Source organism: Delphinapterus leucas, chromosome 6 (genome assembly GCF_059928025.1).
Source record: "Delphinapterus leucas isolate spDelLeu-1000000601 "Yukka" chromosome 6, BTC_Dleu_Yukka2, whole genome shotgun sequence".
In the NCBI taxonomy this organism is placed as follows: Eukaryota; Metazoa; Chordata; class Mammalia; order Artiodactyla; family Monodontidae; genus Delphinapterus; species Delphinapterus leucas.
This window is the reverse complement of record NC_143134.1, coordinates 49,712,107-49,773,054: the sequence shown is the minus strand read 5'-3', so window position 1 is coordinate 49,773,054 and position 60,948 is coordinate 49,712,107. Positions and strand designations below refer to the sequence as shown.

Here is a 60,948-nt window from a genome sequence, read left to right as displayed (position 1 = left end):
TTGAGGTTTTCCCAGATATCTGTTATTGATTTCTAATTTATTTCCACTGTGGTCAAGAGAACATACTTTGCAAGACTTGAATCCTTTTATGTTATGGAGACTTGTTTCATGGCTCAGAATGTGGTCTATCTTGGTACACATTCCATGTGTTCTTGAAAAGAATGTGTAATCTACAGTTGTTGGGTATGGCTATGTTCTATAAATGTCATTTTCATCAAGTTGGTTGATAGTCTTGTTCAAGTCTTCTATATCCTTACTAAGATTTTTTTTTCCTGTTAAGTCTTTCATTAAAATCGAGCCTATGCATAATGTAGCTCTAAAATCTGTCTTCTTATTCTATCAAACATTGAAAGAGGTTTTCAAATCTCCAACTATAATTGTAGATTTGTCAATTTCTCCTTATAGTTTTATCAGTTTTTACTTCAAGTATTTTGAAGCTGTTATTAGGTGAACAAGCATTTAGGATTTTTGTGTCCTCGTGCTGAATTGACTCCTTTAGCATTATGAAATAATCTTTATCCCTGATAAAGGGATTGCTCTGAAATCTACTTTGCCTGATTTTCTTAATTTTTTTTTATTGGGGTATAGTTGTCTTACAATGTTGTTAGTTTCTACTGTACAGCGAAGTGGAGTTCCCTGTGCTATACAGCAGGTTCAGATTAGTTATCTATTTTATACATATTAGTGTATATATGTCAATCCCAATCTCCCAATTCATCTCCCCCCACCCCTGCTGCTTTGCCCACTTGGTGTCCATACATTTGCTCTCTACATCTGTGTCTCTATTTCTGCCCTGCAAACCGGTTCATATGTACCAGTTTGCCTGCTATTAATATAGCCACTCCTGCTTTCTTCTGATTGGTGTTAATATGGTATATCTTTCTCTACCCTTTTACTTTTAATCTGTCCTTTATTTTCAACATGTGGTTTTTGTTGGTAGCATATAGTTGGGACTTGTTTTTTTTATCCAATCTGACAAGTTCTGCCTTTTAGTTGAGGTATTTAGAATATTTATCTTTAAATCTCTTGAAAAGATAATTGGCTGTTTAAGCAAAAATAGTAAGTGTGAAGCTTATAGCATATGTAGATGTAGAATGTGAGGCCCCAACAGCACAAAGGCAAGAAGAGAGAAATAGAAGTTTTTCATTGTAAGGTTCTTAAACTGTACGTCATGTGGTATATCACTTGAATGTAGACGGGTATGTTAAAGATGTATATACTATAACCCTAAAGCAATCACTGAAATAAAAGAGTTACAACTAATAAGCCAACAAAAGCGATAAAAGGGAATCATGAAAAAAATACTCAATCTAAAAGAAAGTAGAAAAAGAGGAAAAAATAACAAAGAACAAATGGTACAAATAGAAAACAAATAGCAAGATGATAGATTGAATCTAACCATATCAATAATTACATTAAATGTAAATGTTCTAAACACCCTGATTAAATGGTAATGATTGTCAGATTAGGTAAAAGAGCATATGAAACACTCATCAGGTACTGAGCTAAGTACCTTACATAGTCTCATTAAGTCCTCTTTTTTTCTTTTAGTTTATTTAAATTTATTTTTGGCTGTGTTGGGTCTTTGTTGCTGCACATGGGCTTTCTCAAGTTGTGGCGAGTGGGGGCTACTCTTCGTTGCGGTGCGCAGGATTCTCATTGTGATGGCTTCTCTTGTTGCGGAGCATGGGCTCTAGGCACATGGGCTTCAGTAGTTGTGGCATAAGAGCTCAGTAGTTGTGGCTCACGGGCTCTAAAGCACAGGCTTGGTAGTTGTGGCGCACGGGCTTAGTTTCTCTGCGGCACGTGGGATCCTCCCAGACTAGGGCTCAAACATGTGTCCCCTGCATTGGCAGGTGGATTCCCAACCACTGCACCACCACGGAAGCCCTCATTTAGGTCCTCTTAACAATCATGAGGTTATCATCATGTCCTCATTTCAAATATTTAACAAATGAGCCTCAGAGAGGTTAAGTAACTTCTCCAAGTAGCAAAGCAGGGAATCACACTTGGGCACTGCAGAGTGCTAGTAACCCTGTATGTAATACTTGCTTCCTTCCCCTCCCTCCAATTCAACAGCATTGAGTACCTGCTACATGGAGGAACTGTCCCAGGAGCTGTGCCACAGGACAACTCTGATAACTGGGATGAAATCCAGCTTAACCAACTGAGTGACCACAGGCTGTGTAGTATACTTCTTTAAGCTCTAGTCTCCTCATTTGTAAAATGGAATTAAACATACCTGCCTCATAGTGTTGTTGCGATGATAGATTCAGAAAGTCCAGTTGATAGTGTGTGTCACGTGGGGGCGGTGAACTGCTTTTGGTACTTTAACCTGCACCCTGCAGATGACACAAGAAATATCAATTGGTACAATTCCATGTAAAAACCAAAATAGTATTAGAGAAGAGTGACATTCACTGTCTTCCTGTTTGACCTGCAGCACTACAGAAATAGACCATAGAGGTCTCATTTTTAACTTCCAGCATTATACGAAGTTTGGGTTTCTTCTTTGAGAATCTTAGCAATGCAATGAATCAGTCTTCTTCTAGAGAAACCTTTCAACTCAACTATCACATTTATGAATTAATTTTGTTTTCCTGGAGTAAAAGTGTCAATCTTATTTGTTTTTCAGATTAAGGGGTTTAGATTCCTTACACTTTCACTTTCATACTGGACACCTATACTGGGGACCTGGAAGGAATAACTTCAACTTAGGTTGTATTAATATTATTATAACAATAATTTTAAAAAAGAATTTACACAAGTATTATCTTATATTTGATATATTAATATAGAAATTAAAAAATCAAAATGCAGTCCTGGGAGTTAAGCAGACAAAAAAATAAAAAACAAAACAATCAAACCACATATAATTCCAGTATCACACAGAACCTTTAAATATATTTTCTTTCAAAAGAGAAAATCAATAAAAAAATTGTTTAGATACATGACTGTCAGCAGAGCAGGAAGCCAATCAGTCTTTCAATATCATAGCACTGCTTTTCCAAGTAAATAACTGAAAGACACAAAATTTCAAAGGTATTTTATTCAAAATTCTCCATCTAGGAGAAAAGATATATAACAATGTGCACACATGCTTTAATAACTTATTTCACTGTACAACTTGCATCCCATACAATGGTACAATAAATCAGCAAAAGAAAATAATTAGCACTTAAATAATCTATCATGTAAATAGCACTGAATACAGGGTTCAACAAGGTGGAATCTGTACATTTTTTCATGACTGAGCCAGAGCATCTGTCAATCTAGTTGAGTATGTGTCTAAAAATCGAGATGTCTACACCTTTATTAGTGATGTGAAAGGCTATTAGGACCTACGTTGGTTTTGGTTAAATTTGGTGGGCGAGGGCAGAGGGGCTCTATCACTTTTATCCCTTTCTTATAAATACTTTTTCCCTTTTATGTTACTTCCACAGTTTTAAATAAAAATATATTTTATGCTTGTGTATACTATTTTGTCAATACTGTTCTAGCACAGAATTATGTTAATTGGTTATTTTATAGCTAGCAAAATGGTCCAAGCACATTAAGGAAACAAAAGAAATTGACCACTTAGTTCTGCCAAAGTAGCACCTAGTAAAATAGCATGTCAGTAACGTTTCTCCTGCTAGTCCTCCTACGATGCAGGCAAAGAGACGTGGCAACAACTTCAAAAACATGGGCAGAAATTTAAGGAAGAAGATACTATTCTTGTTTCTGAAAAAAAATCTTCCTAGTTAGTATTTCTCTATTGCATTTAATAATCTCGGAGTTATAATGACTGCTAAATCAAAGGAAGACTATACAAGAGGAAAACAAGATAAAAATGAGAGACTAGTGAAATCTGAACTTCTTCCAAGAGATTATATTTTCCAAGAAAAACAAAAGGCACAGGAGGTATACATTTCAATTTGGCTCAAAAATAATGAAAATTAACTGAAAAACTTGGCAATAACTTCTGAAACATAAAATCCAATTCTCTACATTTTCTGTGACAGAGCTCAACAAACAGAAAAACACCCTGATTGTGGTTCACCATAATCGGGACTATACATACTGCCTGACGTTTCTACACAGACTGAATCCCAAGGACTAAGTCTGCAAAGTAGGATCGAACAATTGATTTCAATAAAACATCTGCCTGATCAATATTTTCTTTCTAAAACTTAACCTATGTTCAAGCTAACTTCCTTTTGTGGAACTGAAATGATTTGAACGCTCTAATTTTTAGCTGATTGTAGAAGTATTACAGTAATCCCCCATACCAAGGAACACCAAGAGATGGAAAGTCAACTAGTATTATATCTGTGAAAGCTAACTCAGATTTCACTTGGATACTTGTAAACCATGAATCATAAGTTTCAAAAAACAGTAGCTGTGGTCAAGTCTATATCCTATATCTTTAAAAGATAGCAATAATATTTATTATAATTGTAAACATACGTCTGTCTCCCAAGAGAGCACATCTAGGAAAAGGTGCATTTATTGTAACTGCACCTAACATCCCCTTACAGGCTTTCTGTGACAACTGCAGTGTAACTAACTACCATTGCTGAGTAGGACTCTAAGGCATAACCCGAGGGAATCATGTTTCCCAATACCACGGAGCTACTTTACCAGCAATTATGATCGGGACGCAATATTAACAAGTTACACATTTAAAAAGTCATTAGAACATCTCGTTCTTGGACACTAGTATAGAAAGGTCTTCCAAAGATAAAGGAATGGAGGCCTGGTTTAATTTTCTCAGCTAGAGCCATTATTATGTTAAGATCGCCCTCTGCTGTTAAATCAAGGTCTATCTTCAGGTTCCGAAGCGATTTAAAGGGCTTTTTCCCCTTCTGCCTACAAATAATAATAAAAAAGAAATTATAATACAGAAAATGTCCAAAGGGAACAAAACAAAAGCAACGTATGAAGGTTTTTCTTCCATTTAGGAGTCTGACTTACGTATCATCTTCTATATATTTTATTAGTGTCAAGGCTTTCCTGTGAAGGACGAGCAGAAACTGTGCAAGGAAAGTACTCCTGAGAGATAGACCGGGTTTCAAATGAAAGACCTGCAGGATAATGAAGCGTTTTTATAAATAATTTGCCCCGTTCTACTTATACACAGCATGTTTCTGTCTCAGCGCTGACAGTGCCTGGCAGATAACTCACGTTAGAGCAGCTAACCACTTCCACAGATGCGCCCTGACACACAGGAGGAGGTGGAGGTATGGGTCTAGGAGTGATCTAACAGTTCTGTTATCTTTAAGAATTGACTCAAATTTTTCCTTCTGCCTCAGACTATATCCGTGTTCATTTTATTTATTATTAAAAATCATGATATAAGTTACTTCTAGCTGTGTTATTTAAGTTTTCTCTGCCCACATCTTCAAATAAAATTGGAGCTACCAGAGGTGAGCCATGCTTAGACTATGGGGTTTTTTAAATTAATTAATTAATTTATTTATTTATTTATTTATTTTCGGCTGTGTTGGGTCTTCGTTGCTGTGCGCGGGCTTTCTCTAGTTGCGGTGAGCGGGGGCTACTCTTTGTTGCGGTGCTCGGGCTTCTCATCGTGGTGGTTTGTCTTTGTTGCGGAGCATGGGCTCTAGGCACGCGGGCTTCAGTAGTTGCGGCTCGCGGGCTCTAGAGCGCAGGCTCAGTAGTTGTGGCGCACAGGCTTAGTTGCTCCACGGCATGTGGGATCTTCCCGGACCAGGGCTCGAACCCATGTCCCCTGTGTTGGCAGGCGAATTCTTTACCACTGCGCCACCAGGGAAGTCCTAGACTATGGTTTTGAGATATTCATATTTTTCTATTCTGGGGGGGTGGGGCTACATGTGTAGTGGGAGAAGGATTTTATTTCTGCTTGGGAAGCATGGAATTACATGACTTGGAATTATCCTTGAACTTTGCAATATGTCACAGACCACAGACCTGGATCCAAAATTCCTAGTCAACCTAACGATTATGTTATTTCAAAGCTACATCTATGACACTATTTCTTGGCCTGATCCCCAGAAAGATAATTATGACAAATCTCTGTTACCTTAAGAAATAAGACCCATATAATCTAAAATTTTCTTCAAAATCTAGATTTTTTTCAAAGGAATGAGACAATAAAGATGCTATCATGTAAATAAGTTTTAAAGACATTTTTTGCTCAATTAAGGCAAATAAACATTTGTACAATATCCCCCTTACCAAAAGAAAGCACCCTTAGGTTATAAGTTAGTGCTTAGAATTAAAACATTTATGATTTGAACTGGGGGATGCTGCACCTTTCATTGTTAATATACAGGCTACTCCCCTCTAACAATTCAGAAGAAAAATAATTTTGACACTTTAGAAAGATCAGAGACTCTACAAAAGGACTTAATTCTAAATTATATTATAGGCAGTGTGGGATATATTGAGAAAGAAAACGTCATACCATTCACTCTGACAATCTCAGGTTTAACATTTACCTGATCCAGGAAGGCTTTTACTAGAGTGTCTCTGTGTAAGACATCTTGAAAAATATTCCTAGGAAGAAAACAGGACAAATGTTGAAATGATTTCCACAACCTCTCACACCAGCCAATAAATTAAATTCTTAGAAGTGGGATTATAAACATATTTATAAGAATTAGATATATATATTTGAAAATATAAAATACATACTCATTTTAACTCAAGGATACATTTGTCTATTACTGGAGTTTGTCAGGCCACAAAGTAATTATTTTCTCTTAAATAGTATAAGCAGTCCCAGGAAGGGTATGTATGTATCTATCATACACATTATAAAAAAATACCAATTGCCTTAGGCAATTAATAAATATAATTACCGATTCCTGCCATCTCAAAAATATAGAACAGCAACAAAAATAAACACATACCACGACCACCAAAAACCAAAACAAAATAAAAGGTTAACTTCACATACTAATAACTTCTAATAAGCAGTTTAGGAGAAAAAAAGGTAAGAGGACGAATGCTGGGAAACATTCAGGTGGGATTAAGGAACACACACAGATGGTTATCTGCAACGTCTTGATCACTGGGTTTGTATCCACAAGCCCATCATCTGGCAAGTAACATGAATCAGCTACCTAAGAAAATGTTAGCTACATTGGCAATGAGCACAGTAAGAAGTTAAGTTGTAATTCACACTGGAGATAATGTTTATCTACCACACAACCTAGGATATAGTAGGTTCTTAAAAAAGACTGTCCCTTTCCCAACCCCCTTTGATCTTTTCTCTTCTTCCTTCCCTTTCCTTGCCTTCTACTTCCCTAAGGAATTTACTGGGATGCTAGGTTATACTCAAGTCAGAGGGTAATATAACATTTACTAAGGTAAGCAATTTTTAACTGAAAAGAAAGACTGAAAATAGCAGGGATCATCATATAACTGACAGGAGTAGCAGGGAAGGAGGTGTGTGCACAGAGGTAATAGGAAAGTACCTAAAATTTCCTAGTTTTAGTAGATGGGTGTTCCCTACTACAGAAGAAGGAAACTCAGAAGGGGGAAAAAATCAGCATTTCACAATTACTGGCTGTCCAACTGCTGGCCAGTGTGGGCACTGACAACAACCTTTCTCTGGCTTTGGAGAGAGAATTCAGCTATTTAAGTCTAGTGTTCTGAATATATCTGTTTCATAAATTGCTTGTATTGGTCATATGTGAATTAGGTGAAGCAAAGTGTTAAAAAATTCCCCCAAAAGCGCTCTCCAGGAACCCACCAAAAAATAGAAAAAAAAAACCCAAACACTTTAGGAAAGAAGAAAATGCTTGAAGGATCAGATTAATTTTGAGAATTTTGACACGTGTGCCAAAATTACCTATATGTGAAAACTTCGGGACCTGAAATTCTTATTGTTTTGTTTTCTAAACCAATTCCCCTAAATCTTTCAAAGGACTCAATAAGAACACCAGAGAGCTGGGAAAAGCTGGGTCCTAATGAAGCCATCTTTCTGCACCTAGAGACACATGAGGCTGGGGATTCCTTGGACATGGTGTTTCCTTACTATGCTTTTGGGCAACACCTTCTGTCTGACTATCGGTGCTTCACATGTCTGTTGCCTCAGCTCAAAATTTTTCTTCAAGACACAGGACAGGGTTGCTTGCTCCAATTTTACTGCTGCCTTATACACTCAAACCTGGATTATACTAGTTAACATTTATTGAGCACATTCTATGTGCCAGGCATTTTAAACTGATTAAAGAGAAACATGATAGTATACTACAATTTCTTTTCCTGATTTCAGAACATCATTTAAGTGTTTTATAATTCAGATTTATCATCTTTTTTTTTTTCTAGTTGAGTCCACATTCAACATGTTATCATTATTTTTTTTCTTGTTAATTTACTGATCAGACTTTATGGTAAGAAATGAATAACACAATATAAAATGCAAAGTAAAAGAATGCTCTATTAATATATTTTGACAGTTTTGCCATATTTTATATTTATATATCAAGGAAAAACAGACTTAGAATACCTCTTTAGTTAATAAGGTTTAGTTAATCAGCCTTTTATGACTCTTACACACTAGTCTATAAGCAATGTAAGGAGCTGGGGCTGTCTGGCTGGCCACTATTAACCTTAGCACCAAGTACTGCGCCTAGGGGCTCAATATACATTTGTTAAATAAATACTTCAATACTTATTTTTAAGGACTAATCTAACCTATCTTATGGGAAACACAATTATATTAAGAAAAGCTGACATTTAAGAAAAAACGCTTGATTAACCAAATACTTCTTCTAGTATAATTCTCCTAGTAATGTTTCTTTCCTTTTAAACACCAAATTGTTTGTTTTCTTTCTACTCATAAAAGATACAGTTTCCTAATATTGCTTAATGACAATATCAGAAAGCAAGGCACGACATACAAATCAGGAGTGAAGCTTTCGTCCGTGTAGATGATGGTATCCTGAGCCATGTCTTCTTCTGAAGTGGCTCTCCAGAATGCTGCCAGCTCTGATCTCATGTATCTACGCTGATTATAAATATGTTCGTGACAGGGTGGCATCTGCTTGACGGTGTTGACGTCCACATCTATGTGTGTGGTGGGATAGGGCGCGTACATGACTTGCCGGAAGGGAAGCACAAAGCTTCCAGTTGAATCCTGTTATAAACGAAAAGAAAATTTACTGAGAGAGGAACCAAGGTGGTGGAGTAGAAGGACGTGCTCTCACTCTCTCTTGCGAGAACACCGGAATCACAACTAACTGCTGGACAATCATCGACAGGAAGACACTGGAGCTCATCAAAAAGGATACCCACATCCAAAGACAAAGGAGAAGCCACAATGTGACAGTAGGAGGGACGCAATCACAGTAAAATCAAATCCCGTAACTGCTGGGTGGGTGACTCACAGACCGGAGAACACTTAGACCACAGAAGTCCACCCACTGGAGTGAAGGTTCTGAGCCCCACGTCAGGCTTCCCAACCTGGGGGACCCCCCAACCTGGGGGTCAGGCTTCCCAACCTGGGGGTCCTAGAGAATCAGACTTCGAAGGCTACTGGGATTTGATTGCAGGACTTCGACAGGACTGGGGGAAACAGAGACTCCACTCTTGGAGGGCACACACAAAGTAGTGTGCACATCGGGACACAGGGGAAGGAGCAGTGACCCCAGGGGAGACTGAACCGGACCTACCTGTTAGTGTTGGAGGGTCTCCTACAGAGGTGGGGGGTGGCTGTGGCTCACCGTGGGGACAAGGACACTGGGAGCAGAAGTTCTGGGAAGTACTCCTTGGCGTGAGCCCTCCCAGAGTCTGCCATTAGCCCCACCAAAGAGCCCAGGTAGGCTCCAGTGTTGGGTTGCCTCAGGCCAAACAACCAACAGGGAGGGAACCCAGCCCCACCCATCAGCAGTCAGGTGGATTAAAGTTTTACTGAGTTCTGCCCACCAGAGCAACAGTCAGCTCTACCCACCACCAGTCCTTCCCATCAAGCCTCTTAGATAGCCTCATCCACCAGAGGGCACACAGCAGAAGCAAGAAGAACTACAATCCTGCAGCCTGTGGAACAAAAACCACATTCACAGAAAGACAGACAAGATGAAAAGGCAGAGGACTATGTACCAGATGAAGGAACAAGATAAAACCCCAGAAAAAGAAAATTTACTGTCTTTTACGCCAAAAGGTATGAAGAGCTATCTTTTAATTAAAAAAAAAAAACTGGCTTTAACTTAGCAAATACAGCTCTAGAGATTTATCCTGGACAATGAATCATGATTGTGTGCCAAATTCCAGTGATGTGTGTGTTACAGCACTGGGTTAGACAGTAAAACGCCAGAAACAACCTAAGTATCCAAAAAGAGAAGGGATTAAATAAATAAAAATGTTTTATTGTTTAGCTGCTAAAAATTAAGTTGCCAATGTTTATGTGTTCATATTGAAAGATGTTCACAATACAGTGTGAAAAAGGAAGTTAAAACATGCAGAGTATAATCTAATTTTTTGGGGGGGAGGGGAAGATATGAAAAAAACACTAACAGAAGAAAAAAAGACCAGAAAGATATATGCCAAATATTAACAGGGATTATTCATTGGATTATGAGATTACAAGTGACTTTTTACATTCTTCTTGATTATTCATATATTCTGTTAAGTCTCAATGAATACGTATTTTTACAGTAAGTAAAAAATGTACTTCTTTCCAGGTATAGTCACTTGGGTAGCCAGCTGCCATATAACAAGTACCTATTGTTATAATGTCAAAGTATTCTCTGGGAAGCTATACAATTTAAACTTGCGTGGAAAACTCTTAACAAATATTTTTTCATTAAATTATAGTTTCAAGTTTTCCACTATGCATTTGGTATAGGTCCCTTTTAGGGATAAAGTTATACAATAAATGAGATGATGCTGAGGAAATAAAAGTACTAAGTACCTTATTATACCTTTGATAGGAGAAGTTCTAATTTTCAGATTTGTACAATTCAAATCAAAAATGAGTTCCCTTTAAGTAGTTTCTGTATTTAAACAACACTATCATTCTTAGCTCAGAGCACGCACATTATTGAAAATGTAAAAGCTGAAAATAATTTTTATTTGCAACAATTTTTATTATTTTTTTCTTTCATTTTACTATGCCTATATCCTCAAGAAAGCATTCACTCTGAGAGACTCACATAGCCATTAGGAAATCTACTTCTTCACACCTTTGACTATAATTGAAACATCAATAACAGATTCAATAAAGTGAAGAACAATTCCCCATAATTATTGAAAATAATTGCTAATTTATATTTATCTGTTTTGCTCCTTGAAGAGCAAAGGAAAAATATAAAATAATTTTTTCTTTTGTATATATGTGTGTGTATACACACACACACATACATGCATCCAGGAATTGCTTGAGTCCTATACACTGTTTCAAGATAGGAAGCAGCTTAACATTTTTTTCAATAAATGAATATGGTACTTTAAACATAAAATGGTAACACAAAAATTCAAATCCGTTCAGTAAAAAAAGAAATGTTCCCATTTAGTTATGGAACCTGATTCAAGCACATATTAAAAAAAAAAAATCCTGAGGCCAGACAGGCAGCTACAGGAAACCAGAGAGAAACACAAAGAAAGCTATTCTGTGATGTTTCACAGATACTAACTATAAATTCATATGACATATACTCCATGTTCAGACCTGTGTAAAGGAAGTCAGCTCCTTGGCATATAAACATGAGACACGTTAAATGCTAATGTTCAAAATATATGTATAAAGATTCTCAAAAATGATTTTAAAAAATTGGGTTTGGGCTTCCCTGGTGGCGCAGTGGTTGAGAGTCTGCCTGCCGATGCAGGGGACACGGGTTCGCGCCCTGGTCCGGGAAGATCCCACATGCCGCGGAGCGGCTGGGCCCGTGAGCCATGGCCGCTGAGCCTGCGCTCCACAACAGGAGAGGCCACAGCAGTGAGAGGCCCGCATACCGCAAAAACAAAACAAAACAAAACAAAAAATTGGGTTCACCCATGATAAATGGAAACTATACCTTTAGTAGGCCTTGTACAAAGAGCCCTGACTCGTATTTAAATGATGATTCTCCTTCACATAATCTGGAGCATTTTCTCTCTGCTGGAGTCAGAAAAAGGCATAATGTTCTTACTATCTGTAAGTGAAAATATTTTAGCATTAAAATATGAAGTAAAAAGGTCACTGGTTTGCTTATGAAAGAGATCTGAAGAGAAATTTCAATTGTTATTGTCAATAAAATCTATTCTGAGAAATAAGTATTCCACAGTCACCTGGAATAGTCTATGGGATATCACACTTGTTACTTAAAATAGGTATTCTATGGTCAAGTAAGTTTGGGAAATGTTAGTAAATTTATTGTATGGTATCTCAAAACCTTTAACATTTGAATACATATTGTGACTCTCCAGGTGACTGAAACAATATGCAGACTTTCTCAAACTTACTTGACCATGGAACCCTTATTCCTAATCTTATATTAGGAAATAATGACCTAATATAATTATTGATTGTATCTCCACCCAGCAACAAGTGTATTTCAAACAAGTAAACCGTTTGGACGAGAAAACTAAATGCAGTTAAATCAAGCAGAATTATGGCTTCTGTTAATAGTTCTATATGTAAAATCCCATTACAATGAATATCTAAGTGTCTAACTCCTTCAACAGAATGAGAATTAATTCTTTCAAATTTAATTTAAAATAAGCAAGCCATTGGTTGCGGATTAGAAACCTATCATTCTAACAGGATTTGATCATAGTTCTATTAGGAAAAATAAAAAGCCATCTAACTACCTTGGAATTCAGACTATATTCAGAGTTTTTATATTAGAGCAGTGGTTTTCAAACTAGTGATGGCAACCTTTTCTTAAATTAAAAAGAGAAAAGATAAAAGAGAAGTTATTAAGCTAGAAGAGGATGTGGGATGAGAAAAATGTTTGCAAAACAGAGCCCCAACCATAGAGGCTTTCTCCCTCCGAGAAGCAACTGGGAAGGCCCTGTGGAACCTGAAGGCTTTGGAGGACACAAATTGAAAGCTACCTTCCTTGGGTAACAGAAATAATAATAAGTCACTAGATGCAATATAATAACAGAGGTAAGCTAACCTGTCATAAATGGTTGTACCAGAAATATAATTTTGGTAAATCAAGGGTCAAGTAATTATACAGGGTACCTTATTATATTACAGAAAAAAAATTATAAATATACTTGTCAAGCAAATAATCATTCCTAATATATTTCCTGTGTAAAACTTAGAAAAATTAGGTTTGCTTAAATTGATAGATATGTGCACTTTTCTCTAATTAATCATCAGTGAAGAAAAGTACAAAATTCCTTAGTTTATTACCTAATGCTTGGAAAGGTAACTGTTCATTAATTATTTATTAACTCATATAGCACTAAAACAAATGGTCACAAATGTTACTGAATAAGATATAACCTCCATCGATCACTTCATAGCAATAGGTCCCTAAAAGGAATAAATTTAGGGGGAAAAGCAAGATAGTGAAATCAAGATGAATGATCAGATACCATTTCTTTGTAATTAGTAGCAAAAGTACATGGCTATCTTCACATTTATTAAAGATAACATTAGGAAATAGAAGACAAATATTTTCAAAACATCTGACCTTAAAATATTCTCAAAACCACTTATACAGTACTGAGACAAGTATTTATGAATTATCACAATGAAACTGATAAATGACTTCCTATTCAAACAGTTTACTTTAAACTCATTTTTGCCACAGGGTGTCACAGTAATTTGGTCAGATTATATTGCCTACTTATACTATTAGATCATCTTGATGGCAACCTAACCTTTAAATTACAATCCATAATATGTTAGCAGTTTTAAAAAGTCAGATCGTTTGCTGGATTATAAAATAAATTACCTTATTTACTTTCTCCGCACTGCTACCTACTACAACAGAACAGCCACACGTCTGCAAGTGGGAGCTGATGGCACTATAAATTGGAAAAAAAAAAAAAAAAAGATTAAAAACACTGACTGTAAAACAATTTCACAAACTAAAAAAAATAATAATAAAGTGAACTTCAAATAACTCAGAATAGCTTTACATGATGAACACCAAAACTCTGATTATAATGTCATCTTCTATTTCTACAGTACTTTGCATTTTCCACCACATGCCTCTCACAGATTCTATTTGAACCTTAAAACAATGCAGTTAGTAAAATATTACCATTTTATCGTGGAAGAAACTGAGGTGTAGAGAGGTTAAGTGGTTAATTTAAAGTCAAATGGGATTAAAAATAACATGAATGGCTGACACTGATCAGAATCAGGACTAAAGAGCTCCTGATTCAAGCCATGTAAGGCCTGGAGATTAAACAAACTCACGCCTCTAAGACTCCATCATGAACCTAAAGGAGAAGGCTGTAGATATAAAAGCAAATGCTTTATCCTTTCACTCCTTATTTTTTAAAATAAAATTTTGTGATAATCTGTAATTGTAAAGAAACACTCAAGTAGGAGATGAGATTATACATGTAGATGCAGTACTCAGTTAAGGGACTTAGCACATAGGCACTCAATAAATACTGGCTATTATTATTGTTATTATCATTTTCTTAGAAGAAATATAAATAGGAAATGTAAGCTATTAGCTATTATTATGTGCTTATATGTGCCATGCACTGTTTTAAATGCTTAATATGATTTATCTCACTCAAGGCTTACAACAATCCTATGAAGTAGGTACTACTAATATTCCCATTTTATAAATGAGGTAATGGAGGAACAGAGAGCTCAGGTGGCTTGCCCAGGGTTACACAGCAGTAAGCCAGGAAGTCTGGTTTTAGAGCTCACACTTTTAAGCACTGAAATCTGTTGTAAAATGGAAAGGATCAGTACAAATATGAATAATTTTCTTTTCTAGGCCGAAATAAGTCTATCCACAATGCAACTTAATTTGAAAGGATTCTTAGTTTCAGCTTTAATGAGAAGAAAAACAAGAAACCGGAACCAAACAAGGGTCCAAGAATTCTTGCCTGAGTACTACGGAAATTCAGCTTCTTTAAATATTAAATAGAGTAACATCAAATACCTCATAGGCATGTGATAAGTAAAGAAGTAACACAAAACTAAGCAATAGTTCAAAGATGCAGTTTTGACCCTAGAATAATGAAGGTAGGCATTCTGTTATTATTTTCTTCCTTCCCAATCTTGTCACAGGTGAGCGTAAGATTTGCATCTGCTCCACCCAGTTTTTACAAAAAGAAACAAAATTCTTACTTGAGAAGAAAGCCTTCATGACAACTGTCACCAATATCATCATCATTGAGAACTGTATCAGCTATCTAAAATGAACCAAAAAAAAAAAAATTTATCTGGCTGTAACAAAACGCTGAAATAACACTTTTAATACACAAGTTTTCTGAAGTCTAGGCTCAATATAACACACTGCCCTCATTTCTGAGCATCACAAATCCCCATAAAACAATCTGTGTGCATCACTATAAACTTGCAGAACAAATGATGTGAAAGCTGGTCAGACAGCTTAAGCAACAATGTTTACAAGAACAGTTTCCTCTTCTGAGCTGTCACAATCAGGAGACACATCTTAATTACCAAGTCAGGGAGCAACAAAAATAGTTTCCTAAAGATTTCTCTATACATGCATAGTGTGTAATTCCTAATGTCCTCAACAAATGAATGATTAAGGAAATCAGATTAGTGAAGGTAAGTGAACTTCCATTAACTGCCAGTGATTTGTACACTGCTTTGTTACAAAAAGTACTGCATTAAATACTGACTGATTCTCTAAGGTCTGAAATTCTCCCGCTTAGGAAATGCAAAAGTGGAGAAATTAACTTAATGAATTTAATTTTATCATATTACCATTACTGACCAAAAAGCCTCTGGCCATAAAATTCAGGATTTTAAGTGTGTTTGTTAAAGTGGCTAATAATTCATATGAACAGTATATGTGACAAAAAAATGTATATTACTAAAATTAGAATATTACTAATATACATCATAGTAATATCCTATTTAACATTACAAGTGAGAACTTACATCTATTTCTTCAGGGACACTGTGGGATTTCATAGATGAAAGCAGTTCCATTACAGGAATTACTTCTCCAGTAAGCATTGGAATAATACTCTGACCCTGCATAAAAAAGTAAAATGAGGTGAAGAAAAATCACACAATATAGGATAAAGTGGGCAATAAAAAGTAAAAAACTGAAAGCAAAGAATAACACCCTTTGATAGAAATACTTGATAACTTGTTCAAACAGCCCCAAACAAGTCTACTACTCCAAAATATTTCTATTTCTAAAGGATTTACATGCTGTTTAAAACTCTTTTTCATTCTTCCAGGAATAATTTTCTTTTTTTCTCTTTTTTTTTGGCTGCACCATGCGACATGCGGGATCTTAGTTCCCCAACCAGGGATCGAACCCGTACCTCCTGCATTGGGAGCACGAAGACTTTGTTGTTGTTGTTAATTAAATATCTTTATTACGGGAAAGTTTCCCATATCCCATAGTATGCCTAGAATATGTTACTCATTAAAAGTATACAATTTTGTTTTCTTTTTTTATTGGGGCTACAGTTGTTTTGCAATGTTGTGGGAGCATGGTGTCTTAACCACTGAATCGCCAGGGAAATCCCAGGAATAATTTTCTTTAGTCAGAATGGAATCATTGGTTTATCATTTACACAAAATAATTAAATCACCACCCCAAATTTAGAAAGGTTCTCCTTTGAAATTTTATTTGAGATATAAGAACTTTTGTTAATCAAAGGTCACTGAGCATTTTATATTAAAAATGAGGAAAGCCAAGCATAAAAAGGCTTTGAAATCCTCAGCAGATAACTCAGTAGTAAAGTGTGAATCAATACTCAATCTCAGGACTTCCCTGGTCGTCCAGTGGTTGGGATTTCGCCTTCCAATGCAGGGGGTGCAGGTTCGATCCCTGGTCATGGAGCTAGGATCCCACATGTCTCGCGGCCAAAAAACCAAAACATAAAACAGAAGCAAGTGTTGTAACAAATTCAATAAAGACTTTAAAATTGGTCCACATCAAAAAAAAAAAAATCTAAAAAAAAAACCCCTCAATCTCTACATTCATAATAAGGTATAATCTACCCAAATGCAAATCAAAGTCATAACATATATTTTTAAGAATCAATAAAGCAGACAAATTTCCTTCAGTGTTCTTTCAAGGTAATGCTACTACTTATTACATCTCAAAGATGTAATTTTAAAATCTGCAGTTTCTAGAATGAAACTGAAAATTCAGTACAGAACACCACACACATAAAGAGTCTCAAATACAGGTGCTCCCTCATTTATTCACTGCCACCACCACTCCCCCAAAATGTTCTGCCCATCCTGAATACGTAAACTTTTAGAGGCAGATGAAATTTCATATGTCTATCAATTTTTAGCTACGCATGTTTTAAAATCACCTATTATTTAAGATCTAACAATAAAACTTTTCCTCTCATTCACGTTTTATGACATGATTATATTCAAACTCTTTACATGCATATTCAAATTAGAACCTCTGTCATCCTTGCAGCCAGTCCATTTTTTGAGTGACCAAACCTAGTTTTCAGAGCCCCTTATCATATAAGTTGCTTCAGAATTTAAATGTGATGCTGTCTCTGGAAATTTTATCCTAATAGGCCCCCTTGCATCACACAGGAGGTTTTATTATTTAAAAAAAAAAAAAATCCATCTTGTAGTAACTTACAAACATAAAACCACTCATTGTTTTTGCTTTTCAAAGTAATTTTTTTAATGTCTGCTTACAATTACAACAATCAACACATGCAATTCAAGAAGATTAATAACTGAAGCTGCGTTAAATTTGCTTCCTTGTAAAATGATTTTATCAGATGACAGCTATAAGCATCTAAAACTAGCACTGATTAAAGTTGTTTTAGACTATCATCCTCAAACAGTATTTATTGTTCAAAATAAAGTCACTGCAAGCACATGATATGAGATTTGCAAGAACTCGATTATCAGGTGACTCCTCCTGGATTTCAGAAAGGATAGTTATGGGAAAATACCTTCCCTTAGGTGTAGGCATATATAGTATGTCATACACGGCATCTCAGACATTTATCATCATAAGCAAATGGCTATGCTCATTGAAGCTTAACAACAATGACAAATCCTAGACGGCTGAACACAGAAGAGGCTCTAAAAGAAAATGCTTCCAGTTATTTCCTCCTTGGACTTCTCTAACTTGAACTTTTCAGCAGGTGAACGTTTCCCCTTTAAAAACCTCCAGTTTGTCCAAGTATACTTTCCTCCTGACATAGAAGGGATAGGATAACATTTTCAAGAAAAGCCCTTAAACGAGAAATAAACCTAAATGTTAATAGTGGTCAACTTTGCAAGTACAGGTTTCTGGTTTGAAAAAAAATCCCAGAAAAAGTAGAATTTTACTGGGTCTTAAATTTCGTTATTTTGAGATAACTCAACTAGTTACTCCGTAACTAACAGGTACATCTAGAAGTTGGTGAAATTCACCCCATTCCTTGGCACCCTGCTTACTGACCAGCAAGCAAAGGCTGGGCTTCTCTGAGTAAAGGGAAACATTTCCTTGTAAGTCTTAGAACTTGCCCCATAATTACCTCCTTCTGACTTTTGTAAAAGTTATTTACAAAAGTACAGACTTAACAATTTTGTAAAGAAGATCATTTTATAGGGTTTTGTATTTCCCTTGTTCATGTTCCTGTATTTTGACAAACTTTTAGAAAAAGTTATTGTTTGAAATATCATTTGTCTCAGGCAGACTAAAGAGAACCAGGGAGAAGGCTTGTTTAGACTGGAGTTTTAACAGAGGAGCAAGGAGGGTAGCCAGAAGCAATGAAAGTAAAAGCAAAGAACACTTTTTCCTTTGGGGATTCGCCTTCCAAACGCCTCTGCCCTAGGCTGAAATGTTCTGCAATTAATTTCCATAAGGGAAGCTATACCCTTGCAATCATGCTTCTCAAACCCTGATGCCTGCTCCCTAAGGATGTTCAAAACCACGGGATAAACACAGCATGTTTTCCTGGAGACTTGATACCACTGGAAGCCCAAGTGGTAAGAAGGTGAGGAATATCACCGGCAAACTGTAATATTAAAACAAAAAGATATATCACGGAATAAAATGTAAATTTCATGAGTTTTAAAGATACAACACGAGACTTCAAAGAAATATTATGCTTAGAGCTGTGTCTGTACCCCCAGATACTTTAGGGGCACTCACTCTCCTGTTACAACTACTTCTGTGGAAATGTTTGAGAAGCAATACCTTAAAAAAAAAATAAAACTCATACAGAATTTAAAATTTTTACTATGAACAAGTTATCCAAAACTTATCCCATGCAAACAGAAAAAAAGGGAAGCAAAATATTAATTTGTGGATGCAATTATTATTATCCTTTACTTATTTAACTCTTCAGGTCTAAGATATGGAAATTTTCATCCAGTTTATTCCATTTATCTCCATAAAGATTCTGTTCGTGCTCAGGCTCACTCTGTCAAACTAGTATGTCTTCAAGGCCTTAACAGAAGCAGCCCTTAGCTTTATACAGACATATGTAGTGGGTTTGGCAGTGTCTTGTAATATGCAATCTGCACCTTACCTGATCTTCCATTCGCTCTGTGCCTTCCAAGACGATCTTCTGGACATTTTCTTGCCTTTCCTGAGCGAGAGAAAATTCATTAAAATAAAAAAAACCACAACATTTTGATACTTGTTTATTTTTCACAATACAGTTAAATGGCAGACATCTTCTTGGGTAATTTAGTTCATGGGAACAACACGTTCCACTTTAGGGCAAAAAACAAGGGGGGGGATTAACCCAACAAATCCATGCTCTCACAGACAATATGAAATAAAATAAAAACACCCTTTTTGTCTGCAGTTAAAAACAGATAATGTGACAGAAAGAGTCAATGTAACATCTGTGTAGTTTCACAAAGGAAACTAATGATTTGTACTTTTCAAATTAGATAAGATCCAGACGAATCTAGTGACTATACAGCTTCCAGATTTTAAATGATTTTCATAAGCACGTGAGAAGAAAGGAGGCAAGCCTGCAAACACAGTAAAAGAACTCTTCTTTTAAAAGATACTATTTTTCCTTACTATTTGGTAAAAGCCTTATAAAATCAGTAAGGCTTTAGTGGACTTCCATGTTAGTATCAAACTGCAAAGCAGAAAGGAGAATTAAATTTGTTCTTCTCATCTGCCAAAATTACAGTATATGGAAATATAATTATCACTATATATTAAACTATAAGATTAGGGGACAACAATGATTTCCTCTACCTCAATCTACAAAATTAAAAGGAATATCTCCTGAAAACCATTTGGTCCAACTTCTTCATTTTACAAATTTGGGAACTTGGCAAAGAAATTAAAGGGACCAAAGGTTATTTGGGCAAAGGCTTACGAAACTATTGTTCTGAACTGCTTACGCCCACACAGTGGTAAGTGAAAGACAGGGTCATGCAATGCAGAAACAAAAAGCTTTTAGAGTCAAAGGCTCCCAAGACAAATCCAGACTCTAAAACTTATGTTTCCTTATTTCTCTAAGCTTTGGCTTTCTATTTACCATGTGAAGCTATCATCTCCTACTTTCCAGAGTTAGAAGACCACAGACATCAGCCTAAGATCTATCGATACCTAATAGGGTAGAAGCAAATAACAGCTCCTGTTTGAACTTAATTGCATATAATTTCTAAAAATTAGATAAAAATGTATCAGAAGGTAAACTTTCAGTAGCTAGGTTAGCATGCTTAATAAGCTTCCAAACCCACTCACCTTGTGCATCCATATCCTTCCCTTCCGGATAATGTGGGTTAATCTATCCACACACACTCTGTGAAGTGGGAGATAGAAACTCAGCTCCGTCTGGGGAAGTATAATTGATAGTCCATAGGTGCTCCTATCCCCATTCCAGTTTCCATCGAAGATTAATGACACAATAATTACTCCTTTTTCAGACAAGACAAAAAACTTTACGTCTATCGCCCCACTCTCTGCATTTCGAAGGATTTCTCCATTGAGGGTATGGTTGGCAAGAAAAGTTATTTCTCCATCGCTTAGAAGTAACTGTTCTGTCTTTGGAGCCCAAATGTGCCTTACTCTAGGACCAAGAATATTGTCCCAGTAAGCAAAGGTTGCTGCTAATAAAGGGGATTCACCACTTAAAGCAATCTCCGTCTTGGCAACAGCTGGAGAAGGTGGTGGACAGAGAGTCGACATACTGCATCCCAACTGTCACATTATCCAAAAGCTCCAAGGTTATCTAAACAATGACAAACAAAACGAGTGATTAGGTTCAGCGATTTTAAGCCATCCATCAAAAACGCATATTTTGGGACTGACATATATACACTACTATATATAGAATAGATAACTAATAAGAACCTACTGTATAGCACAGGGAACTCTACTCAATACTCTGTAATGACCTATATGGGAAAAAAATCTAAAAAAGAGTGGATATATGTATATGTATAACTGGTTCACTTTGCTGTACAGCAGAAACACAACACTGTAAATCAATTTTACAAAAGAAATAAAGGGCATTCTAAGGTCAAAAAAACCCCAAACCCTCAAATGATTTACGTGTATGTGGTTTTCTCCTCTTCAGTCAAAACGATTTGGAAGCATGTCTCCTACATGAAAGAGACATTAAACTAGCATGGCAGGTGCATATTAAGTGTTTGCGATATGATGATAATGTACTACCATACATAGTAACATGCCACTTATATTCAGGGCATACACTTAGAAATCCAAAATAATAATGGCCTTAAAAAAAGCCTCTGAACATTAATATAAAATATTATATACTAAAGCTCATAGAATAGATCCTCACTGTTTCTAAATATCCAGCCTATATGCAATTCTAATATGATTGGATATTTGGTTCCTAAACCATAGGAACTAAAGAGAAACAAATTGAGAAAGGGAGGGCTCAGCTAGAGACCACGACACTTCTTGTGGGCTGAACTATGTCCCCCCAAAATATATGTTCAAGTCCTAATAACCCCCTGTATCTGTGAATGTGACCTTACTTGGAAATAGGTGTAATCAAGTTAAGATGGGGTCCTAATCCAATGGCTGGTGTCATTACAAGGAGAAAGATTTGGAGACATACAGACAGGGAAAACAGGGCCATGCGAAAACGAAGGCAGAAACTGGAGTGATGCAGCAACAAGCCAAGTAATGTGAAGGATCGCTGGTAACTATCAGAAGCTGAGGCAAAGAACGATTCTTCCGTGGAAACTTTAGAGGCGCATGCCCCTGCCAACACCTTATTTCAGACTTCTAGCTTTCAGAACAGAGAGAGAATACATTTTCCTCATTTTTACATCACACAGTTTGTGGTACTTTACTACAGCAGTCCACACCTGACAGTAGAAAACCTTAAAAGCTGCTAAGAAAAGAAAAAAAGAAAAAAAAAAAGGCAAAAGCTTGCAAGAATACAACAATCTAGAACCATAAGAGAAAATAAGCAAAAAGTCCTCAATGCACTCAATGATGCTCTTTGGGTAACAGGATGCTAAAGCCCAATACTGGTGTTTAAAATGACAGATAAATACATTTAATATGCTATTCAAGAAAGCAGCGTAGCCTTTTATCATTGCAAAGAGAGTTATACGTATAACGGGTAAAAAAGCTTTAGTTATTTAAAACATGTAGAGAACTAAATGATTGGATGGGCCCGGTCAACCTTTCAATCTACTGAGAAAACAGAGAAGAGGAACTGCCCAAGGTCACCAAGCCAGGCTGGAATCCAGGTCTCTTGTATATCTTAACCCACCCCATTTTATCACTCTGAAAGTGTACATTCAATGTGATGTTAATGTAAAATGAATTATTCCTGCCTAGTGTTAAAATTGAATACCTATGCATATTCAATACCAATTTCATTTAAATAAGTCTAAAATTGTGGAATCTATTCGTCATATAATGGTAAAGGATAGTAGTTAATGATAGGTGAACTATGATATATCTATCTTTGCCTGTATGATTGCTTTGGGAATTAACATTTTATCTGTAACTAAATTCATGTCAAAGTAAACCATTTTACTTAAAATAAAGAATTTGATCTACATCTTGTCAGGAGAGTTCAGAGACTGATGAAAAGCAAAAAAAAAAAAAAAAACCCAACAAAAAACTACTCTAATTTTAGAGTACTGTATGAGCACTTTTATCATGATGTCAAGAATAGTTATACAGTGCTTGGCAAAACGCTTTTCAGTAGGTATGTGGATATGTGCAGAAATGGCTTAACACAAGAACAGCTCTTGTGTATTTTTTACTTTAGAAATTCATTTAGGAAATATTCACTTTTTTAATGTGTTATATCAATTTAATAGACTGAAGAGACTATACTGGGTATAAGTTGTATAGTTTGTTTAAAATATCCACTGTTATGGATACAATTTAAACAGTCAGTTTATAATGACAGAATCTAGGAATATAATCTGAATTGAAACTGTAATGATGTTATGATAATTAACAACAGCAAACTGGAGGCCAAGGAGACGAATTAAGTAAACACAGAGCTATACAATTATATGGTAACATTTTGTTCTTCCTTTTTGGATAAAAAAGGTGAATAATCATAAAGGCAATACTGCTACTCAAACATTTCATCATTATGTTGAAAATAAAAACACTTCCTTAAATGGAATTGAGCCCTGGAGCAAATATGGTTAGATTATGGGACAACTTTTTACCTGATTGTGAAAACTCAACTATTATAGACCACTAATTACATTCAGTCTCATTGCTAGTATCATTAGAAAGAGAATAAGGGACAAAGGCTATGTTGAATTGTTTAGCTTTAAATCCTGCCGAAAGTCACAGAGGAGTACACTTAGGAGAGTAGTAAAATGAGTCTACTAACACTTAAAGTCATCATCTTTGGTAAAGAAAATCCATACATACAGACATGGCTCAAAAAAATCAGTTCAAAACCAAGAGTCTTTTATCTATATATCTTATTTACATGCAGTGCTGGCTACACCAGACAGTTATCAAACAAAAGCCGTAAGAGTCTTTGAGGGAAGCCAGGATTCAAATTGGGTGACACAGTGGCTTGCCACACTCCTGTAAACAAAAAACAGGGTTCATGAGGAGGTACCCAATATACTTCCCGAAAATCATCCAACATATGCAGATGTAAAGATTATACTAATTATCATTTGTTAAAACTGTTAGCACAGGGGTAGTTTTGAAGTTTTGCTTTTTCTTAAACCTTTGCTAAAAATCAGCCATCTCTTCTCTGATTGATATTTAGAAAGTTGGTTGGTCCACTGCTGTTGCAAATCAGAATTCAACCATCATAAAGCCCACACTTCTTGTAACCATGTTTTCTGTTTATTTTCTCCCAGCTCTAAGAGAAGCAGGATCCTAAACCAGCCCACCTTCCAAAACAGGAGCTGCCCAGACCAACTATTGACAGTGATCTGCTTGTAACACCAGATAGTTCGCAACACTTCAAGACTCAGAGGTTAAGTTCATCATATCACTATCAGGCCATCTCTCACAGCTCCAGTTTCTCAAATAGGCAGGCTAACCTACTACTCCTTAGAATTACTTAATTAAAATAGAGCCCAAAGGCAGGCTTGAAAGATAGGAGTCTCCTCTGGTTTTCTCTCTCTCTGAAGGTAAATTCTGAACTGCTAACAGGGCCAAAGAAAGACACTATTTTATCAACTTTAAAAGGTGGGGAAAAAACACTTTAGCCCCCATGTAACTGTTTCCTTGGAGCAGGTTAGTCCTGGCATAGTGCACAATCTGCAATGTGGTCTATCACTTCTCTTGTTTTTGTTTCATATGTGTAAAGAGAACAGGCATCATGAGGTAGTTTCCAACTGACTCAGGGCTCTCCTAGACTGCCAAGGTGCTGGCAACAGTGTCTGTGTCACATAACACCATCATACTTCAAGTATTCTGACTCCATATTATTAATTTCCCATATATTGTATTCTTGCTTCTGTGATGTTCCCTTTATGTTAAAAGTTTTCCAATGTCTAAGATCGTATCTAACAGTATTTTCCAATCTCTTTGTACAAATTAAAGTGCTAGATGTATTGTGTCCCCTTGCTTTGCATCACAAGAGAGATGAGAACAGTTTGAATTGAAATTTATCCACTGGCCACAACCAGACTGTTTTAACGAGAGTCTAACAAACTTCATTGTTTCTGAAAGGGCCATGTCTCTCGGGCAAGTGCATGACCTCCCGGTCTCCTGAATACAGAAGCCTGGTGGAGTTCACCGGGGCCAGTCATACCCTGAGTGGTCACGGCAGACGCGTAATCAGTGCACTTCTTTTTGCAACCGATACCATCAGTCAAGTGATGCCCAAGTCATAATGGTCAATTCCTTTAAGTAACTCTGTGTATCCTCGGAGAAGTGAAGTAAGCAGGTCATGAACCACAGAACGGGAGCAAAAGACAGTCTAGAATTGCTGCCCAAATTTACAAGACATCAGCAATCCTTAGAAACTTCAACTTCTGTAGACTAGTAGTATTACCCCACGCCACGCCGCTTTATCCCCTCTCGGACCCCGACTTCGTACGGAGCAGCCGCGCGCCGCCCGCCCTCTGGTTTTCCCCGGGCCAGGCCTCTCGGTGCCCGAGGCTCCTTTCCCTTGAGCCCGCGGCACAGGGGGTCCGACGGGTCCCTCTGAGTGTCACGCCGGGACCCTGAGAAGGAGCCAGCTCGGGGACTGTGGGCGGAAAAACGGACCGACCCCTATCCTCCTGCCTCTGCGCCGCCACTGCCAGAAAGCCCGGATGAAGGCAACTCCACTGGTCGCCGGGCTGAAATTCCCGATGCCGGCTTTCGATCAGGGAAGAGAGCGGCAAAGAGAGGACCAGCCGAGCAGAGCCTTGGCGAGAGCCTCCGTCGCCGACCCCGCGCGGTCCAGGTTCCCGGAGCCCAAACAGCCACCTACACGCCGGTTTCTCACTCACCTACTCGCCACCGCCTGCGCCTCCGCCGCCTCCGCCGCCTCCGCCGCCGCCGGCGGCATAGAACAGCAACCGCAGTCCCGCCCCCGCGGCCCTGGCCCCGCCCCCGCGCGCGTTGCGTCCGCGAACCCGCTTCACGCCGTGGTCGTTTCCCGCCTTGTGCTCTTCTCCTGGTAAATTTTATCCGTTCTTTCCTCATTCACCCTTAGCGAATACTGTGAGAGCAAGGGGAGGAGAGAAAGGGCGGGAAAAACAAAGCCACACACCTCCTAAACACACCCCCTGCTCTCTCTAGGCCCCGCCCCCTTAAGGAAGAAACCGGGCAGCAGGGATGGCTGACGCGTGAAGCGCCATCTTTCACGCGGGCGGAACAAGTCGCTGTTGCTGCACTACCATTTCCTCGTGGGACACCGTAGGTACGCCTTGGTGTTTTCGAGATGCGATTATACGTAAACGCACGAGGTCTGCGCAAGGCGGGGTTCGGGACGTACTTGCTCTGTCCCTTTGCTCAATGGCGTGCTCGGTAAATTTAGCGTAAGCTGATAACCAAGATAGTTTCGTTCTTAACGGGGAGGACTCCTGGGCCCCAAGAAACCAAAGAAGAGTTGGTGGTTGTGAATGATTTTGTTTGTGCTTGGCAGGTAGCAGGCGCTCAACAAATATTTGATGAACGAATGGATTTGGTTTTTTTTAATGAGACAGTTCAGTACGCTGTAACTTCACCCCAAGCCTCGTTAGGTAATTTTCTTTCCCACAATATATAGTCACGACAATTTTGTCTTCTTTACATGTAAGCACTTTCTCAAGGATGATTTTCATGTCTTTAAACATCCTATAAGCTAGTAGCACAATGTGGATGAGTTGGGTGAGTTTTTTTTTTCACCTTTGAAAATGTACTTTATTGTTTTGTGATGTGCTGCAAGATTTTTTTTTTTTAATCTCCAGTTAAATCAGCCTTTTGGTCTGCAAGTGTATTTTCAGGTTATTCGCTACAGATGAGTGGCACTTAACATTTTTCATCTTTAAAAATCGCGTAGGACATCTTTATCATTCAGAGGAAGAAATACACAAAATGACTCCCTCAAACCTATACCCTCTGCAGAAATAGACCCTTTACCTATGCTTTATGCTTATATCAAATACCAAAAAATCTACCATTTATCTAGTTCCTACTGTGTCTTTGGTGTTCTGCTTCTCAGCCTACATAAAGAATTACGCTCGGGGCTTCCCTGGTGGCGCAGTGGTTAAGAATCCGCCTGCCAATGCAGCGGACATGGGTTTGATCCCTGGTTCGGGAAGATCCCACATGCCACGGAGCAACTAAGCCCATGCGCCACAACTAGTGAGCCTGCACTCTAGAGCCCACGAGCCCCAACTACTGAGCCCACGTGCTACAACTACTGAAGCCCACCTGCCTAGAGCCGGTGCTCCACAACAAGAGAAGCCACTGCAATGAGAAGCCCACGCACCACAAGGAAGAGTAGCCCCCGCTTGCCACAACTAGAGAAAGCCCGCGCGCAGCAACAAAGACCCAACACAGCCAAAAATAAATAAATAAAATAAATAAATTTAAAAAAAAAGAATTACGCTCAATCTTCCTAACACATTTAGAATATAGATATTATCATCCCTGTTTTACAGAGGATATGACCAAGGTTCAGAGAGATTATTTACCCAAAGCCACTTAGCTAGCTGATTCAGGCCAGTTTTGTGCAGTTCCAGAGCCCACTGAGTCCTGAGGACACCAGGCTGGTACTGAGTGGATGACAGCCTTTCTCAGAATACCTATGGGGGACAGTACCAACACCTCCAGTTCAGAGTAAGATTGGAACTCAGATTAAGTGCCTAAGAGAGGAATACAGTGCCAAGAACAGTTTTTCCTACTTCAAAATTCTGCCTAGGGACAAAATTTCCCTTGTCTCCAATTCTGGTTTTGTGCAATATCAACCCTAGAACAACTATGCTTCCTAAGAGAGAATCAAACACCAAGGTCTAAATTCTGCATGACCATGAGAATAAGATACATATTGAAAGTGGCTCTGTATGCATGATGCTTTGTAGTTAGTGAATGTGCATTTTCCCCCTCACATCTAACTGAACAATTGTTTAGGCATTGTGTAGCAGTAGCTTGTATGTCTTTCAATGGATCAGAGCAGGAAAAATCCAGTCAGAGGGAAAAAGTAGTTGTGACTTAATACTGTGGTTCAGAGTATTTTCATGCTCAAAGGTGTAAAATAGGAAGACAGGTATCCTAGCACAGATTGCTTCTTCAGGAAACCAAAAAAAAAAATGATGTTAAGTATGTAGTAATGTGATCCATACTAGCAGCACCAAAGGATGGCTTGGGAGGACTTTAACCCTTAACCCCTCCAAATTCTGTTAATCAGTCCAAATAAACGACCCCAAATAACTATACTGTTTAAGTGAAAATAGGTTTTGCTATTGAAACATATCTTCAAGCAAGAGCCCTAGTTCCCCATTTCCAACTAGGATGATAGGCCTAAGACCCTATTTAGAAACGTTTGAGCTAACCACCAATCCACATACAATTAATGAGCAATTATACAAAAAGGCTTTACCCTAGGGGAGCCGTGGAGCACATGTTTAAGAGCTTGGGCTCTGGCATCAGAGTTGTTGTAAGTATTGTCTCTGCCCTTGATTAGTTATGAGACTTTGGGCAATACTTCTCTGTGCCTCAGTTTCCTCAACTGCAAAGTGGCAAGCAGAATAATTTCCCGAAGGGTTGTTGTGAGGCTGACCTGAGATCCAGCAAGCTAATAATTTAAGACAGACAGTCAAGAAATTGGGGCTCTAATCTCAGTAACTATGCAGGGGTAACAGAAGCAATAACAAATTACAAACCACGTAAGCAATGTACATATTTATAATTCCAACAAATAGAATGTCAGAACTCAGAGAACCTTCTTGCTACATCACGAATGTCAGTTATGGTCACAAAGCCTTTTCCCCAACCTCTTTTTATTAACGTATTTCAGAAATGTGTTATGTGTTGCTTCGGAGCTGGAGCTGAGGACTTGTTGATTACCTCCTATTTACCAAGATTACAGCAAATTAGATTTAACTGGTGAATAATCTGACTTTGGACATGGAGGAGGAATATTACTGAATAAACCACAGTGAGTTTAATTTCTTTTAAGTAATAAGATTTTATGTGGTTGCCTTAATCATTTCAGACTTATCAATATGAAATTTATGTTACCTTTTGGTTGGAATATGAATGACCCAACACCCAACTGAGGTACTTCCAGTTGGAATCTTGGTTCCTGGATATATCAAGTTAGTGAGCTAGTGTGATATAAATGGTTTAGAAAGCTGTAGTGGGTCCATGATTGGAGCTAACAGTCTATAGTTCTAATAATGCTCAATGTAGGCAGTGCCCCTGCAAAGAGAACATCATTAGGATCCAATATGTATTTCTTTTCGGTCTATAAACAAGTCAGTAAGCCTCTCAGTGGGAGGAATCACATTCTTGGCCAGGTATTAACCTCTGTTCCTTCCATACTGGTGATCTGCAAGCAACAGTTGTGAGTGATCTAAAGCCTCAGCTAAAGAGTCTTCAGGGGAAGAAATTCCTAGTTCACTGCAGCCCCATGTAATACAGAACAAGAAAGACAAGAAGTAGGAAGACAAGCTGACCATTTTCGAAAATCTTAAGACAAGATCATTAGCTAATTTATTATAGAAGACCGATTATGAAGTTTTAGCTTGATGAGTTTATCATATGTTTATGGAGTTTGGGTGGAATCAGCAGTGCACAGTGGTGGTGTTGGTGCTTCCCTACTGGAGGCCTGAGTTGCAGTGGACCAGGAACAGATGAGCGAAAGCGCTCTCAACGGCAATGACTCCCTCACTAGCCATAAGCTTCCCAGACCCACCTCAGAATGTGCCCCGGAGCACATCTGCCTGTGGTTACCCCTCTGCTTGCAACTCTCAGCATGTTTTTGTGTTTATACCTGCACTTTATTGTACTTACTAGGATGTTGCTTTGTAAGTAGGTTCCTTATTTCCTGTGTGACTTCTGCCTCTCAGCTTTGTCCCAGGCTATTTGAGACCCAGGGCAGTGTGCTTACAGTTTCATGTTCCGACTCCTTTGTTTTTAGCTCATATCAGATGATGGGCAAATGCCAGGTGGCTGATTGAAGCTTCACTCCAACTGTTATTATCCTTAGGTCAGGCTCCTGTGGTGTAAGTGCTTCTTTTTGAAACTAGCTTTTGTCTTTGTTTAAGAGTCGGGTCGTTCTGTTTAAGGATCAGGGTCACTCTGATTTAAAGTGGATGAGGAGCTGTGAAGGAGACCATTTCTTTTTTGTCATCTGTGTCATTTTTCCTATCTCCCTTCTCCACACTATTTCTTTAACCCAACAAAGAAATATAAAACCACAACTAATGTCTCTGAGCCAAAATCACAGGTCACTAAGTTTTTGTTTTTTTTTCAATAAGCTACAGGTGTACAATATAGTGATTCACAATTTTTACAGGTTATACTCCATTTACAGTTATTATAAAATATTGGCTGTATTCCCCATGTACAGTATATCCTTATAGCTTATTTTGTACATAATAGTTTGTACCTCATAATCCCCTACCCCTATCTTGCCCCTGCCCCCTTCCCCCTCCCCACTGGTAACCACTAGTTTGTTCTGTATATCTGCCTCTGTCAGGTCACTTAGTTTTAAAATGTTTTAACACCTGGGCAGTTTTGACATTTATTCTTTTTCTTCTTCAAAATCATTTTGACCAACTTGGTCATTTTTCTTCTGTGAACTTGAGGACCGACTGGCCTGTAAACTTCCACAAATAACCTTTGTGAGATTTTTATTGTTGTTGCATAGAATTTATAGATCAGTTTCTTGTCTTTCCATTTATGAGCATGGTCTATCTCTCTACTTACAACTTCTCTTGTACTCGTTAATTAGGTTTTATACTTTTCTCAGAAAAGACACTTTACATCTTTTGTGAGATTTTTCGGAGTTATGTTGTAATTGTGTTGCTATTGAAAATTGTTTCTTCTAAAAATGACATTTTAAATTATTTGTTGCTAGTGTTCAATTTACACTAGCTTTGTATGTTCATCTTGTTTTTGGCAACCTTGCTAAATGTTCTTATTGGTTGTAAATAATAATTAAAAACAACAAAACAAAGAAGTAAGCCTCAAACAAAAAGGTACTAGTCATTTCACTTTCATGTTCTTTAACTTTCAATAGCTGCCCATATTTTTTATAGTGTCCAGGGTCCTTAGTATGGCTCTCAAGGCTCTCCCCAGTCTTCTTCCAGCTGACTTTTCAAGACTTCATTCTTACTGCCCTTTCCCCTCATTGCTTTCTGATGCACGAGTGTTCACTGTTCTGTAACCACTCAGTTCTCTCAGCCTGGAATACCCTTATCCTTCCAATTCTGTGCGAGGAAATCTTGTTAATTGCACCACGTGTTGCCTCCTTCAGGAAGGAAAAGATGTGTCTTGTGCACCCTTAACTTCCACTATTAATATAAAAACTAAACACCTTGTATTTATACTTTACATTTTTAGGGCAAATAATGGTCATATAATATTGAAGTTAGAAACTTTTGGAGATGGTTACAGCAACACTATGTAGGGTTTAAAGGTATCAGCTTTTAGGCTTGAATCAACCAAAGCTTGAATCCTGGCCCAACCACTTTGTAACCTTGGGTGAGTTACGTAACATCTTTTTTTGCTTTTGTTTTTTGAAAAAGGGTTTCAGAAATAGGTTATAGACTAAGAATTGGAACAAGAGATTTGCAATATCATCCCACATCACAAAAAAGCATTGTTTCCTGACATCATGAATTTGGCTCTGTCACAGCAAACAGCAAACTGACCAAAGTTAAGCAGGTGAGGAGGACTTTGTGCAGGCTACTGCAATAGGGAAGAGAGACAGAAAACTCCATTGAAAGAAAAGTTGGGAACTAAGGAGCCGTCAAGCCACAACTAAGGAGCACATGTGCCACAACTAAGGAGCCTGCGGGCTGCAACTAAGGAGCACACGTGCCACAACTAAGAAGCTGGCAAGCTGCAACTAAGGAGGCCACCTGCCACAACTAAGACCTGGGGCAACCAAATAAATAAATAAATAAATAAAATATTTTAAAAAAAACTGACATGGTACTTATAGAAAAAAAAGAGTTGGGACAGTTTTTAAGAGCTGAGGTCTTTAAGACCTGAAGGGTAATCTTAGGTTACGTATATTTGTTAATTGGTAAAAGGAAAAGCAATCATTCCCTTATCTTTATGACAGGAGGTAGTTTTACAACCTGGAGCAAGGCTGCCTGCCTACTGAAGGTGGGCTCCTGCCCTCCTACAGAGACTGGGAGATGGGCTGCTATCTTCCTTGATGAATATATTTCAAAGGTATGATCCCAGAAAGACATTCCATGTTGTAAAACTTGGAAGAGGCTTTTAAAAATTTACGTCTCAGAAGGGAAGATAAAGGAGTTACAGGTTTTCTAATGTAAAGACTCTAAGAAAAGGGAGATCGGGGCCTAGAGTTAGAGAGAAGCCAGTTTGAAGTTTAGTCGAGCTGATGGAAACATTAAGGCCATCTTCCCATCTTGATCAACTCATAACAGCATTACTCCTTCAAAGTAGAATGAGGGAGATGGAATCCAGTTATGTTCCTGCAAAATAGACTGTTTCTGAGTATAGGTGTGTGTGTGTGTGTGTGTGTGTGTGAGAGAGAGAGAGAGAGAGAGAAAGGGAGAGAGAATGAGATGGAGATAGAGTTATTTTGAGATAATGGGTACTGCTTCCAAATAAATATAAATCAGAATGTTAGTAAATACCAGCAAACCAAAACAAAGCAAAGAGCCATTGAAATGATTAGAATTCTTGAGATCCAGAAAGACTTAAGAAAATTTTCCTTTATATTTACTAGATCTGATTAAATTAATTACTAAATAATGTATTTGTCAACAGGTATAAGTTTTTCCAACAATCTTTTCCAAAAAAAATTACCATTTCTTTTTCAGTCTATCTCCAAAAGAAATGGTGTGTCATCCAATCTTAATGTAAGCACTGACTATACCACAAAGAAGGAAGTAAATTCAATGTCATTCTTTTTATCCCCCTCTGTGGAAATGTGTGAAATATCTCAACATAATATTTAGTTTGACAAAGATGCAAACATTTTCGTTGTTAAAGTACGTCTATTTTAAGTGATGGTGACTTTTTTTTGTGTATGGAGGACAGTAGATTGTTTGAAGTGTAAAAGTAGAACTTCTTGATGATAGAACACCAAGGTTAATGACATTATCCTTTTTACAGACCTCAGTTTATATAGCAACACACACAAATATGTTTGTTTATTTATTTGTTATAGGTGATGGTCACAATTTACTAGGCAATAGTACACTATTTTCTTATGTTTCTTAGTAATGAACTGTGTTTATTTAATCCTTTTTTAACCTTCGACCCACTTCGCCCATTTCTCCCACTCTCCCCAACTCACCACCTCTGGCACCCACATAATCTTTTCTTTGCATCTATATGAGCTTGTTTGTTTGTTTTTTCCCAGATTCCACATATGAGATATAATACAGTATTTGTTTAACTTGTTTCATTTAGTATAAGGCCCTCAAGTTCCATCCATGTTGTTGCAAATGGCAAGATTTCCTCTTTTTTATGGCTAAATAATATACCATTGTATATATCCACAATTTCTTTATCCATTCATCCATTGATGGACACTTAGGTTGTTTCCATATCTTGGCTATTGTAAATAATACTGCAATGAACATGGGGGTGCAGATGTCCTTTCGAGTTAGTGTTTTCATTTTCTTTGGATGAATACCCAGAAGTGGAATTATTGGATTATGTGATAGTTCTATTTTTGATTTTTTGAGGAACCTCCATACTGTTTTCCACAGTGACTGCATCAATTTACTTTCCCACCAACAGCACAGGAGGGTGCCTTTTTCTCCATTTCCTCATCAACACTTATTTCTTGTCTTTTTGATTACAGCCATTCTAAACAGCTGTGAGGTGATATCTCATTGTAGTTTTGATTTGCATTTCCTGATGATTAATGACGTTGAGCATTTTTTCATCTACCTGTTGGCCATTTGTGTGTCTTCTTTGGAAAAATGTCTATTCAGATCTTCTGCCCATTTTAAAAATCAGATTGATTGTTTTGCTATTGAGTTGTATGAGTTCTTTATATATTTTGAATATATACACATATATTTATATGTATCTTAACCCCTTATAAGATATATGATTTGCAAATATTTTCTTCTGTTCACTAGGTTGCCTTTTCATTTTGTTTATGATTTCCTTTGCTGTGCAGAAGCTTGTTAGTATGATGTAGTTCCACATACTTATTTTTGCTTTTGTTGCTTTTGCTGTCCGATTCAAAAAATCATTGCCAAGACCTTTGTCAAGGAGCTTACCACTTGTGTCTCCTTGTAGGAGTTTTATGGTTTCAGGTCTTATGATCAAGTCTTTAATCCATTTTGAGTTAATTTTTGTGTATGATATAAGATAGTGGTCAAGTTTCTTTCTTTTTCATGTGGCTGTCCAGGTTTCCCAGTACCATTTATTGGAGAGACTGTCTTTCCCCATTGTATATTCCTGGCTCCTTTGTTGTAAATTAAATGACCATATATGTGTGGGTTTATTTTTGGGCTCTCTATTCTGTTCCATTGATCTGTGTATCTATTTTTATGTCAATATCATACCGTTTTAATTACTATAGCTTTGTAATAGTCTGAAATCAGAGAGCATGATACCTCCAGCTTTGTTCTTCTTTATCCAGATTGCTTTGGCTATTCAGGGTTTTTTGTGGTTCCATACAAATTTTAGGATTATTTGTTCTGTTTCTTTGAAAAAAGCCATTAGAGTTTTGATAAGGATTGCATTCAATCTGTAGCTTGCTTTGGGTAGTGTGGACATTTTAACAATATTGATTCTTCTAATTAATGAGCACAGAATATCTTTCCATTTGTGTCTTCTTGAATTTCCTTCATTAACGTCTTATAATTTTCAGTATACAGGTTGTTCACCTCCTTGGTTAAATTTATTCCTAGGTATTTTATTCTTTTTAATGCAATTATAAATAGGATTATTTTCTTTATTTCTCTTTAAAAAAATAAATTTATTTATTTATTTATTTGTTTGTTTATTTATTTTTGGCTGTGTTGGGTCTTTGTTGCTGTGTGCAGGCTTTTTCTGAGCGGGGGCTACTCTTCGTTGCAGTGTGTGGACTTCTCATTGTCGTGGCTTCTCTTGTTGTGGAGCATGGGCTCTAGGTGCACAGGCTTCAGTAGTTGTGGCACGTGGTTCATGGGCTCTAGAGCTCAGTCTCAGTAGTTGTGGCGCATGGGCTTAGTTGCTCCGCAGTATGTGGGATCTTCCCGGGCCAGGGCTTGAACCCATGTCCCTTGCATTGGCAGGCAGATTCTTAACCACTGCACCACCAGGGAAGCCCTCTTTATTTCTCTTTATGATAGTTTGTAATTGGTATATAGAAATGCAGCAGATTTTGTGTATTGATTTTGTATCCTGCAACTTTACTGAATTTATTAGTTATAATAAATAATAATGAGACAAAGATGGCATTACATGATGATAAAGGGGTCAATCCAACAAGAGGATGTAATAATTGTAAGTTTTTATGCACCTAATATTGGAGCACCTAAATATTTAAAGCAAATATTAACAGACGTAAAGGGAGAAACGGATAGCAATGCAATAATAGCAGGAGATTATAATATCCCATTTATGTCAATAGATAGATCATTCACACAGAAAATCTATAAGGAAACATCAGCCTTAAATGACATGTTTGAACAAACCTATATAGAACATTCCATTCAAAAGCAACAGAATACACATTCTTTTCAAGTGTGCATAGAACATTTTCCAGGCTAGATCATATGTTAGGCCACAAAAAGGCTTAATAAATTTAAGAGGGTTGAAATTATTTAAAAAATCTTTTCTGCCCACAATGGTATGTAACTAGCAATTAATTATACAAAGAAAACTGGAAAATCCACAAGTATGTGGAGATTATATAACATGCTGCTGAAAAACCAATGGGTCAAAGAAGAAATCAAAAGAGAAATGTAAAAAAATACCTTGAAACAAACAATGGTAGAAATAAATCAAAATTTGTGGGATGCAGCAAAAGCAGTTCTAAAAGGGAAGTTCATAGTGATAAATGCCTCCCTCAAGAAATGAAAAAAGACTCAAATAGGGCTTACCTGGTGGCGCACTGGTTAAGAATCTGCCTGCCAATGCAAGGGGCATGGATTCGAACCCTGGTCTGGGAAGATCCCACATGCTGTGGAGCAACTCAGCCCGTGTACCACAACTACTGAGCCTGCACTCTAGAGCCCGCAAGCCACAACTACTGAAGCCCATGCACCTAGAGCCTGTGCTGTGCAACAAGAGAAGCCACCACAGTGAGAAGCCCACGCACCACAGTAAAGAATAGCCCCTACTCACCGCAACTAGAGAAAGCCCATGTGTGGCAACGAAGACCCAACGCAGCCAAAAATAAATAAATATATATATATATATATAAATAAAATTTTAAAAAAAAGACTCAAATAAACAACCTAACTTTATACGTCAAGGAGCTAGAAAAAGAAGAACAAATGAAACCCAAAGTTAATACAGGGAAGGAAATAACAAATATTAGAGCAGAAATAAATGAAATAGAGACTAAAGAGACACTAGAGAAGATTAATGAAACTAGGCGCTGGTTCTTTGAAAAGATAAACAAAATTGACAAATCTTTAGCTAGACTCACCAAGAATAAAAGAGAGAGGACTCAAATAAATAAAATCAGAAATGAAAGAGGAGATGTTACAACTGATATCACAGAAATACAAAAGATCATAAGAGATTGCTATGAACAATTATATGCCAACAAACTGGACAATCTAGAAGAAATGAATAAATTTCTAGAAACATATAACCTACCAAGACTGAATCATGAAGAAATAGAAAATTGGAACATATCGATTACTAGTAAGGCGATTGAATCAGTAATCAAAAACCTCCCAACAAACAAAAGTCCAGGACCAGATGGCTTCATGGGTGAATTTTGCCAAATATTTAAAGAAGAATTAATATACCAATTCTTCTCAAAGTCTTCCCAAAAAACTGGAAGAGGAGGGAACTCTTCCACCTCATTTCATAAGGCCAACATTGCCCTGATACCAAACCTAGACAGGGTTGCTGCAGGAAAAGAAAATTACAGGCCAATATCACTGATGAACATAGATGCAAAAATCTTCAAAAAAATATTAGCAAACCAAATTCAACAATACATTAAAAGGATCATATATCATGATCTAGTGGGATTTATTTCAGGGATGCAAGGGTGGTTCAACATCTCAAATCAGCCAATGTGATACACCACATTAGTAAAATGAAGGATAAAAATCGTATGATAATCTCAATATATGCAGAAAAATCATTTGACAAAATTCAATATCCATTTATGATAAAAACTTTCAACAAAGTGGATATAAAGAGAACATACCTCAACATAATAAAGGCCATATATGACAAGCTCACAGCCGACATCATATTCAATAGTAAAAAGCTGAAAGCATTTCCTCTAAGATCAGGAACAAGACAAGGATGCCTCACCACTTTTACTCAACATAGTATCAGAAGCCCTAGCCAGAGCAGTTAGGCAAGAAAAAGAAATAAAAGGCATCCAAATTGGAAAGGAAGAAGTAAAACTCTCACTATTTGCAGGTGCTTTATTATATGTAGAAAACCCTAAAGACTCCATCAAAAAACTGTTAGAACTACTTAACATCTTTGAATGTCTGTTTTTTCCTCTTGAATATGGTATTGCTTTGAGGATTAAAAGAGATGATCTATGTAAAATGTTTACCCTGATACCTGCCACATGGTAATTGCTCATTCAGGTTGGCCACTATGATCATATGGTAGATACTCAATTAGCATTTGTTGAATAAATCTATTCCCAATTCCTAGTTTATAGATGAAGATATTGAGAGGGCAAAAAAGAGACCTTCTCAAGGTCATACCTTTAGTTTAGGGCAGATCTGTAACTAACACTTTTGTGTGCTAACAACTAGGTGTGGGCTCTTTCTGCATAACTGATCAACATAAGGTGAACATAAGTTTATCTCCTCACTAGACTAAGCTTCCTAAGGGCAGGGAGCTTCTCTGATTCACCTTTGTCTGCCCCTTGCCTCCAAGCACAGTGCCTCGCTCGTGTTAGATTCTCAGTAAATGGTGAATACAATTTAACCTAAGAAAATTCCCATCGGGAACAAGAATAAATTAAGAAAATTCCTTTAATCAGTGCATAGATTTGACTTTGAAGATTTTGCTAAGCTCCAAATATAGCACATTATCAGGTGATCTTAATAAGGAAAAGCTTAACTTGAATGTTACTGCATTTTTAGGTGACACAAACAGGCCACTTGCATCAAGATTTCTAGATAAACATTTCATATACTAAGTGAAAAGGATGAGAAATTCAGACACGTCATTTTTAACTGGTAATTGTACCCATGGCATTAATCACCAGTTTAAAATTTGATTATGAAAGATGAGAAAGTATTGCCTTTATGGAAGTAATGGAATTTGATGAGTTGTTGTCATGAAGGTTAATTAGGAGTCTTTGTGAGAGCAAATAACTGAGTCACAGGCAGTAAGTCTGTCTTCAAAAACATAAAAATGAATGAGTTATCATGTCATTGTTTTTCATCTTAAAATATGTAGAGAGATATTCATCTTTTTAGTAGCTTGCCTGGGAAATTACAGTGTCTTTTATTTTACCATAATTAAGATTTTTGCAATTTTTCATATAAATTATAAATATACAGACATGCATAAATCATTTAGTATAGAAGAATAAACTAGATGGATAGATGAGAGGTAAGTTATTACTATGAAATCAGAGTATTAGTTCTCTCCAAATTTATTTTCCTGCCCCAAAGTGACATTATTTGCTTGCCCACATTCCATGTGCAGGGGTATAAAAGAGAAATAGTGCTCAAACATTGCTCATTGCATCTCTTGACGATCACCTGCTTTTTACAAATAGTGCTTTAAGAATGAAAATGCTGTATGATAAATGGCATAGGGATCTAATTCTAAAGCACTTTTTCCACTAATGAACTGTACATTATAAGTCAGGCGATATGCACATTTCTTTTCTGAACACAGGGGAAAAAGAAAATAAAAACAAGCGACCCCTTTGATGAATAGCAAATACCTAATACCCTTCTGGTTTTGCTATACCAAGATCCAATTATCTCCCACATTTCTTAACAGTTTTTACAAACTGCTTGTGTATTCAAGTAGAATTACAAGAAAAAAATCCAAATAAAAAAAAAAAAGAACAAAAGTAAAGTTACAGTCTGTATGATTTTAAAGGCCTAAATAATGTCATTGTGAAAAAAAACACCATAAAAAGTGCAGTTCAAATTCACAGTTGGTCTAGGGTACCCTGTATATGGGCCAGCTCAGTCTGCCAAGTGCTTGTTAAATTAATTATCATACAGCAGCTTTCACTCTCTAAGTGGAACTCACAGAAAATGTGCTTAGAGTGGAGAAATGTAAATTGGGTTATGAGGTAATTTTATACTCTAGGGATAGATTTTTTTTTCATTACTTCATGTTGGAAAAGGTTCATTATTATTTATAAAGCCCCAAAGCCAACCCATCTCCAACCTCATTGTCACTTTCTGCATTCGAAACACCACTACATTCCCAAATGAGTAGGCTAATTCTTTTCTTACAGAGCCATAAAACTTGCTTGGGGTATTACTAAGTTAGGTGACAGCACTTTATTCAAAATAATTCTTATTCTCCAGGAAGAGCATTCATACACTTTATTTCTATGTGGCCATAACTCTGGTGGAAGATAAGTAGGCCTGTCTCCTGATTATCACTACTGAATATTGTTTCTTTGAGCACCTGGGTCCTACAATGATGGGAGCTACTCAGGTACTTCAGAGTGCATGCTTAGAAGACAATTAGCATTCTACTTATCATTTTACATGTTTAAGATGCACTACTGAAAAATGTTATTTTTCAAGTGAATTTGATCAACTAGATGATTAAATGGTACATTTAATATAGTATGCTGTAATGTCCTATTTTGCAATTAATCTAAACATTGTTAGCTAATTAATTATTTTAAATGCAAAAGTGACAAAGGTTTGTTTAGAACCCAATAACAACAACAAAAACATTACTCATTCTCTTGATGAGTTCAGCAATGGGACGTTTTTCTCTTCTGATCTAAAAGTAATTTTCCTTCAGTATTTATTTAGCTCTATTCTACACTATTGATAGTTATCTCTCTTTTTTTAACGTCTATATTTGTGTATGTTTTATTTTCTTTTTTAAATTAATGTATTTATTTTTGGCTGCGTTGGGTCTTCGCTGCTGCGCGGGCTTTCTCTAGATGTTCTTCATTGCGGTGCGCAGGCTTCTCATTGCAGTGGCTTCTCTTGTTGCGGAGCACGGGCTCTAGGCACACAGACTTCAGTAGTTGTGGCATGCAGGCTCAGTAGTTATGGCTCATGGGCTTAGTTGCCCCGTGGCATGTGGGATCTTCTCGGACTAGGGCCCGAACCTGTGTCCCCTGCATTGGCAGGCGGATTCTTAACCACTGTGCCACCAGGGAAGTCCCAGTTTCAGTGTTTTGATTCTTTCTTTGATAGTTGAATTGCTTATGTATTTCCATGATGCAAAAAGCTATGTTTTAGCATAAACCTAAAATAAAACTGCATATTTTCAAAATTATCTGTTAATCCCCAAAGTCTCCGGGGCACACCTATTAGGCTGTGGTAGGTCAGGAATTGGGGCACCTGCGGCCGTGAACGGACAAGCAGGAGCATCATGGGGCTAGGTATTGAACCTGTGAATCTGTGATAAGGTGTCTATGACTGTGTTGCTCAGGCCAGGAGGTGACGCCAGAATTAGGAGGGGGACTGAGGTCTTAGCCAGGTTGAATGGGAGGGGCATCCAGTGAGAACAAATATAGGACTTTGAATGAGGTATAAGACACTGCTCACCAAAAAGCAGGCAGGTTATTTCCAATGTTTTAGCAAGTTAAATCTGAGAACAGCATGCTTTAGAAGAGTCTAGTCTATAAGTGTGGACACAGTCCCTTCTGCTTGAAGCTGCTGTGGGATTGTATGCCTTTAAAATTTAAATTAATAGCATTCTTTTACAGTTTGCTTTTTTCCCATCTCAAGATGCTTTTGAGATATGTCAGGATAATACATATTGTTTGGGCGTAGAGAGAAACAAAGTAAAAGAATAATGCATGACCCAGACACATACCCACTGGGAGATGGAGGGGAAGGAATACAGAGGGTGGGAGTGGAGCTTTAAATCTGGGTTTAAATTGGTTGCTTTAGTCTCTGGACTTTCCTATATATTTTATATCTTTTAAATTTTTAATTGTGGTAAAATACACATAATATAAAATTTAGCATCTTAACCATGAAGTGTACAGTTCAGTATTAAGTATATTCACATTGTTGTGCACCCAATCTCCAGAACCTTTTCATGTTGCAAAACTGAAACTCTGCACCCATTAAACCAGGGGTCCCCAACCCTCGGGCGCGGACCGGTACCGGTCCGTGGGCCTGTTAGGAACCAGGCTACATAGCAGGAGGTGAGTGGCAATCGAGCGAGTGAAGCTTCATCTGTATTTACAGCCGCTCCCCATCACTTGCATTACCACCTGAGCTCCGCCTCCTGTCAGATCAGCTGTGGCATTAGGTTCTCATAGGAGTGCGACCCCTACTGTGAACTGCGCATGCGAGGGATCTAGGTTGTGTGCTCCGTATGAGAATCTAATGCCTGATGATCTGAGGTGGAGCTGAGGGGTGATGCTAGCTCTGGGGAGTGGCTGCAAATACAGATTATCATTAGCAGACAGGTTTGACTGCACAGAGACCATAATAAATCAATTGCTTGTAGACTCATATCAAAACCCCATCAGTGAGTGGCAAGTGAAAACAAGCCCACTGATTCTGCATTATGGTGAGTTGTATAATTATTTTGACTACTTTCATCCAATTTCCCCTCCCCCGCCACACCCCTGCCTCTGGTAACCACAAATCTGATCTCTTTTTCTTTGAGTTTGTTTGTACATTTGTTTGTTTTTGAAGTATGTTTGACCTACAACACTATGTTTGTTAATTGTTTTGTTCTTTAGATTCCATATATAATTGAAATCATACAGTACTTGTCTTTCTCTGACTTATTTCACTTAGTGTAATACCCTCTAGGTCCATCTATGTTGTTGCAAATGGCAAGATTTCATTCCTTTTTTATGGCTAAGTAGTATTCCATTGTATATATGTACTACATCTTCCTTATCCATTCATCTATTTAGTGGCACTTAGGTTGCTTCCATATCTTGGGTATTGCAAATAATGATGCAATGAAGATAGGGCTGCATGTATCTTTTCTAATTAGTGTTTTTCTTTTCTTTAGATAAATACCCAGGAGTGGAATTGTTGGATATATGGTAGTTTTCTTGTTAATTTTTTAAAAAATAAATTTATTTATTTATTTTTGGCTGCGTTGGGTCTTCGTTGCCGTGCACAGGCTTTCTCTAGTTGCGGCAAATGGGGGCTACTCTTTATTGAGGTGCATGGGCTTCTCATTGCCATGGCTTCTCTTGTTGTGGAGCACGGGATCTGGGTGCGTGGGCTTCAGTAGTTGTGGCTCGCAGGCTCTAGAGTGCAGGCTTAGTAGTTATGGTGCACGGGCTTAGTTGCTCCACGGCATGAGGGATCTTCCCAGACCAGGGCTCAAACCCATGTCCCTTGCATTGGCAGGTGGATTCTTAACCACTGCGCCACCAGGGAAGTCCCTCTTTTTAATATTTAAGGAACCTCCGTAGTGGTTGCACCGATTTACATTCTCACCAAGAGTGCAGGAGGGTTCCCTTTTCTCCACATCCTTGCCAACACTTGTTATTTTGGCTTTTTGATGATAGCCATTCTGTCAGGTGTGAGATGATATCTTATTGTGGTTTTGATTTGCATTTCCCTGATGATTAGTAATGTTGAGCATCTTTTCATGTGCCTGTTGGCCATGTGTATGTCTTTTTTGGAAAAAATGTCTGTTCAGATCCTCTGCCCATTTTTAAATCAGGTTCTTTGTTTTTTTGAAGTTGAATTGTATGACCTCTTTGTATATTTTAGATATTGATCCCTTATCAGATATATTGTTTACAAATATCTTCTCCCATTCAGTAAGTGGCCTTTTCATTTTGTTGGTAGTTTCCTTCGCTGTGCAAAAGCTTTTTAGTTTGATGTGTTCCCATTAGTTTATTTTTGCTTTTGTTTCCCTTGCCTGAGGAGAAATTTCCAAAAAATATTACTAAGACTGATGTCAAAGAGAGTACTGCCTCTGTTTTCTTCTGGAAGTTTTATGGTTTCACGTCTTACATTTAAGTCTTTAATTCATTTTGAATTTATTTTTGTGCATGGTGTAAGAGAGTTGTCCAGACTGATTCTTTTGCATGTAGCTGTCCAGTTTTCCCAACATCATTTATTGAAGAGGCTGTCTTCTCATTGTATATTTTTGCCTGCTTTGTCATAGATTAATTACCCATATAGGTGTGGGTTGTTCTATTAATTTGATTACTCTAGATACCTCATATAAATGGAATCATACAGTATTTGTCTTTTTATAATTGGCTTATTTCACTTAGCATAATGAGTCCAAGGCTTGTGTGAGTAGTTGCATGTGTCAGAAATGCCTTTCTTTTTAAGGCTGAGTAATATTCCATTGTATGTATAAACTACATTTTGTTTATCCATTCATCCATCAATGGAGACTTGGGTTGCTTTCACCTTTTGAAAGCTATTATGAAAATGCTCCTATGAGAATAGGTGTACCAAATATCTCTTTGAGACCTTGCTTTCAATACTGAATAGTGTAATTGCTGGATCCTATGGTAATTCTGTTTTCAGTTTTTTTGAGGAAATGCATACTGTTTTCCACAGTGGCTGCATCATTTTACATTCCCACTGATAGAGCACAAGGGTTTCAATTTCTCCATATGTTTGCCAACACTTATTATTTTCTGTTTTGTTTTGTTGTCTTTGAATAGTAGCCATTGTGATGGGTGTGAGGTGATATTGTGATTTTGGTTTCATTTCCCTGATGATCATATATCTTTTTTGAAAAGACTGTGTTGTGGACTAGGGTGAGGGAGATGAGTGGAACTCAGCCAGTGCTGAGGAACGGGTGGAAGAGACATGGGCCCAGTTGGGCAGGGAGAGGGGAGAGAGAAAGGCTGAACCCTTCTGTGTACCCAGCAGATGCAGAGGTCTCTGTGAGTGGTCAGGACCAGAGTGAGCTGAGTGAGGAAAGAAATGGGGCAGAGGCTGGAGGCAGTGCCTGAGATAAGTGAGAAAGAATAGTGCTGATGCAGGAAGGGCCAGGGAAGCACCGTAATTCCTGGTCGCTAGTTACATTTTCAGTGAAATTTGAGTTCAGGGGTGTTGCTTGGTAACTGCCAGTAACAATTAGGCTCCTTTCATAAGTAGAAACCAGTTATCATCTACTCTGGGGTGCTTGGATCCATCAGACTTGTATGATGATTAAGTTAATGAAATAGTTTGGAGGATAAAAAGGCGTGTACTGACACCCTGTCACAGGGTCTGTGCATGGGGGAGCTGGGGCAATGACTTGTCCCTGGTACACGCTCTGTCTTCTGTGTTCTCTGAAGGGATACACTTCCACTTGTCCCTCAGAGACAAAATAAATGCCTAGAGTTTACCAAAGAATGAGTATTTTTCAATCAGGAGGGAATTGGCTGCTTCTTGGTGGGCATTGTCTCTAAGGGTTTAGGAGTTGTATTATCTGTTGCTGCTGTAACAAGTTACCACTAACTGGATGGCTTAAAATAACAGAAATGTATTCTTTCACAGTTCCGCAGGCCAGAAGCTCCAAATCAGGGTGTGGACAGGGCCGCCCCCGCTCTGAGAGTCTCTAGCGGTGAATCCTTTCTAGCTACTTCCAGCTTCAGACGGCTGTTGGCATTTCTTAGCTTCCTTGTCTTGTGGGCACATGGCTCCAGTCTCTGCCGCTCCAGTCCCACATCACATTGTCCTCTTCTGTCTTTTTAAGGGTCATTTGTCGTTGAATTTAAGGACCACCTGAGTAATCCAGGATGACCTCATCTCAAGACCCTTAACTTAATTACATCTGCAAAGAACCTTTTCCCAAATAAGGCAACATTCTTAGCTTCCAGAGATTTTGACATGGACGTACCTTTTGTGGCGGAGGCATTATTCTACAGGAGTATAGAGCCTTTGGGGGGAATAATAGCCCTTACCCACTGACATAAATATACTCACTCTGGCAGTGGGAAGAGCTATTGGGGCCTGCGTGCCTTTGTTCAAATCTCTAACAGACATCACCCAAAGTCAGTGGCGGAGTAAGCAAATTTGGCACCTGAGTCAATTTAATGTCCCCATACATGTTGGTAGGTGCTAGAATTTCAAACACATGTTTGCAGTGCTCCCATTTTGACTGATTCCCAGGGACATAAGGCTTCTTCTGCTCCATCCTTTTCTCATCGCCCCTGCCCAAAGCCCATTCACTGTATCCTCTCAGTTCTGTGTTGGGGGCAGGAAGCGTGTCATACTTATTGAGCCTTTCCGGGTCCTCAGTAACCAGGGAAAGCTGAGACAGAGGAACCCAGCATCCATATTCTTGGACTATCTTATTGGAACCTGCTTAATGAAGAAAGTCATTCCCAGTTGTGGGTGTCTTCTGAACACTGCCATGCCAGGGCCAGTTATGTGTGTAAGGACAGTAAGTCTACAATTTTATAGAAACGATTTCACATCAATAGAAACATCATTATACAGCACAAGATCCATATTTCTGATTATCGTGCTTAGTAATATTGTCTGAGAATGACGAGAAATTGTCATTTATATAGAGCTGTGTTCCATTTTGATAATGCTAGAGAACAGAGAATGACTTGGGAGAACATCAAGATTAATGTTTCTAGGGTCAATATTTACCCCCTAGTCAATGTAATATTAAATCCACTAGTACAGTTTACTCGAAGGGAGAATCAATCCTCCCACCCCCGTTTTTTTGGTCAAAAATAACATATTATAGGAAGTCCTATGTCTGTTTCATTTACTTTGTAAACTTTTTAAATGGAAGAGTATAACACATATTCAGAAGTAAGCACAGTTCATAGATGCACAGCTCAGTGACTTATCACAAAGTAAGCACACCTGTGTAATCACCACCCAGGTTAAGAAAAAGAATATTAGCGGCCTCCCCCGCCCCAGGAGGGACCTTCAAGCCCATTCTCTGTCACTAACCCCCTCCTGTCACCTTCTCACTGAAAGTAGCCACTGTGTTGACTGCTAACAGGTTTGTTTTGCCTGCTTTGGAGTTTTATGTTGCATATATTCTTGAAGCCTTTTTTAATCAAAGCATCTGGAAACTATTCCTTTCATGACATCCCATGTCAGAGGTAGAATAATTGTTTCTTTGTAGGTAGCTCTGTCAGGAAGATGAATAGCTAACCCCATAAATCATTATCATAAAAACATTTGTAATTTACATGAGAAGTCAGCGTTGAAGAATAACATCATGACCTTGCTATCTAATACATGAACACAAATGGAATTATTAAATACAAAGATAAGTGAGCACCGAAATTTTCAATTTATGAATTAGCTGGTTCTCCTAGCTCTAGACTTTCTTTCTTGATAGTAAGGTGACTCTAACCCTAGGGACATAGTAGCATTCTTTTGATCATTTAAAAAATTTTTTTCTGGGGGCTTCCCTGGTGGCGCAGTGGTTGAGAGTCCGCCTGCCAATGCAGAGGACACGGGTTCGAGCCCTGGTCTGGGAAGATCCCACATGCCGCGGAGCAACTAGGCCTGTGAGCCACAATTACTGAGCCTGCGCGTCTGGAGCCTGTGCTCCACAACAAGAGAGGCCGTGATAGTGAGAGGGCCGTGATAGTGAGAGGCCCGCACACCACGATGAAGTGTGGCCCCTGCCTGCCGCAACTAAAGAAAGCCCTTGCACAGAAACAAAGACCCAACACAGCCATAAATAAATAAATAAGTAAATAAATAAAATTTAAAAAAAATTTTGTTTCTTTCTACTAACTTGTTCTCTTGTTCAAACGAATTTTCCATAACAAAATGTTTTAGTATTTAACAGTTTAAAAAAGAGATGACTTCAAAGCCAATAATATGTAGAGAGGCTTATATTTGGTGACATACTTCTAAAATGAAGACTGACCCTAATTCCTGTGAACCCATGTGAGCACTATATTTACTCAATTCCAAGGGGAAATCAGGTGTGAGATGCAATGAGGAAGGAAAAAGAGCGACCACGTGGAATGTACCAGTCAGGTAGGAGGTAACAGCCAGTTTCAGAAATGTTGAAACGTGTGTGCGTTGGCGGAGGAAGTACATCTTGGAGTTCAGGAATTATATTAGTGCCATTTGCTGAGGATATCCGCAAATGATATTGGCCAGAGGTGGTTTGATGTTGGTAGAGTTTCCTCTAGAAATAAAAAATTGGAAAACAATCAGGAAGTCACTCTGGAAATTTATATTGCTGTCCATCAGCTGCCACTGAGGTAGGAATGAGATGCCCTTTAGAGGTAGTAGGGACATTTGTGCGAAGTGTCATTTCAGGAGCTCTACAGAAATGCCACTTGCCCTCAGATGTTTGTCTTACTGTCTACCCTTCTTTCCTGCCACCTTAAGAACCATCCACCTTTTGAGTCTGTCTTTGAGTGCTGTTTATGTAAGATGTCTGGGAAGGGAAACGGGCTCCCGGGTTTCTCCCCTAGCTTTCTCTTACTTCACTTGCACGACTTAATTGTATGTGTTTGCTAATTGTCACTGTTAAAAGCACAGATCCTGACCTTGAGGGAATGAAGTGCAGGATAGATACCTCTTAATTTCCTGACTGCTGTCTTAGTTTACTGAGAATAGAAAACTCCCTCCAAGGCCTGTGAGTGCTCCCTTAACACAGAGGGAGTTTCCCAAGAGTGTCGAAGAGAAAGCCCAACAGGCCAAGTAAGCTATTTCCCTACGTTGTAGGTCTAAGTTTGAGTACTACCTCTTTTTCATGAGTTTTAAGGAGTGATCAGTACAAATAACTTATTTGAAGCTGTTTCACTTTGACTTACCAGTAAATGGATGTATTTAATAGTGTCATTTGCCATATTCTTGTAAATATCCAAGCTATTACTTTCTTAATATTTTTCTTTAAATCAGTGTTAGTTTTTCAGTAGTAATTTGTTTTCAAGGAAGATTTTATTTCACTTTTATAAATGGAAAAACACTATCACTTCTCATAAATAAAAGTTACATATTAAATAAAGGCATATCTTTAAACCATCTCCTACTTTGGGAAATGGCTTAGAAGAGTGAATTTGGGGTTTTGGAATCAGAGGACAAGAGTTCTCATCTCAGCTCGGCTACTTACAAGTTCTTTGGTTTAGGGAAAATCACTTAACTTCTTAGAGTACCAGTCTCCCCAACCAAAAAAAAAAAAAAAAAAAATGGGGGAAACAATACTAATGCCCTTTGCAAAGAGTTATGAGGATTAGAAACGACACATAATAACTGGCACATTTTAAGGGTAGGGACTCAGAGGTTGACAACTGTTTTTTTAATTATGCCCTTGGTATTATTAATCTATGAACTGGTTGTTTATCCTTGCTTTCTTCTGCATCTTTGCCTTCTTTCTCTAAGCAACATTGGCTAAATCAAGTTACAAAGGAAAACAGGTGATTTCTTTTACTTTTAAGCCTAAAGTCAAGGAAGTATGTGGCAAATGGAGTTCACCTGAAGTGCAAATACCCATTCGTGCGTAGTGGTGCCTGGATCACTTTATCAAGAAGGGTTGTGATAACAGTGCTGTGATTGAGTAACGCTGGCTGTGTGCTCCAAGCGTGGGAGGGGAGAAGGCTGGTACTGCTTATCTGACAACCCTTAGCTCCTGCCTCCTTTTCACCAAGCCCTCATGGCTTGCCAGAATCTAGATCTTGCAAGGTACCTCTATTTCAGCCTGGACTGCTTTCTCAAAAGAGCCCCCAAAGACACTTCAAGTAAATCATACTCGTTAAGTCTATTTTCGACCCTAAAACAGTCTGCTAGAACAAAGTCCTCTCGGGTTCTTTTGATTCTATCACCTCTTTCCCAAAAGAACTCACGTTCCAGTCCAGCTAATTCTTGTTGATGAGAGAGAGAAGAGCCGCCCGTGTAATTATGGCTGTTCTATCACTTTCCTCGCTCTGTGATATAAAGGTTTAGCAGGGACTTGCAGTTCCCCCTTGCTGGGGCAAAGGAGAAGTACGTGAAGCCTGCACTCCAGTTAGTGCTGAGGTCTCTGCAGCAGCTTGCCGAATGCTCATTTACTAGGCTCTGCAAATAGTTTCGGGCAGTGCTACCAGGAGTGACACAGTGGAAAATTATGGAACATAAAGAACTACTTAGGACACTTCCCTTTTTTCCAGCTCACACTCTGAAATGAAGCAGTACACAAATCATTAAAACAAGAGCAAAATTCTTCTTCTGGGGTTTAAGGCTCTGTCCTAGTAGGAAAAGAGCACTCTAGAAAGAAACTTGACAAAGAATGCTTAGAAGAACTTAACTTTTTTTTTTTTTCTTTCGGTACGCGGGGCTCTCACTGTTGTGACCTCTCCCGTTGCGGAGCACAGGCTCCGGACGCGCAGGCTCAGCGGCCATGGCTCACGGGCCTAACCGCTCCGCGGCATGTGGGATCTTCCCGGACCGGGGCACGAACCTGTGTCCCCTGCATCGGCAGGCGGACTCTCAACCACTGCGCCACCAGGGAAGCCCCAGAACTTAACTTTTAAATGATATTTTGATGCCAACAGATTCCAAAAGCTGACATCGACGTTTCTATATTTGTCCATTACTGTTTAATACGATAGATTAAGTGTTTCTTCAGGGAGCTTGGGTTGTTCACTTCCGAGAAGTGAGAAGATGCTTGTTATTTTTCTTATTACTTCTCTTTAGAATTTGCATTGCTCTTATTGTCCAAAAACTGCTCCTTGGAATTTTTATTAGTAACAAACTCATAACCTGTTTGACTTTTCTTGAAATGGACGGTATTGAGAAGTCACTCAGGATATAGATATGGTGCTGATGGGATCAATTAAAATGAGTCACAGCCCAGGGAAAGCTGTTTTGTGGAGCATTACAGTGTGACAAAGATGAATTTAGAAATAATCGCTTGTTTTATGACCACATTTCACAATCTTGTTCACCCAGATATTTGTGATAGTCACATTCTGGGCCAACATAAAGGGTGAGACAGAGAAGGACAAACCGTCAAACATTACGATTTAAAAGGAATTGATGTTTATCGATGAGTGCTTCATCAATTCAGAGGGCTTTTAAGAAAAGTCATCTTTTTTTTTTTTTTGCGGTACGCGGGCCTCTCACTGTTGTGGTCTCTCCCGTTGCGGAGCACAGGCTCCAGATGCGCAGGCTCAGCGGCCATGGCTCATGGGCCCAGCCGCTCTGCAGCATGTGGGATCCTCCCGGACCGGGGCACGAACCCGCATCCCCTGCATCGGCAGGCGGACTCTCAACCACTGCGCCACCAGGGAAGCCCAGGCATCTTCTTTTATAGACAATTAAAGGGGACTGTTAATTCAGATGGCATCATCCAAAAGCTTTTCCACACCTCCTACTTACTCTACTTTCCATTTTCTTATTCTCCTCCCTATTAGAATCACAGCACCTCTGTGCAATTGCATTTGTAAATGACAAAAAAACTTAGACTAAAGGCCAAGGTTAATTGGATGTGTGAGAATGTGCTGTTATTTTTTTATTGAATTGAGTGGCTGAGCTGTATAGTTTTGTGGTATTATTTGGGAATCTGAATTTAATGACTATGTGAGAATGTTCTAACATGATGAGAGGTTTAAGTAACTCACTATTGGAATTTTCTTCCTTAACTTCAACTTTCATCCAAAATCTTCTTTACTCAAACTCTTTCAAGGGGTTGCCTTATTTCTGAGGAACTCTGCCTGGCTTTAAAGATTCAATCTCCTTGCATCCCCTCTGTCTTTCTCCTCCTCCGTCCTCATCAGGCTTTCTCTGTAATCTTCCACAAAGTGCATCTCTTCTCCTCCTCGTGTTCCCTTTCTTCCTTCTCTCTCCACTTTCATTCCAGCAAGCCATTTCCCAGATTTGACTTGCCTTCTACTCTCTCTGCCTCTCCAAATTCAGCAAGACATATTCAAGGTCCATTTCTGCCAGGGGACCCAGATTACTCCATCCTCTATAAGTTCCCATTCCTTTGAAATACAGCTTTTAAAGCCACGTTATCTAATAGAAATAAAATACAAACCCTATATGTCATTTTACACTTTCTGGAAATTTAAATGAATTTTAGTAATACAATTTATTTAATATTTCCAAAATATTTTCATTTCAGTCTGTAATCCATTTAAGATTATAAATGAGACATCTTCACTTTTTTTCCTGTCTTAGAAATCTGGTTTATATTTTATTCTTGTAGCACATCCCAGTTTGGACTAGCCGCGTTTCAGGTACTCAGGGTGGTGAGTGACTACTGTCTTGAGCCGTGCAGGTTTTAGAGTCTGTACTATGTTCTCCAGCTCTCAAACATGTACCTCCTTATTTCATGTCTTTTCACCTGGACCAAATTGCAAACAACTCCTTGGAGTTGGAGGCCACATTTTATACTTCCTCTGCCTTCATACTTCATTCCTGAGTGGACTGTAAGCTGTTAGTAATTGCCTATTGATGGATTGGTAATATTATTCTTATCTTTGACCCCTGTTAAAGTAAAACTTACTTCCACTACAATGTCATCATGCTTGAAATTTCCTTCCTCTTTCCTATGTATACATGATTCTATTATCATATTACCTCTGTTTTGTTAGATTTGAAGCTTTGGGGGTATGTTGGATGGGATTATAAGAAATAGATGTGCATTTTTTGCAGTTCTATTGCAGTAGAGAGCAGCATTTTCACAGAATACTCATCATTCCGACAACTCAGGCAAAATAGGATTTAGAGCTGAAATCAATGGAATTATTGCCCCCATTGTTCTGTTTTACTTTCCTAGCGGAGACTGGCCAAAGACTCACAAGAGCCTCCTGGTCACGGGACCCAGCCAGGACGCAGAGGCTCTCCAGTTTGGTTACATGATGGCAAAGACACAGTTTTACAGGCTGAAACCAAATCACCAGGATGGAAATAGCTTGTAAAATTGTAGGGAGGGAAGGTTGTGGGGAAGAGATGGAAACCCTAGAGAGTACCAGGGACGGATGGGGGATCTGAAGTAGAGGACAGGATGAGGACGGTTCCAAACTCTGTCAGGGATGCTAAGATGGGGGGTAGCAGCAGGAGATGACACACCTTACCTATTCCACGATTTTATGAACAATGTACTGTTGTGTATTATTTCTAGACCTCTCATCAGTTTAATTCAAGGCAAAGGTCTCAAAGATAGAATGCTGGAATTATAACTCTAGAACTGTGCCAATAAGCAATAAATCAAAGCCCATGATTTTTCTCATCACATAAAATTGTCATATTAAAGTTACAAACGTTATCTCCACGCAGTCTAATGGTTAACACGTCTTACAATCTTTATTAAGAATCTGTCAATTGGTTCCTACATGACCTAGTTATTTAATTCTAAAGTCTTGTTTCTGTTTCTTATTGGTAATATCAATCTTAGTTCCCTGTTGAATTTCTCTGCATATGACAGCAAATGTGTCTGCTACTGGACAGAATTGCTTAGCTGGGCTTAATTTTACATTTAAAATTTTTCCACATTTCATACCTTTGGTACCTTCACATGTTAGTAGAACTTTGACAATAAGGTCTTACTATCACAGCCAATTCCATGAAAGCAGAGGTACAAGTCAGGACCCACATGGCTTCAAATCAGGGGCTTGGGAGTTTACTGTGACTGTCAAGCTTCTGTTGCTGACATTTTTCTCCCCGAACTGAGCATGCTGCCCATGGCCTGGACGACTCTCTAATCCAGAGAACAGGCCTGGACGTGTGTACGCTGACTTCTGAGGGGCCTGGGAAACACCCCCGTCTCAGCGCATACATACTAGCCACATGATGCCCGGCACTCCAAATCAAAGGCAGCTGTCCTTTCACTTACGTATTTTGTCAATGGCAGTGGAAATGCCCACAGGTGAAAGATTTGGCTTCGTAGTAATTTATGCCCGTGTTTGGTAAAGCATAGTCTGCAGACTGAGCCCTGTGGTGATTATCTTTTTCTACATTATGTTTGCTTCGATCTTACTGCTTGAAATGTAATTTTAAGTTTCTTAAAGCCAATAATAAAAATTTAGGACTCGTATTTTGTACGTCTTTGATTTTTAAATTTCATTTTCTAGTAATTTGTTTTTATTGTGTTTTACCAAAGTACTGGTCTTCTTCTTGGTCATAGAGAATTTGAGAAACACTGATTTTATTCTTTAGTGTGTAGAGGTGACATGAGATTTTTTTTTTCGCCCTGAGAGTAGATTTTGATACAGGACAGGAGAAAGGTGACACAGAGCCCTGGAGGGAATAAAGAAGAGAGAGTAATTGTTTCAATGAAAAACATGGCTGCCCTCATTATTTTGCCTGAGGCTAGCCCCTGCATCTATTAGCAAATCGACCATTCTGCAAGCTTTTATTGAATGTGGAATGTGTTCTATATTCAAGGCATTGTCCTTGGTACTGCCTTTTCCTCTTGCTAAAGCTCTAGGCCAGTGGTTCCTCCAAACTTGGCTGCTGTACATCAGAATCGCATGGGAAGCTTTATAATACAAAGTATAGGTTCCTGGGCTCCACCTGAAAACCCACTGAGTCAACATCCCGGTGGGCGGCATCTCTGAAGTTGTATCTTCAAAAGGTGATTTTGATGCTTGGCTTGAGTTGGGTAGCACTACTTTAGCCCTTAGTCATCCCTTGAAATGAGGCAAAGAGAGATCAGCAACTATTAGAATATGAAAAATGTAACAAAGCATTTATTCAGTACTTTGTTCTCCACATGATGAATACAAAGAAGTTGTACTAGCCAGAAGAATAATGCTAGATGCTATAACCAGAACACTCACATCTCAATGGCTCAATATAATACAACTTTATTTCTTGCTCTTGTGGCATCCAGTGCAGATGTTCCTAGTCAGCTGTTCTCCTGGTGAATACTTCTCAAAACAGTGAATCAGAAATCCAGGCTCTTTAAACTTGGTACCCAGCCATCCTTAGCACATGGCCTCTAACTTGCCCTTGAAGGGGAAAAAAGAGGAGGATCGTGCCTGAGGGATATTTTTTTTTAAGATCAGACCTGCAAGTGTCATGTATTCTTTCCTCTCACATTGCCTGTCTAGAAGTAGCCATAACACCTCAATTAGGTGAAGGGGAGCAGAGAAATCTTCCTAACTATCCAGGAAGGAAAGGAAATGTTTTGGTGAATACATAGTATTGTCTCTTCCACAGAAGTGTAAAGTGTAGTCTTTGTTAATATTTTAAGCAGTTTTATTTCTTCCAAGGTAGTAGGAAATAAGACCACTGAAGAGACATAGTTGAAACAGATACAAGCTTATTTCAGTAGTTTCTATGAAGAGATCTACAAAGTGTGCTCTGCTCTTAATTTGCCATTCCAAAGAGTAAATGGTAATACAGGCATTTGATTTTGTATTGTAAATTATATCATCAGTACCTTTAATAAGACATGTGTATTGGCCACCTCCTCTGGGGTCTCCAAATGCTGCTGTGGCCATCATTCTCCATTCTAGATATTTTGAGGTCAAGTTCTCTTTTGATCTACCTCATACTGTCTTTGATCAAGATTCCTCAGTATACAAAAGGATAAGCAGTACTGTTAGAGAAATCAGGGAGCCTAACTCTGTAAAATCTGATTAAGTCATGTAAAAAATAAAATCCCCAAACTTGAACTCATGAATTTTGCAGTATCTTTGGGAGATAAGTCATCATACTTGAAATAATAAGTGTATAGTACTGTATATAATAAAATACTAGTATGAAAGTTGGAAGAGCTTACAATCCCAGGACAGCATAGAGAAAACAGAGGTCTGTCAGGCTTGAAGGATCTTGGAAGATTTTATTGACTTTATGATGACTAGTGACAGTGCAGGAGCAAGCTAGATCTTAAGTCTGAGCACAAGTGACTTATGCAAAGTCTTTCCAGATGATCTCATACATTATCTTCCCCAGTCTCCTCAAAATTCTATCCTTTCTCATTACCATTACATTCCATCTCCTATAGTAAGGTCCTCAGGAAAGTTTGGCTGGGAGAGGGTAGGAATCTTTATTTGTATGTTATATTCCATAATAAACAGTACTGCCCGTATATTTATTTGGATTTGAATATCTTCAACTATTCTAATTTTCTAGGTGCCCAATATTTTAAGATTAACATTGAACCTTGTGGACCTAAGAACCAAAAAAGAGGAAGAAGGGAGAGGCCAAGACCAGAGTGTCTTGCCTTATAGTCTAAAGCCCTTGAGTTGGGTATAAATATTAGTTTTCTGTAAGACTTCTTTAATATTAATTTTCCTCAGACTTATGTAATATCAATTCTCACTGATACTTTCTCATTTTTATCCTTAATTATTCCTGAGTTGTTATTTACTTTTGGACCAAAAATCTGGATTCTAGCTGCATCCTACTGAAGGGCTCTTTCTTGAGCCCATTTGCTTCCAGCCATTAAAAAGTCTAGTATGTTAGCCCCTCCCAGGGCCATCATCTCCTTTACAAATCTTGACTGCTAACTGATTCCTTATTTGAGCAGACACCAGGTATTTGGGTGTTTTAACATGTTCTTTCGGTAAACTTTTTTTCCATTAATCCTTTTATCTAGTGCTAGATGACTCTGGTCTTTCAATGGCACTTCCAACATATGTTGTACTTCTTCCATCAGCTCATCAAAGTTGGTCTCTGGTCACTGCATGCATGAGGACACTTGAAGGAAGATTGTCCTTTTAGACCTCATAATAAGAAAGCCTCTTGTGAATTCACTTTTCTAGTGTGGTGGTTGATATGTAAGTCTGAAGACTTGGCACGCACAATCCAGTCTTGTCCAATATAAAGGAACTTAAAGCTCAGTGAAATTAGGTGACTTAAGCAGTCACTTAGCTAGTTAAAAAGTTAGGTGAAGCTATAACCACCAGGCAGTCTCTAAATCCAAATGTAAACATTTTATTGGGTTAAGAAGATTGGCCACTTAAAATGGTTTTCCTTATTAAGTTTGTGTGCTGAGTAATAATTACCCTTCTGAGTAATTATCTTTTAAAGTAATTACACTCCTGGGATATATCCCTGGGAAAATATAACTTAACAGAAAAAAAGTTACATGTACAGCATTATTCATTGAACAATTATTCAAAATGGCAACAATTTTTAAATGACCCAATAGCCAATAAGAGATGAATGGTTAAATAATTGATGATGCACTCAAATGATCGATTATAATGTAGTTGTTGAAAATGATAATTGATGACTTTATAGCAACTTGAAATAAAGTCTGTGATACAATGTGAAATTAAAATATCAGGATACAAAGATGTGGGCTTTCCCACCTAGTAAGACAAAGATTCACTAGGAAAGGGAGGAACCATGGGAAGCAATCAGAGGATGATGAGGTAAGGCATAAAATCTGTCATTTCCATGAAGCTTGAAATATGGACAAATGAAAGGCAAGAGAGGCTGGAAAAGTTGCAGCGTGATCCACTCATTAGCTTTAATGCACCAGCATTGTTGTAGATCCTGTGAGGAAATAAAGAGAGAGGGTTTTAAAATTGTTCCTCCATGGATACTTGTCTATACAAGATCACGATTTCATTGAGAGCTCTTTGTAAACTTGGGAGCATTTCAGTTATTAATATATTCAGTTGATATTTGAAATTCCTCAACAAGGTGCAATTTATCTTTTAAAATGATAGCCTTTTCTAGAACACACATACTGCACATACAGTTACCAAATATTTGAGTTTTAGCAGTTTTTAGGACTGTTTTCTGCCCTTGAACTGAGTTTTGGTTAAATTGAAATCTGTCTTCTTTAATAGCAAAGCAGAGGCTAAGCATACACCAAGGACTCATTATTTTGCCACTGAACAAGTTGCAGAAATAATATTTATTAAGCTCCTGGGAGCATGTGTTAAGAACAAAATAAGTTGCTCAAAAGATGTTGTGGTTTTACAAGAAGCATACCTTGACTTTGGAAGTGGACGGGCAAGGTTGTAGCACAGAATCAAAGGTCTAAAGGGGGCTTGAGAAATCCTATTTTCCATTACCTGCTTTCATGCAGAACCTCAGCTAACCCATCCAGAAAAACAAGACCCTGGTTTTAATGATACTCAGCGAGGCATATTGTAATCATATTGAGGGATGGCTTTGTGAATGGACAATAAATATGTCTGCATATCGGTGTCACTGCATTTGAAAAAAACATTGCTTAGCTATCGAAAAAGCCTCAAGGGTCAAAAAATGCCTCTGTTAGGCACTGGCTCTGGGGTGGCAGTTCGTTTTTCAGGATTTCTGTGGTCTATGTGCAGGGAAGCAAAAGAGACTCATATCACAAACTGTGCATACTGATAACACACACGGATGCTTATTATTTGTATTAATAAAAATAACAAAACTGCAACCATTTCTACACAGGACTCCATGATTAACTGTAGTTTTATCATCAAATAATGTGTTAAATATCTTCAGAACAGCTTAGAAAACCTAGTAATCTCACTCATTTGCTTATTTAATAAACATCTGTTGAGGCGCTTTTATGTACAAAGTATCATCTTAGGTACTTTGAAGCTTATATACCACAAAAAAAGGGCCCTGCCCTCAAACAAACTTGAGGTTGGGGAGGAGACACGAATAACACAAACCAAGGAAATGTGTAATAGAGGACTGAAAAAAGAAGCAGCTGAAGCTCTTAGGAACCTTGAGATTGGCCTTATAGGTCTAATGTTCTCCTGGTAAATATAATACATTCATTCTCTCAACAAATACTTATTCAATGACTTGTGCCAGGCCCTGTGTTGGTAATGAGTGTATAATGGTGAAGACAGATTTGATCCAATTCTCTTTACACTTACAGGAGCTAGGCCTGAAACAAATGATCACCAAGTAAAGCCAAAATAAAATTAGCTCAGGAATGCTCAGCTGATTTCTGAGTGAGAGCCTCACTTATTGTTGCCGGTGGATTGGAGACTGAATCAACTGTTCTCCCTGAAGCCTGGCAAGGATGTCTTTTGTGTAACAAATTTTAATTGGAAAATGATACTTTAAGGCAGCCTCATAAGCACTAGCTTTCTGCCAAAAGTTACTATTTAGGCTGTTCTACTGCAGAGAAAAGGGGAGAAAAAGCCCTTCAAGGTTCATCTTTGTTATTACTGTACTTTGATCACTTTACCATTAGAAAGAACCTATCCTCTTTTTGACATTGTGGCTGATTATATAAGTAAGTCTGGAAAACATTCAATAATTCTCATTGCTCTAGTATATTATACCATACATTATTGGCCTCTTCCCATGAACGATAATATGTGAAAGTCTATGTCATTATCTATAGTGTCCCATTTAGTCGCATTACCTGTAGCATCTCCTTCTTACTATAGCACCGCTTCATACTCCTGGATGCTGATTTATAGTGGACGCACTGCAATGAAATTGTATTTAAAAATAATGATCAAAGCCAGGAGCGTTACACTTCAACGCCTCACCTCTCAGAATACCTGAGCCTCTTCCCTTTCAAGATGCTTCATTAGTGTGTATTTATTATTCCCAATTACACTGCTCACAGCGATCATGTATTAGTTTTTGATCCAAGTAATTTGCCGCACAAGCTTATCTCATAGAGGGATTTGAGGCGATCCCCAATTGTAAACTTAAATAGTTAACTCTGGGTTATCTGTATTTATGGTGACAGGATAGCGTGAATAAATCAAACTCAGAGATAATGACACAGATGTAACCCTGAATCATTGATTCTCAAACTCTGCATCAGTCTTGGGAACTCTTTTCATGCCCGATGCTGTGCATTAGCCTGATGAAAGGGGAGCTACTTTGATTAAAAGGAGGGTGGAAGCTGGAAACTCCTACTTCTCTAGGCTGCAAGGAACCTCCAAGGAGCCTCAAGGCTTCTCAAAGTTCTGAAGCCTCTACCACCGGCCAGGGATCCTCAAAGCATGTGACCCATGGGTCCCAGTGGGCCTTAGGCTTCCTCCTGATGGGTTGTGAAGTAATCATTTTCATAAGAACATAAAGCACATTTCTGTAGATTTTAATCTTCCCTGTACGTCGCTAAAAGCTACTTAATTGTGATCTATCCCTGTGTTATTATAAGATACAAAAATTTGGTACTGTGTACCCTCTCCATTATTTTTGCCTTTTTTTCTTTTTAAATTAAATTAAATTATTGAAGAAAAATCACTGAGTTCTTTCTCTTTTCAGAAGTGGAAGCCCAAATTGTAGGTGGATCTCAGATCTTTTAGCCACAAGGAAAAAATGTTTGAAAATCTTTCCCATCAAAATACATTCAATTTCTTCACTGTCCACTCTTCGCAACAAGTAGACAAATGAGCATGTTTTCATTCCAGTACATTTTTTTCCCTCTGGCCACCTTCTGATGGAGGTGTGAAAAGTCAAAATGTGGATAGCTGGAGGGAAAAGTAGAAATAGCAGCAAAGGGCCCTATTAATGGAAGTAGTGATACGTGAAAGAGCTTTTAGATGCAGAGGACACAGATGTTGTGTAGCAGTTTATTGCTCTTTGTGTTGTGCAAATTCAAAATCATCAGGATGTCACAGTCCAGTTCCTGCCTATCTCCCAGCCTCTGTAGTCCTACCCTTTGCATAGCCTAAGCTTCCTGGACCCCCAGACACAGTATCAACCCTACCCTCATCTTAGGAAGCCATCCTGAATATAGCCAGGAGGGGCATAAGTGGCTGCCTCATACTCTGACATCTGCAGTACCTTACTCTTCAAATTCTTATCCCGCTTTGCCACTGATCTGAAAAGTGGAGCTTCTCTTTGCATAGTGTCACAAACCTTCTAGAACCCTGCTACTCAAAGTATGGTTCAGGGACCAGTAGTGTCAGCATCAGCTGTGGGCTTCTTGGGAAATGTAGAATCTTTAAGCCCCACTGCAGACCCACTGAATCAAAATCTGCATCTTGACAAGATTTCCAGGTGACTCCTATACACACTAATGCTTGAGAAGTACTGGTATAGAGTGCGTTTCCTTCTCTTTCTATCCTAGTGGCCTCCTCTAGCCTTAAACCATTCCCTGGGATGCATACCTCCCTGATGATGGCGGCCAGTCCACCTGCTTATCTGTTCTTCTCAGGACTGCCTACTCCCAGATTGGCCATGAGGATGTATTGGGCTCAGCTCTTTCAGTACTTTGCCATCTTGCCTCAGATAGTGTTTCCCCTGGTTTGCCTTCAGGTGTCTGCCTTGATGACTTTCGGGGACTATTTATATATCCAACTGGAATCTCTTCCAGTACCTGGAGCTCTACATCCACCCAGCGCCTGCCTACCCAGTCCACTGCTCCTGAGTATGTTAACCAACTCATACTCTTACCTAAGAAACGTCTTTAAGCCAGTTATTAACCTGAAAAATTCCTTTAAAATGATTTCCTGAAATTCTGCAGTGATTATCACGTAAAAAGGACTAAATAAAGTTTCATAATTTTTTTAAAATGTGTTTCCCGGGGGCTATTCAGAATGCAGATGAAATATATGTGTATGTAGAACTTGACTTTAAAGATATTAAAGTAACTTAGGTATAAGATGTAAATAATTAAAGAGTAAAGCAACATAAAGATAAAAATTAAAATATTCGTAGGATGAAAGAAAACAAAAACAGAGATAAACAGACAAGCATTAGTCTGGGAGAAAATATTTGCCACATATATAAAAGGCAAATTATTAATACCCTGAATAAAGAGC

The 60,948-nt window shown here is 38.2% G+C and overlaps 1 protein-coding gene and 1 pseudogene across 4 annotated transcripts; one reads left to right on the top strand and one right to left on the bottom strand.

The window, feature by feature from the left end:
- Positions 1-3,031: 3,031 nt before the first annotated feature.
- C9orf72 (C9orf72-SMCR8 complex subunit) lies at positions 3,032-26,116 on the bottom strand. Of its 4 annotated transcripts, none has more exons than XM_022551634.2 (11): positions 25,949-26,116; positions 20,772-21,258; positions 19,588-19,647; positions 16,007-16,102; positions 15,224-15,288; positions 13,860-13,932; positions 11,985-12,101; positions 8,874-9,109; positions 6,462-6,519; positions 4,957-5,066; positions 3,032-4,851 (listed from the first exon to the last, which is right to left on the bottom strand). In XM_022551634.2, exons 2-11 carry the CDS (start codon positions 21,213-21,215, stop codon positions 4,665-4,667), a joined length of 1,446 nt encoding a protein of 481 aa, XP_022407342.2. In that variant the 5' UTR covers positions 21,216-21,258; positions 25,949-26,116; the 3' UTR covers positions 3,032-4,664. The 4 variants fall into 4 exon arrangements, with proteins under 4 accessions (XP_022407342.2, XP_089769240.1, XP_089769239.1 ...); XM_089913114.1 differs by lacking the exon at positions 25,949-26,116 and adding an exon at positions 22,117-25,936; XM_089913113.1 differs by lacking the exon at positions 25,949-26,116 and having other exon boundaries at positions 20,772-25,936.
- Positions 25,663-26,426, top strand: LOC149748936 (uncharacterized; annotated as a pseudogene).
- The last annotated feature ends 34,522 nt before the right edge of the window (positions 26,427-60,948 follow it).

Excerpts from the sequence above, each read along its gene's own strand:
- C9orf72 (XM_022551634.2), bottom strand. The coding sequence starts at position 21,215 with ATGTCGACTCTCTGTCCACCACCTTCTCCAGCTGTTGCCAAGACGGAG. Across the intron at positions 6,520-8,873 it reads GAAAGCTTCACTCCTGATTT|GAATATTTTTCAAGATGTCT; the intron begins GTATGTCGTGCC and ends TTTTCTTCCTAG. Across the intron at positions 5,067-6,461 it reads TAAAAGCCTTCCTGGATCAG|GTCTTTCATTTGAAACCCGG; the intron begins GTAAATGTTAAA and ends ATTATCCTGCAG.